The following is a 72089-nucleotide window of genomic DNA, read 5'->3' as shown; positions in this document are numbered from 1 at the left end:
TGCTAACTCCTCGGCCCGAGTCAAATCTCTCGTTTAGAATAAGATCACAGTCTCTTGCTGGCAAGTATTTGCTCAAAGCATAGAGAGATTTCTCTCACAACTTCCATAGGATTTGGGTTTAGCATCAGAGAATCAAAGCTTCAAATGCTACACCCCTCTTAATAGTATGGTGGTCCTATGACTCAAGGAAAGAAGAAGAATAACAAAACAAAAGCTACGTCTTCACTTCGTCTTCATTCTTCCTCAAACACAGTCATATTCTTTGAACAGACACCGAACCAATTGCTTGAACTTCAGCAATTTTTAGGGGTCACTCTTGTTAGCTTCAACTTCGTTGATAACCTTAGATGTCGTGCAAAGAGATTATCTTCGTCGTTTGCATCAAACTCCTCGATACTTCAAGGACATGTTACTCTGTGTGCACTACAAACACATAAGTCCCATACTGTTTATGTCAACAATCTCCAAAACATAAGGGACCTATCATTGCACCAACAATCTCCCCCTTTTTGGACGCTTGTTGACAAAATAGATAATCATCAAAGTGAAGATAGATAAGTGAAATGTAAATTGAACAATAGTGAACTTGCGTTACTTGACTCGATGATGAAATATACTCCCCCTTGATGCATGCAGGGTCAATGATATACAGTGAAATTCCTTGCAATTCATTTATGTAAGTGGAGGATTTTTCAACCATTCAAGGTAATGATTCACACTGATGATATGTAATCCATCGAGTGTATAGTGCAATCATTCATGACTTCTGACAATAATTCTACCTTCAAAACAAATGCTTCGAGAAAATATAGTGCAGCGGGCGGGGTTAATAATATTACAACGCATATCAGAAGTTTTACATTGGAGCACATAAGGTGGCATAGATAGTCTTTGAAGCGTATAGAGCAAAAGTCTCATAAACCAGAGCAAATACACACAGAGACCAAAACAAACAGAGCAAATATTTTGAAACTCTCGATGTAATTATCCCCCTTTTGTCAACTAGTGTCAAAAAGGTGACGAATAACATGAGTGCGAAAAGAGGTGAATTTGATTCACTCTGAGGCATTGCTTGAAAAACTGCCCGAAGATGTTTCTTATTCGAAGGTGGCTAGAAAATCTTCATCATCAGCAGCAACAGAAGTTCCTTCAATACTAGCTTGGGGCTGAGAAGACGATGGCACATTGGGATCAACCTGTTGAATCTTGCGAGATAGAACATTTCATTCAGCAGGTTTCTCAGTGGGCGAGGTTGCTTCTGATTCGTCGAGCAATTTGCATAGCTGAAATCGAAGTAGGTCTGGTGTTGGTTCATGAGCGGGCAAAGGTAGAGTAATGCGATCTTGAAAATCTTCAGCTGAAAACCCTTGATCAATATACTCATAGAGTTCTTTGAGATGGCAAGTTGCTCAATTGCTTCCTAGAGAAGAACTTCCAAAGCAATTTCCATAAGCATTTCTTGTTTTCAACCATGATCATGTGCATAACTTTTGTTTGGTTGTTGATTGCATTCAGTTCAGCAGCCAGGTGTTCTTTCTCTTGGCGACCCTCAACCATATGCTTCAGCAGTAGCTGTTCGGTGCGCAAACTCACTTCAAGATGTGAAGGAGGTTGAGTATTCGGTTGTCGATCACGGTGAGGTAGCCGTGGCCCATTGAAAGTATTATGATAGTCTGGAGGGCTTGATACTGGTGCTTTCCACGAAGAAAAATCTTCCGTGACATACAACGTATCACACATGGGAGGAATGAAGCTTCTGTGACTAACTTTGGCTAAATATTCGGTTTTCATTGCATAGTCAACCACCTGAATCCAGGGCACAAATACCTTGATAGTTTTCGGGTAATGAGCATAGTCCATCAGTATGCGTAGGAACATGTCTTCGACATCAAAGATGTATCCTTGAGAGATGGCATGGATGGTGTTTCGAAGAACATCAGAATTAGCATTGTCTGAATTCCTCCCTGCCAGCGGATAGAGGGTAAGTGAGAATATGATATAAAGTTTGGTTGCCAAATGTCAAGTGCTCAGGCAGGGGAGGACCATTGTAGTCATGAATTTTATCTTCGTCCATTGTGCATCGGAAATCTTCATCGGAGATTGCATCAATGTTGTGAACTCGAATCTCAGTCTTGCCATGCTCGAACCGAGGTAAATGGAAGTGGGAGACAAAGTCTATTGCAGAACATTTTATGTGTTTCCCTTCGGTCATTCATTCCGAGATTCACTTGGTGCTATCGACTTCATCACCTGAGATGTATAGTGTGGCATAAAATTGAAGAATAATTTCTCTGTTCCATGGGTGCTGAAATGCAAAGACATGCGTGAGGCCAAAATCTTCAATGTCTTGCAAGACACGATTGAAGCAACCAATGTTCTTTATTGCAGCGATATGCGGGAACTCATGAGGAAAAATCTTGCAGTTGTCATAAAGAATCCGGGGATAAAATATTGCCTATTCCTGAGTCCAGAACCGAGGAGATTCAGAAGTGTGGGGCTTGCTGTATGGAGTCTCTTGAAAGAATTGGGGATGAGTGTTCTGATTGAAAAGTGGTCCTTTGACGCCAACGTCGATGGAGAATAATGACAGTTGCTCGCGAGGATTGGGCTATTTGAGCTCATCTTCAACGGAGATCACTTCATCGGCATAAATGGTTGAATCTGAGTGATGAGCAGAAGCTGATTTTGCTGCAGAAGGACCAACATCTGAAGTTCTTCGTGCAGTATTGAGTGAAATTCGCAGAGGAGAGGGATCAAACACTTTGTCAGGTACTGAATCTTTATCAGCCACTAGGGACCATTGAGGATTTGCTTCAGCAGATGGTTTAGGAGCAGAGGGAGGAACCAAATAATTTGGTTCAACACAGGCTGGAGAAGCCTGGGGAGCAGTCTCAGGAATTTCACCTTCTTCCAAAACATTTTATTGAGGTGGATTTGCTTCATGAACTGGGGAATCCACATGCACTGTTTCAGTTGGCCTTGGTGAACTAGGAGCATCTGCATTTGATATAGGAACTTGCGAGGGAATTGCAGGCTTTGGTGAGTTTTCCTTCTATGGTACAACATCTAGTGATTTTTCATTTGTGGGAGGAAGAGCATTTTTCTTTGCAATTCTCTTCTTCTTCTTTTGCTTTGATGGATCAATATGCCCCTTGACAAGATCATTATATCCGGTGGCTGGGGCTTGATGATCGAGGCATATCTTGTGAACGATTTGATCCAGATCAGGATGAAATCCTAATCGTCTGTTCCGAAGGATTGACAAGACTCGATTGACATCCACATATGATTCTTCAAGCTGTTTGATGACAAACTTGGATTTTATAGCTTTCATTCGGTTGTCAAGATCATCGAGCTAGGAAGTGAGGTTATTGATCTCAATAGTCATCTCTCATGTCCTGAACCAGAGTAGAAGCTTGAGCAATAACTTTAGAGGGAATGGGCAAAGATGCCACTTCTCCATCAAACAGGTTCTCCACAAATTTGTCAAGTTACTCCATGAAGAATACTTGATTGAAGTAATGTGGTACATCAGAGCCATCATTAGTCTGTGCAGCAGGAGCTATCTGAACTAGATTTTGCTCTGTTGGAGGCATTGAAGCCAAAGGTTGTGTCAGTTTTAGAGCAAATTGAGGTGCTTTTTCCTTCAATGTATTGCCTTATGGAGCACTTGACTTGGTAGAGGGAGCAGTGATTTTCTTCACCTTTTGCTTCATGAGCTTTTCTCCTGCCTACTGGGGCATCAACTACCGAATCATGTAGATCAATTGCATCAGGATGAGTAGCTGTGTTTACTTTGTCAACCATTGTGATAGTGGTAGGAGGAGTCTTTCTCTTCAAAGGGCTCTTATTTGGAGGTGCGTTTGGGACAACACTTGCTCAAAGATCAGGTAGAATAGTGGATGTAGTGATATTCACTTGTTCTGAAAGAGTTGCATCAATTTCTTATCTTGTGAGTGGAGGATCATCTTGATTGGAAGAATCACTTTCAGGCTCAACTGGTTTAGTAGGCCTTCTCTTCAGCGCGCTCTTTTTCTTCAAAGTAGCAGATCTGGGATCATGTTTGTGCTCTGAGCATCCTTCTAATTTTCCTTCAGCCTTTTTCTTTTCGATGTCTGATTTGATGAGATGATGATTTTCTTCTTTTCTTGCCTGCTCCATTTCAGCCTTCTTGGCTCTCCTTTCATCATTCTTAAGGCGCTTGGCCTTTCTTTCAGGATAGGAGTTAGGTGTCTTGAGAGACGACTCATTAGTATTAGGAGGTGGTGGAGGCCTCTCTTGGGGATCACAAGCACGGAAGAGTCCAATTTCACGGCAGTCACCCCAAGGAGGATGGAAGGCAAAATTCTTGGCATATCGAGGATAAACCATTTTGTAGTTGAACCACTTCCGTACCTAGTGATGTCGAATCTTTTGCACTTGCCTTTTCTATGCTGTTAAATTTTCTCCTGGAACAGTGTTGTATTTGTCGTGAGATATATATTAAGCTGAATTGGTGAAGGGTTGCCTACCACCTTTCCTTTTCTTTTGAGCATCTGCTTCTTGCTCGTTGTCATTTTGTTCGGCTCTCTTTCTTTTGCTGGAAGATGGGCCTACCGTTGGGCCCTTAGCATTTGGTGATTTAGATTCATCAGATGTTCCCATGAATACCTCTTCTTCATCGGCCATACTATGTGGTCTAGCAGAATCCTCAACAGACTGCATATACCTCTAAATAAGAGTAGGTACAATGGAAAATGGGGACAGGGTTACAAATGCTCACACCGAATGTTTTTCTGAACAAATAGGATTTTGAAGAAGAAATAGATACAAAATTTGAGAAATGTTTTGAATGAAGGAAACATATAGAACGAGCCAGTAGTTCTGATGAAAATACTAGACAACATGCTAGGCATTTCATTCGAGCGATACACAACAAAAACCCTAGATCTGAAAAGATTCGGATGTGAGGAACGACTACAAATCACATCCGCACTAGTAAAGGTGAATACTAGATCTAAGATATGCGGTAAAATCAGAGAAAAATAACTGCAAACAAACTCAAATCGATAAAGACGGGACCCGAGTTCGAACCACACGTACCCTAGCTCGGTGACATGCAACAACTATGGTGGCGCGGGGAAGAAGATGTCCCACAGCGGCGTGGAAGGACTCCGGTGACCACTTTTCGGCAGTGAAGCGGCGAAGATGTCGTCGGCGTCAAGCTCAAGGTGGACTGCTACGGCGAGGGTTTCGGCGGGGAGGAGGTGGGGAGAAAGACGAAGTGAACTGGAAGAATGAGTGGTGCGGGTTTGATATGCGAATGGAAATAACCGCACGCAGAGGATTTTGATCGAACTGCCTCTAAGCAGAGATGATTGTGATTCAATGGACATGATGGAATGGCAGTTGATGTATCACACGTGGCAACCTCATAAAAGTGAAGGAAATATGCCCTAGAGGCAATAATAAAGTTTTTATTTATATTTCCTTATATCATGATAAATATTTATTATTCATGCTAGAATTGTATTAATCGGAAACTTAGTACATGTGTGAATACATGGACAAACAAAGTGTCCCTAGTATGCCTCTACTTGACTAGCTCGTTAATCAAAGATGGTCAAGTTTCCTAGCCATGGACATGTTTTGTCATTTGATGAACGGGATCACATCATAAGAGAATGATGCGATGGAAAAGACCCATCCGTTAGCTTAGCATTATGATCGTTCAGTTTTATTACTACTGCTCTCTTCATGACTTATACTGTTATACATGTCCTCTGACTATGAGATTATGCAACTCCCGAATACCGGAGGAACACCTTGTGTGCTATCAAACGTCACAACGTAACTGGGTGGTTATAAAGATGCTCTAAAGGTGTCTCGGATGGTGTTTGTTGAATTGGCATAGACCAAGATTAAGATTTTTCACTCCGTCTATCGGAGAGGTATCTCTAGGCCCTCTCAGCAATGTACATCACTATGAGCCTTGCAAGCAAAGTGACTAATGAGTTAGTTGTGGGATGATGCATTACAGAATGAGTAAAGAGACTTGCCGGTAACGAGATTGAACTAGGTATGATGATACCGACGATCGAATCTCGGGCAAGTAACATACCGATGACAAAGGGAACAACGTATGTTGTTATGCGGTTTGACCGATAAAGATATTCACAGAATATGTAGGAGCCAATATGAGCATCCAGGTTCCGCTATTGGTTATTGACCGAAGATGTGTCTCGGTCATGTCTGCATAGTTCTCGAACCCGTAGGGTCCGCACGCTTAACGTGCGATGACGATTTGTATTATGAGTTATGTGATTTGATGTACCGGAGGTTGTTCGGAGTCCCGGATAAGACCACGGACATGTCAAGGTGTTTCGAAATGGTCGAGATGTAAAGATCTATATATTGGAAGGCTATATTCGGACATCGGAAAGGTTCCGAGTGATTCGGGTATTTTTCGGAGTACCGGAGAGTTACGGGAATTCGCCGGGGAAGTAATGGGCCTTAATGGGCCATACAGGAAAGGAGAGAAGGACCTCAAGGGGTGGCTGCACCCCCCATTGGCTGGTCCAAATTGGACTAGGGAGGGATGGCGCCCCCCTCTTTCCTTCTCTCCCTCTTCCCCCTCCTTTTTCTCCTACTCCAACTAGGGAAGGGGGGAACCTACTCCTACTAGGAGTAGGAATCCCCCTTGGGGCGCGCCATATAGAGGTCCGACCCTCCCCTCCTCCACTCCTTTATATACGGGGAAGGGGGCACCCCATAGACACACAAGTTGATTGTTTAGCCGTGTGCGGTGCCCCCTCCATAGATTTCCACCTCGGTCATATCATTGCAGTGCTTAGGCAAAGCCCTGCGCCGGTAGATTCATCATCACCGTCACCACGCCGTCGTGCTGACAAAACTCTCCCCCGACCTCACCTGGATCTAGAGTTCGTGGGACGTCATCGAGCTGAACATGTGCAGATCGCGAAGGTGCCGTATCTTCGGTGCTAGGATCGGTCGGATCATGAAGACGTACGACTACAACAACCGCGTTGTCACAAGGCTTCCGCTTAAGGTCTACGAGGGTATGTAGACAACACTCTTCCCTCTCGTTGCTATGCATCACCTAGATGGATCTTGCGTGTGCGTAGGATTTTTTTTGAAATTACTGCGTTCCCCAACAGTGGCATGCGAGCCAGGACTATGCGTAGATGTTATATGTGCGAGTAGCTAGAACACAAAGGAGTTGTCGGCGTGAGTATATACATATTGCTTGCCGTTACTAGTTGATTCTTGATTCGGCGGTATTGTTGGATGAAGCGGCCCGGACCGACATTATGCGTACGCTTACACGAGACTGCTTCTACCGCCGTGCTTCGCACACAGGTTGCTAGTGGGTGTCTGTTTCTCCAACTTTAGTTGAATCGGTTTCAATGAACAAGGTTCTTTCTGAAGATCAAAAAGCAATCACTATACTATGTTGTGGTTTTTGATGCGTAGGTAAGAATGGTTCTTGCACAGCCCGTAGCAGCCACGTAAAACTTGCAACAACAAAGTAGAGGACGTCTAACTTGTTTTTCCAAGGCATGTTGTGATGTGATATGGTCAAGACATGATGAGATATAAATTGTTGTATGAGATGATAATGTTTTGTTAAAGTTATCGGCAACTGGCAGGAGCCTTATGGTTGTCTCTTTATTGCATAAGATGCAAGCGCCATATAATTTCTTTACTTTATCGCTATGCGATAGCAATAGTTGCAAAAGTAATAATTGGCAAGACGACCATGTGACGACACGTTGATAAAAATCAAGATGATGGAGATCATAGTGTCATGCCGGTGACGATGGACATCATGATGGTACTTTGGAGATGGAGATGAAAGGCACAAGATGATGATGGCCATATCATGTCACATATTTTGATTGCATGTGATGTTTATATTTTATGCATCTTATTTTGCTAAATACGACGGTAGCTGTATAAGATGATCCCTTACTAAAATTTCAAGGTATAAGTGTTCTCCCTAAGTATGCACCGTTGCGATAGTTCTTCGTGCTGAGACACCCCGTGATGATCGGGTGTGATAAGCTCTACGTTCACATACAACGGGTGCAAGCCAGTTCTGCACATGCAGAATACTCGGGGTAAACTTGACGAGCCTAGCATATGCGGATATGGCCTCGGAACACTAAGACCAAAAGGTCGAACGTGAATCATATAGTAGATATGATCAACATAGAGATGTTCACCATTGAAAACTACTCCATCTCACTTGATGATCGGACATGGTTTAGTCGATATGGATCACGTGATCACTTAGATGATTAGAGGGATGTCTATCTAAGTGGGAGTTCTTAAGTAATATGATTAATTGAACTTAATTTATCATGAACTTAGTCCTGATAGTTTTTGCATATCTATGTTGTAGATGAATAGCTTGCGATGTAGCTCCCCGTTTATTTTTTGATATGTTCCTAGAGAAAAATAAGTTGAAAGATGATAGTAGCAATGATGCGTACTTGGTCCGTGATCCGAGGATTATCCTCATTGCTGCACAGAAGAATTATGTCCTTGATACACCGCTAGGTGACAGACCTATTGCAGGAGCAAATGCACACGTTATGAACGTTTGACAATGCTCGGTATGATGACTACTTAATAGTTTAGTGCACCATGCTTTACGGCTTAGAACCGGGACTTCAAAAACATTTTGAACGCCATAGAACATATAAGATGTTCCGAGAGTTGAAATTGGTATTTCATACTCATGCCCGTGTCGAGAGGTATGAGACCTCTGATAAGTACTTTGCCTACAAGATGGAAGAGAATAGCTCAACCAGTGAGCATGTGCTCAGAATGCCTGAGTACTACAATCGCTTGAATCAAGTGGGAGCTAATATTCCAGATAAGATAGTAATTGACAGAATTCTCTAGTCACTATCACCAAGTTACTAGAACTTCGTGATGAACTATAATATGCAAGGGATAACGAAAACGATTCCCTGAGCTCTTCGCGACGCTGAAATCAGCGAACGTAGAAATCAAGAAAAGCATCAAGTGTTGATGGTTGAAAATACCACTAGTTTCAAGTAAAATGGCAAGGGAAATAAAGGAAACTTCAAGAAGAATGGCAAGCAAGTTGCCACTCCCATGAAGAAGTCCAAAGCTAGACCCAAGCCTGAAACTGAGTGCTTCTACTGCAAAGGAAATGGTCACTAGAAGTGGAACTGCCTTAGATACTTGGCGGGTAAGAAGGATGGTGATGACCCACAAGTATAGGGGATCTATTGTAGTACTTTCGATAAGTAAGAGTGTCGAACCCAACGAGGAGCAGAAGGAAATGATAAGCGGTTTTCAGCAAGGTATTCTCTGCAAGTACTGAAATAAGTGGTAACAGATAGTTTTATGATAAGATAAATTGTAATGAGCAACAAGTAACAAAGTAAATAAAGTGCAGCAAGGTGGCCCAATCCTTTTTGTAGCAAAGGACAAGCCGGAACAAACTCTTATAATAGGAAAAGCGCTCCCGAGGACACATGGGAATATCATCAAGCTAGTTTTCATCACATTTAAATGATTCACGTTCGATACTTTGATAATTTGATATGTGGGTGGACCGGTGCTTGGGTGTTGTTCTTACTTGAACAAGCATCCCACTTATGATTAACCTCTATTGCAAGCATCCGCAACTACAACAAAAGTATTAAGGTAAACCTAACCATAGCATGAAACATGTGGATTCAAATCAGCCCCTTACGAAGCAACGCATAAACTAGGGTTTAAGCTTCTGTCACTCTAGCAACCCATCATCTACTTATTACTTCCCAATGCCTTCCTCTAGGCCCAAATAATGGTGAAGTGTAGTCGACGTTCAGATAACACCACTAGAGGCTAGACAACATACATCTTATCAAAATATCAAACGAATACCAAATTCACATGACTACTAATAGCAAGAATTCTCCCTTGTCCTCAGGAACAAACATAACTACTCACAAAGCATAAACATGTTCATAATCAGAGGGGTAATAATATGCATATAGGATCTGAACATATGATCTTCCACCAAATAAACCAACTAGCATCAACTACAAGGAGTAATCAACACTACTAGCAACCTACTAGCACCAATCCCAGACTTTGAGACAAGAATTGGATACAAGAGCTGAACTAGGGTTTGGAGATGAGATGGTGCTGCTGAAGATGTTGATGGAGATTGCCCTCTCCCAATGAGAGGAGTGTTGGTGATGACGATGGTGATGATTTCCCCCTCCCGGAGGGAAGTATCCCCGACAGAACAGCTCTGCCGGAGCTCTAGATTGGATCCGCCAAGGTTCCGCCTCGTGGCGGCGGAGTCTCGTCCTGAAAAGTTCCTCCCTCTTTTTTTCTCATCGAAAGACTTCATATAGGAGAAGATGGACGTCGGAGAGCCACCAGGGGGCCCATGAGGTAGGGGCGCACCCTAGGGGGGGCGCCCCCCACCCTCGTGAGCAGGGTGTGGGCCCCTTGGTCTTCATCTTTGGCGAGGATTTTTCTTTATTTATTTTAAGATGTTCCGTGGATTTTCAGGACTTTTGGAGTTGCGCAGAATAGGTCTCTAATATTTGCTCCTTTTCCAGCCCAGAACTCCAGCTGTCGGCATTCTCCCTCCTTATGTATACCTTGTAAAATAAGAGAGAATAGCCATAAGTATTGTGACATAAAGTGAAATAACAGCCCATAATGCAATAAATATTGATATAAAAGTATGATGCAAAATGGACGTATCAACTCCCCCAAGCTTAGACCTCGCTTGTCCTCAAGCGAAAAGCCGATAACAATAAATATGTCCTCATGTTTAGAGGTAAAGGTGTCGATAAAAATAAAATACGGACATGAAGGCATCATGATTATTCTCATAACAGCAACTTATATAGATTTTGTCATATGATTACTTATGTTCAAGTGATGATCTATTCACAATGCAAAAGTATAAATCATAAACCTTATTGGGTTCCGACAAACCATAATCTCAGTCATTGAAGCAATTGAAATTTATCATAACATCAGAAAGAGTCTATGTCAGAGCTAAAAAGCAAGTCCACATACTCAGCTATCATTTAGTCCTCCATAATTGCTAACACTCACGCAATATTTGTGGTTACGGATTTTTAATCGGACACAGAGAAAGATAGGGGCTTATAGTTTTGCCCCACAACCTTTTACCTCAAGGGTAATGTCAACAATAATGGTTCATGCTCCCCTACATCCAATTAGATATATATATCATGTTCTTTCCAACATGCTGAGCTTGCCAAAGGATAAAATGAAAAAGAAAAGGTGAAGATCACCATGACTCTTGCATAAGGTAGAAGATAGTGATAAAGGATAGGCCCTTCGCAAAGGGAAGCAGAGGTTGCCATGCGCTTTTATGGTTGGATGCATAAAATCTCAATGCGAAAGAACGTCACTTTATATTGCCCCTTGTGATATGAACCTTTATTATGCAGTCCGTCGCTTTTATTACTTCCACATCACAAGATCGTATAAAGCTTATTTCTCCCACACCAATCAATCATACATATTTAGAGCAATTTTTATTGCTTTGCACCGATGACAACTTACTTGAAGGATCTTACTCAATCCATAGGTAGATATGGTGGACTCTCATGGCAAAACTGGTTTAGGGATTTTGGCTAGCATGAGGGGGAAAGGCAAGCTCAACAAGTTAGAGGATCCATGACAACATACTTTATCTCAGATATAAGAAAGACACAACTCATTACGTTGTCTTCCTTGTCCAACATCAACTCTTTAGCATGTCATATTTTAATGAGTGCTCCCAATCATAAAAGATGCCAATGATAATATATCTATATGTGAAAACCTCTCTTTACTTATTACTTCCTATTAATTGCAACAATGACCAAAGCTATGTCTGCCAACTCCCAACAACTTTTAGTCATCATACTCTTTTTATGTGAAGTCATTACTCTCAATAAGATCAATATGAACTTTTTGTTTCTTTTTATTCTTTTTCTCTTTTCTTTTATTCACCCAAGATCATGGCAAAATAATAAAGCCCTTGACTCAACACTAATCTTTATTATATAGCTCACGGACTCGATTACAGATAGAGATCATAAAACAAAACTCAAAACTAGATCATGCCATAAACTTTATTCTACTAGATCAAGATACTTCTAATAGGATCGAACTAAGAAAAACAATAAAGATAGGAGTTGTGATGGTGATACGATACCGGGGCACCTCCCCCAAGCTTGGCAGTTGCCAAGGGGAGTGCCCATACCCATGTGATTATGTCTCCTTCTTTGTCGTCGGTGTAATATTCTTGGCGATGATTCCCCTCAGGATGCGGTTCTCCTCCTCGAGCTTATTGACTTGCTATTTGAGGTCCATTATTTCCTTACGGAGCTTTCCTGTGATAGCTAAAGCTCCTTGCACCCAAGGGTGTTGCATAGCTGCGGGGGAACAAGTGACACTCCTCTTCATATTTTCATAAGAAAGAAATCTAACATTAGAAGGGATAACCAAGTTTGGAATAGCTGAGCTCTGTAGTTCCCCCATCGTGAACCCAGCTCGGGGGTGAGAGGTGACTTCTTGATCCTCCATGGCATCTACTCTCATCAAGTCAGCCTCCATCTCTTCCTCCGTTGCTGGCCCAAAGTGGTTAGTGTCGCTGTTTGCCCTTGGTTCCGGTGCCGGATTAGATACCCGGCTCTCCCCGATTGACTCTTGAGAAGACATCTTGTTCTAATCTATAGCAGCAATAGCTCGAAAACAAAAACAGAGGAAATTTGCATGATACAGGAGTCAAAACCTTCGGGAGAATATATAATGAATTTTTACCGACCAAAATACGTATCGTGCAAGAAAACGGAGGCCAAAAGGCACACGAGGTGCTCACGAGGTAGGGGGCACACCCAGGGGGTAGGGCGCGCCCACCACCCTCGTGGGGCCCTTGTGTCCTTTCCGGACTGCTACTTATTTTTCTATTTTTCTAAATATTCCAAAACGGAGAGATATTGCCTTAAAAATTGTTTTGGAGTCGGTTTACTTACCGTACCACATACCTATTCCTTTTCGGAGTCTGAAACGTTCCGGAAAGTGTCCCTTATGTATTCCTCCGGGGTTACGGTTTCAATAATATTGGTTTCAACATTTATGGGATTACCTGAGATATAATGTTTAATTCTTTGACCGTTTACCACCTTCGGATTTGTGCCCTCGAAGTTGTTGATTTTTATGGCACCGGAACGATAGACCTCCTCGATAACATAGGGGCCTTCCCATTTAGAGAGAAGTTTTCCTGCAAAAAATCTTAAACGAGAGTTGTATAGCAATACATAATCACCTACATTAAACTCACGCTTTTGTATCCTTTTGTCATGCCATCTTTTAACTTTTTTTAAACAACTTGGCATTTTCATAAGCCTGGGTTCTCCATTCATCATGTGAGCTAATATCAAATAACCTCTTCTTGCTGGCAAGTTTGAAATCATAGTTAAGCTCTTTAATAGCCCAATATGCCTTATGTTCTAGTTCAAGAGGTAAGTGACATGCTTTTCCATAAACCATTTTATACGGAGACATACCCATAGGATTTTTGTATGCAGTTCTATATGCCCATAATGCATTATCAAGTTTCTTAGACCAATTCTTTCTAGACCTATTAATAGTCTTTTGCAAAATTAGTTTGAGCTCTCTATTGCTCAACTCTACCTGACCACTAGACTGTGGGTGATAAGGAGATGTAATTCTATGATTAACATCATATTTAGCAAGCATTTTACGGAAGGCACCATGAATAAAGTGTGAACCACCATCAGTCATTAAATATCTAGGGACTCCAAACCTCGGAAAAATAACTTCTTTAAGCATTTTAATAGAAGTGTTATGATCAGCATTACTAGTTGGAATAGCTTCTACCCACTTAGTAACGTAATCAACAGCAACTAGAATATGTGTGTATCCATTAGAGGCAGGAAAAGGTCCCATATAATCAAAGCCCCAAACATCAAACGGTTCAATAACAAGAGAATAATTCATTGGCATTTCTTGACGTCTACTAATATTACCAATTCTTTGACATTCATCACAAGACAAGACGAACTTACGGGCATCCTTGAAGAGAGTAGGCCAATAAAAACCAGATTGCAATACCTTATGTGCAGTTCTATCTCCGGCGTGGTGTCCTCCATAAGTCTCGGAATGACACTTGCGTAGGATCTATTCCTGTTCATGCTCAGGTACACAACGACTAATAACACCATCTACTCCTTCTTTATAAAGATGTGGGTCATCCCAAAATTAATGTCTCAAGTCATAGAAAAACTTTTTCTTTTGCTGGTATGTGAAGCTAGGTGGTATAAAGTTAGCAACAATATAATTAGCATAATCAGCATACCATGGAGTACTAAGAGAAGTACTTATAACATTTAATTGTTCATCAGGAAAGTTATCATTAATAGGCAGTGGGTCATCAAGAATATTTTCTAACCTAGACAAGTTGTCTGCAACGGGGTTCTCAGCTCCCTTTCTATCAACAATATGCAAATCAAATTCTTGTAGCAAGAGAACCCATCTAATAAGTCTAGGTTTAGCATCTTTCTTTTCCATAAGGTATTTAATAGCAGCATGATCAGTTTGAATAGTTACTTTAGAATCAACAATATAAGATCTGAACTTATCACAAGCAAATACAACTGCTAAAAGCTCTTTTTCAGTAGTAGCATAATTTCTTTGAGCATTGTCTAGAGTCTTACTAGCATAATGAATAACATTTAATTTCTTATCAACTCTTTGCCCTAGAACAACACTTACAACATAATCACTAGCATCACACATAATTTCAAAGGGTAAATTCCAATCAGGTGGCTAAACAACAGGTGCAGAGACTAATGCTTTCTTAAGTATTTCAAATGCTTCTACACAATCATCATCAAAGACAAATGGTATATCTTTTTGCAATAAATTAGTCAGAGGCCGAGAAATTTTTGAGAAGTCCTTAATGAACCTCCTATAAAATCCAGCGTGACCAAGGAAACTTCTTATACCTTTGATGTCCTTGGGACATGGCATCTTTTCAATAGCATCAACCTTGGCTTTATCAACTTCAATACCACTTTCAGAAACTTTGTGCCCTAAGACAATACCTTCATTAACCATAAAGTGGCACTTTTCCCAATTCAAGACAAGATTAGTTTCTTCACATCTCTGCAAAACTCGATCAAGATTGCTCAAGCAATCATCAAAAGAAGAACCATAGACGGAAAAATCGTCCATGAAAACCTCACAAATCTTTTCACAAAAGTCAGAGAATATAGCCATCATGCATATTTGAAAAGTAGCAAGTGCATTACATAAACCAAAAGGCATACGTCTATAAGCAAAAGTACCAAAAGGGCATGTAAAAGTAGTCTTAGATTAATCTCTAGCCGACACAGGTATTTTAGAGAAACCAGAATAACAATCTAGAAAGCAATAGTGTGTATGTTTGCATAATCTTTCTAGCATTTGATCAATAAAAGGTAAGGGGTAATGATCTTTCTTAGTAACTTTATTTAATTTGCGAAAATCAATTACCATCCTATAACCTGTGATAATTCTTTGTGGAATCAATTCATCTTTATCATTAGGAACAACAGTAATACCTCCCTTCTTAGGGACACAATGGACAGGACTTACCCACTCACTATCAGCAACGGGATAGATTATACCTGCCTCCAGAAGCTTAAGTATTTCTTTTCTTACCACTTCTTTCATTTTAGGATTCAGACGTCGCTGAGGATCATGAACTGGTTTGGCATCTACTTCCAAATTTATTTTATGTTGACATAGAGTGGGACTAATGCCCTTAAGATCATCAAGAGTATATCCAATAGCAGCACGATGCTTCTTCAGAGTTTTCAATAATCTTTCTTCTTCATGCTCTGAAAGGTTAGCACTAATAATAATAGGATATATCTTCTTTTTATCAGGATAAGCATATTTAAGATTATCAGGCAACGGTTCAAGCTCAAACACGGGATCACCCTTGGGTGGAGGAGGATCCCCTAAAATTTCAATAGGCAAATTCTGTTGCAGTATAGGTTCCTGTTTAAAGAATATTTCATCTATTTCCCTTCTTTCATTCATGAACATATTATTTTCATGGTCTAGAAAATAGTGTTCTAAAGGATCACTAGGAGGTACGACAATAGAAGCAAGACCAGTAATTTCATCCTTACTAGGTAATTCTTCCTCACAATGTTGTTTACTAAATTTAGAGAAATTAAACTCATGAACCATAACATCCAAGCCAATAGTAACAACATTCTTTTCGCAATCTATCCTAGCATTAACAGTGTTCAAGAAGGTTCTACCAAATATAATGGGACAAAAGCTATCTTGCGGAGAAGTAAGAACAAGAAAATCGGCAGGATATTTAGTTTTCCCACAAAAGACTTCAACATCTCTAACAATTCCAATTGGTGAAATAGTATCTCTATTAGCAAGTTTAATTGTGACATCAATATCTTCTAACTCAACAGGTGCAATATCATGCATAATTTCTTTGTATAAGTCATGAGGTATAACACTAGCACTGGCACCCATATCACATAAGCCATGATAACAATGATCTCCTATTTTAACAGAAATAACAGGCATACCTACCACGGGTCTAGGTTTATCTGTATCACGGGGTTTAGCAATTCTAGCAGTTTCATCATAGAAATAAATAACATGCCCATCTATATTATCATACAAGAGATCTTTAACAATAGCAATATTAGGTTCAACTTTAACTTGCTCAGGAGGTGTATATGTTCTAATATTGCTTTTACGAACAATAGTTGAAGCTTTAGCATGATCCTTTACTCTAACAGGGAAAGGTGGTTTCTCAACATAAGCAGTAGGAACAATAGGATCAGTATAAGTGACAGTCTTTTCTTCAACTTTAATAGGCGCATCTACTTTTACTTCTATGGAAGGATGATATTTAAACCACTTCTCCTTAGGGAGATCAACATAAGTAGCAAAAGATTCACAGAAAGAAGCTACTATCTAAGAGTCAAGTCCATATTTAGTGCTAAACTTACGGAAAATATCGGTGTCCATAAAAGATTTAACACAATCAAACTTAGGTGTCATACCCGACTCCTTACCTTCATCGAGATCCCAATCTTTAGAGTTGCGTTTAATTCTATCCAATAAATTCCATCTGAATTCAATAGTCTTCATCATAAAAGAGCCAGCACAAGAAGTATCGAGCATGGTGCGATTGTTTTCAGAAAGCCGAGCATATACATTTTGAATAATCATTTCTCTTGAGAGCTCATGATTGGGGCATGAATATAACATTGATTTAAGCCTCCCCCAAGCTTGAGCGATGCTTTCTCCTTCGCGAGGCCAGAAATTATATATATAATTGCGATCACAATGAACAAGATGCATAGCGTAATACTTTTGATGAAATTCCAACTTCAATCTTTTATAGTCCCATGATCTCATATCATCACATAGCCTATACCATATCAATGCATCTCCCTTCAAAGATAAAGGGAAGACCTTCTTCTTAGTAACATCACCGGTATACCTGCAAGCTTAAATAATCCACAAACTTCATCCACATATATTAAGTGCTCATTAGGATGCTTTGTTCCATCTCCTGTAAAAGGGTCAGCTAGCAGTTTTTCCATCATACCCGAAGGAAATTCAAAAGGAGTTTCATTTTCAATAGGTTCAGTAGGTTGAGGAGCAACTCTTTGCTCTACTGGACGGGGTGAAGATACCCCGAACAAGCCCCTCATAGAATTACTTTCCATAGTAACAAGTGACAGTAAATTTCATCATAATATATAAATTTTTCCTTACCAAATTCCACCTACCAAAGGCGCTACACTCCCCGGCAATGGCACCAGAAAAGAGTCTTGATGACACACAAGTATAGGGGATCTATCGTAGTCCTTCCGATAAGTAAGAGTGTCGAACCCAACGAGGAGCAGAAGGAAATGATAAGCGGTTTTCAGCAAGGTATTCTCTGCAAGTACTGAAATAAGTGGTAATAGATAGTTTTATGATAAGATAAATTGTAACGAGCAACAAGTAACAAAAGTAAATAAAGTGCAGCAAGGTGGCCCAATCCTTTTTGTAGAAAAGGACAAGCCGGAACAAACTCTTATAATAGCAAAAGCGCTCTCGAGGACACATGGGAATATCGTCAAGCTAGTTTTCATCACGTTTAAATGATTCGCGTTCAATACTTTGATAATTTGATATGTGGGTGGACCGGTGCTTGGGTGCTGTTCTTACTTGAACAAGCATCCCACTTATGACCTGTATTGCAAGCATCCGCAACTACAACAAAAGTATTAAGGTAAACCTAACCATAGCATGAAACATGTGGATCCAAATCAGCCCCTTACGAAGCAACGCATAAACTAGGGTTTAAGCTTCTGTCACTCTAGCAACCCATCATCTACTTATTACTTCCCAATGCCTTCCTCTAGGCCCAAATAATGGTGAAGTGTTATGTAGTCGACGTTCACATAACACCACTAGAGGCTAGACAACATACATCTTATCAAAATATCCAACGAATACCAAATTCACATGACTACTAATAGCAAGACTTCTCCATTGTCCTCAGGAACAAACGTAACTACTCACAAAGCATAAACATGTTCATAATCAGAGGGGTAATAATATGCATATAGGATCTGAACATATGATCTTCCACCAAATAAACCAACTAGCATCAACTACAAGGAGTAATCAACACTACTAGCAACATACTAGCACCAATCCCGGACTTTGAGACAAGAATTGGATACAGGAGATGAACTAGGGTTTGGAGATGAGATGGTGCTGGTGAAGATGTTGATGGAGATTGCCCTCTCCCGATGAGAGGAGCGTTGGTGATGACGATGGTGATGATTTCCCCCTCCCGGAGGGAAGTATCCCCGGCAAAACAGCTCTGCCGAAGCTCTAGATTGGATCCGCCAAGGTTCCGCCTCGTGGCGGCGGAGTCTCGTCCCAAAAAGTTCCTCCCTCTTTTTTTATCATTGAAAGACTTCATATAGGAGAAGATGGACGACGGAGAGCCACCAGGGGGCCCACGAGGTAGGGGGGCGCACCCTAGGGGGGGCACCCCCCACCCTCGTGAGCAGGGTGTGGGCCCCCTAGCCTTCATCTTTGGCGAGGATTTTTCTTTATTTATTTTAAGACGTTCTGTGGAGTTTCAGGACTTTTGGAGTTGTGCAGAATAGGTCTCTAATATTTGCTCCTTTTCCAGCCCAGAATTCCAGCTGCTGGCATTCTCCCTCCTTATGTAAACCTTGTAAAATATGAGAGAATAGCCATAAGTATTGTGACATAAAGTGAAATAACAGCCCATAATGCAATAAATATCGATATAAAAGTATGACGCAAAATGGACGTATCAGATGGCAAAGTGAACAAAGGTATATTTGATATACATGTTATTGATGCGTACTTTACTACTGTTTATAGCAATCCATCAGTGTTTAATACTGGTTCAGTTGCTAAGAGTAGTAACTCGAAATGAGAGTTGCAAAATAAACAGAGACTAGTTAAGGGCGAGGTGATGATGAGAGTTGGAAGTGATTCCAAGGTTGATAAGATCACCATCACACACTCCCTTTATCTTCGGGATTAGTGTTGAACCTAAAATAAATGTTATTTGGTGTTTGCGTTCAGCATAAATATGATTGGATCATGTTTATTGCAATACAGTTATTCATTTAAGTCAAAGAATAATTGTTGTTCTATTTACATGAATAAAACCTTCTATGGTCATACACTCAATATAATATTGAATCTCGAGCATAGTAATACACATATTCATAATATTAAAGCCAAAAAGATGCAAAGTTAGTAATGTGATGTAGGGTAGGAACCCTATAGTCCGATCTTTCACGAAAGGAGCGGAATCCTGCGAAGAACACGAAGAACACAAGGGGAAAACGAGGGAAACACGAGGGGAAGAATGAGAGGAACACTCAAACTAACAAGAACAAGTCACACATGTGCTAGATCCTCGGATACATAAGAGTTCACACGTTCCACAATCAACTAAGGACGATACAAGTAGCACGATCTTCTCCGTGAGGAGGTTTTGAGGGGGGCGCCCAAGAGGAGGTCTTGATGTCTTCTCCGCAAGGAGGTCTTGAATCCAAAGGGATCATCTCTGAAGGGGCCGCGGTCTCTCACGAGGAGTAGATCTGATGTGGATGAGCGAAGCTCTATCTCTCAAAATGAGCTAAACCAATGCTAACCCTAGAAAGTGGGACGGGGTGGAGTATATAGAGTCTTAGTGCAAAAGAGGGTGGTGAAGGGGTACATAGGTGGTGGCCCAACACGAACCAGTGCACTGGCGTCGGACGTCTGGGGGTCACTGGTCATCCGGAGGCTCGCGAGGGTCTGGACGTCCGGTGCCTGTCGGACGTCCGTAAATTCGGCTCGGGTTGTCTTTGGTCGATCGTCCGGTCGGGGTTGGACGTCCGGGCGTCGGTCTTCCGTAGGGCGTCGGATGTCCGTCTATTTTGGCTCGGATGTGGAAGTGACGATCGTCCGGAGGAGGCCGGACGTCCGGAGCATGGAGGTCGTCGGACGTCCGGGGCTCGTCGGTTGTCCGGAGCCTGGAGACTTGGAACAACCCTTCTTCTTTGTCTCCATCTTCATGTACATATTCCTCTTCTTCTTCTTCTTCTTCTTCTTCTTCTTCTCCTTGCTCCTTAGCTTCTCCATGGTACATGAGCATGCACAAAGTATCCATATGAGGTAGTATCCATGTCTCATGTGCATCAAAGTGGAAATGTGAGAGGAGAGATGTCACCTCGGTTTCAAGAGCTCTTGCACGTGCTCGTGTCATAGGTCCAAGAGGTGTCATAGGATATTTAGTAGGGTCCATGGGGATGGCCTTGGGATGCTCCGCATCATCTCCCCTCCCTTGGGGAAGATCCGTCCTCGGATCAAATTCTTCATCACCATGGAAGGGAGAGAGATCTTTGACATTGAAGATGTTGCTCACATTGTACTTGTCGCGTGGGAGGTCGATCTTGTAAGCGTTGTCGTTGTATCATGCGAGCACCTTGAAGGGTCCATCCGCTCGTGGTCGAAGCTTGGACTTGCGTTCTTGTGGAAAGCGATCCTTGCGAAGGTGTAGCCACACGAGATCACCAATGTTGAAGACCATAGGTTGCTTGTTGAAGTTGAGCTTGGTCGCAAGGCGTTGAACTTGGCGCTCGATGGTGTTTCTTATATCTTCATGCACCTTCTTGAGATGTGTCACACGTGCACTTGCGTCAAAATTGATGCGCTCTTGGAGTGGTACAGGGAGAATGTCCAAAGGGGACAAAGGGTTGAACCCGTAGACGACCTCGAAGGGGGACTTGCCGGTTGTTGAGTGTCCTGCTCGGTTGTAAGCGAACTCGACGATAGGTAGGCACTCCTCCAACTCCTTGATGTTCTTCTTGATGAGTACTCGAAGTAGAGCAGAGAGTGTGCGGTTGGTAACTTCCGTTTGGCCATCGGTTTGGGGATGATACGCCGTGGAGAAAAGTAGCTTGATTCCGAGCTTGGCGCATAGGGTCTTCCAAAAGTAGCTAAGGAACTTGACGTCGTGGTCCGAGACGATCGTCTTTGGCACTCCGTGTAGACGCAATATTTCCCAACAAAAGAGAGTAGCAACATGTGAAGCATCGTCTATCTTGTTGCAAGGAATGAAATGTGCCATTTTTGAGAAATGGTCCACAACTAAAAACACCGAATCCTTCCCATTTCGAGTCCTAGGCAAACCAAGTACAAAGTCCATGCTAATGTCTTCCCATGGATGATATGGAATTGGTAGAGGCATATAAAGGCCATGAGATTGAGCTTTGGACTTAGCTTTGCGACAGGTAGAGCATCGGTTGGTGAAGCGGTTGACGCCGCGAAACATCTTGGGCCAAAAGTAGTTCTTCGAGAGCATGGCGAACATCGTGTCTCGTCCAAAATGTCCCATTAAGCATCCTCCATGAGATTCCTGCAAAAGCAACAAATGAAGAGAAGACTCGGGGATGCAAAGTTTGTTAGCTCTCATAAGATATCCATCTTTGATGTAATAGCGTTCAAGAGGTGTGCGACAAACACTTGGCATAAGGAGTAGCAAAAGTAGGATCATGCTCATACAAGTCATTGTTATGCTCAAATCCAATGACATCCAATTCAAGTTGATTAACAAGCATGCATCTGCGAGAAAGGGCATCCGCCACAATGTTGTATTTACCTTTAATGTACTTGATGACATAAGGAAAAGAATCAATAAATTCACTCCATTTAGCATGACACTTGTTCAATTTTGTTTGGCCCTTAAGGTACTTGAGCGTTTCATGATCGGTATGAATGATAAACTCATGAGGGCGAAGATAGTGTTCCCATTCATGCAAGACACGGACTAAAGCATATAGCTCTTTGTCGTAGATGGGGTAATTGAGTTGTGCGCCGGAGAGTTTCTCACTAAAGTAAGCTATGGGTCGCTTCTCTTGCATTAACACACCTCCTATGACATTACCGCTAGCATCGCAATGAATCTCAAAGGGTTTGTCAAAGTTGGGTAATGCAAGCACGGGAGCATGAGCAAGCAAATTCTTAAGCTCATTGAAAGTGGTATCTTGGGATGGTCTCCAATCAAAAGGCACATTCTTGCTCAAAGCATGCAAAGGCGAAGCAATGGTGCTAAAATCTTTCATAAAGCGACCATAGAAACCCGCAAGGCCAAGAAAGCTATGCACTTTATGCAAATTGGTTGGTTGTGGCCAAGTCTTAATAGCATTGATCTTGGAATCATCAACATGAACACCCTTAGAAGAAACAAGAAAACCCAAGAAAACGAGCTTGTCAACGCAAAAAAGGCATTTCTCCATATTAGCATAGAGATGCTCTTTTCGAAGAGTTTGCAACACGGTTCGAACATGGGTGACATGATCTCTAAGAGATTTGCTATAAACAAGGATATCATCAAAGTAGACCACAACAAACACACCAATGTAAGGGCGAAAGACATGATTCATAAGACGCATAAAAGTACCCGATGCTTTCGAGAGACCCATAGACATGACTAACCACTCATACAAGCCAAACTTGGTTTTGAAAGCGGTTTTCCATTCATCACCCTCTTGTTTGTGGATTTGATAGTAACCACTCTTAAGATCAATTTTTGAAAAAGATAGTAGCACCACTAAGTTCATCAAGCATATCATCAAGGCATGGAATGGGATACCTATAACGAATGGTAATAGCATTGATAGGTCTACAATCGGAGCAGATGCGAAAGCTACCATCTCGTTTTGGCACAAGAATGACCGGGACGGCACAAGGGCTCAAAATTTCATGCACATGTCCATGGTCTATGAGATGCTTTACTTGCCTTTGTATTTCTTTGGTTTCTTCGGGGTTGACGCGGTAGGGAGCTTTGTTCGGAAGCGGTGCTCCAGGGATGAGGTCGATGCGGTGCTCAATGCCTCGTAGTGGAGGTAGTCCCGGAGGTAGCTCGTCGGGGAAAACATCGTGAAATTCCTGCAAAAGAGAAGACAACACTAGAGGAAGAGTGTGAGAAGTGTTAGTTTGTGGGGCATTGTCCTTGCACACAATGACGTAGTGTAGGACACTAGATGGGTTCTCACACACTCCTCTTGTCTCACTTTTGGTGGCAAATAGGACTAAGTTCTTCTTTTCGCTCATCGTGGAGGTGTTCGATTTGGGCTTGTGGCGCTCACTCTCTTTTTGGTGGCTCGCTCTCTCACTATGATCTCCACGATGGGTGGCTTGCTTGTCGACGATCACTTGGCTAGGCAACATTGGACGAAGGACATATTCCTTGCCCTTCATCTTGAAGATGTAGTGGTTCGTTCGGCCGTTGTGGATGACTCCTCTATCAAATTGCCATGGGCGTCCAAGGAGAAGATGGCAAACTGTCATTGGAATGATGTCGCACTCCAAGGTGTCTTCATAGGCGCCAATTTTGAAGGAGACTTGTACTCAGTGCTCGACTTGGATAGTGCCGGAGTCGCTAAGCCATTGCACTTTGTATGGATGAGGGTGCTTCGTCTTGGGCAATTGGAGCTTGGAGCAAAGTTCTTCACTTGCGAGATTATGACAACTCCCTCCATCGATGATGACCTTGACGGATCTTCCATTGATGCCGGCCTTGGTGTGGAATATGTGGCATCTTTGGTCTTCTTCTTGGTGATGTTGGAGTGTCAAGACTTTGGATACAACAAGAGCGGGACTTGAGTATTCATCGCAAAAGACTTGTTCCTCTTCATCTTCACTTGACGGTGCATGGCGACTTGCTCAAGAGCGTCCATTTCTCCTTCACTCATCGAATCATAGGTGCCGTCGTCGTTGAGGATCATGGTTCACTTATTGGTGCACTCATAGGACTTGTCGCCTCGGCCTCCGCATGTGAAGCATTTGATGGAACTTGTCTTGACGGTCTCATCGGTTGGAGTTGAAGATGATGAAGCTCTTGGCTTGGAGTTGCTCGTAGTATGAGGATGACTTGGAGTTGACGAAGCTTTCTTGGAACTCGACTTGTCAATGTTGCTTGTAGAAGGCTTGATAGATGGTGTTGGAGTCGTTGAACCTTGGTTGTTGGAGAAGCCGTAGGATTTGGATGATAACTTGGCATACTTGAAATCGTCTTGCACTTGACGTTCCGCTTTGGTAGCTTGATGCACTAGCTCGACGAGGTTCGAGTATGGTTGGAAGTCGGCAGTCTTCTTGATAGGATGGTTGAGTCCATTCAAGAAACGTGCCATTGTTTGCTCATCATCTTCCATGACATTGGCTCTTATCATGGCAATCTCCATTTCCTTGTTGTACTCTTCAACGCTCTTGGTTCCTTGCTTGAGTAGTTGGAGTTTCTTGAAAAGGTCGTAGTTGTAGTAGGTAGGCACAAAGCATGCTCTCATGACATACTTCATTTGCGCCCACATGGTGATGGGTGGTTCACCTCTTGCCTCTTGGCGCTCGATAACTTGTTCCAACCAAATGAGGACATAGTCTTGGAATTCAAGGGATTCCATCGCGATCTTCTTCTCTTCATCGTAGTTGTGCAAACGGAAGATCTTGTAAACTTTCAATGCCCATGAAAGGTAATATTCGGGATCGTTGCTTCCGTTGAACTTGGTCATGGTGAACTTGAGCTTGCCAGAGCGTTGCTCTTTATTGTGTTGGGGTCGGGGATGATGACACCCGTGTTGTAGATGATTGTCAAACTCGTGTCGCTCTTGGTGAGAAGGATTGTGAACCTCATGTTGAACTTGTCCTGGAGGATGTCCATTCTCTTCATGCTCTTGATGAACTTGATGTTGTTGGCGAGCTTGTGGAAGAGCTTGTCGAGCTCGAGGAGGAACTTGAGGGACGTGACAGTGCATGCGAGCTTGGTGTCGTCGTTCATGAAGTTCTTCGGGAAATGCTTTTTCTTGTTCTCATGCTTGTCGGCCTCGGTTGGCGACGACTCGACTTGAATCTTAGAGGGCTTGTTGCGCCTCAAGTGCTTGAGCTTCATGGAGTTGTTGTTCTTGGCGTTGTGCTTCGGCATCTTGTGCTACTTGGTGTAGACGCACTCGCTATTCCTCTTCATGTTGGCGTTGTCGTTGCCGTTCTCGTTCTAGCACAAAGGCCTCTTGAGTTTGACGTTGTCCGCGCTCTTGATAGTTGGTATCGCGTAGAGGATTGAGGCTTGCTTGACGATCATTGCGCGCGGCACGGCGAAGAGTGTTCGATGTCGGTGTACTTGAGCCGGAGAGGGTGAAGTCGGAGTGTCGACTTGAGCGAGTCCTTCTTGATGAAGACGAAGTGGAAGAAAAGCGATTGAGCAACAAAGCGCGAATTTCGTCCATCCTTGTGTCATTCTCTTGCTTGTGATCATCGAGCTTGTGGTCGAAGTAGTCCCTTGTACGTTGCTCGGAGAGTCACAAGTCAGCGGCGAGGTTGCCGATGCGTTCACTCATTGCTTGTTGATCTTGATGCAAAGCACGTTGTGCACCAAAGAGGTGACTCTTGGTGACGTAGGAATTCATGTCGTCGTCGTGCTCAATGAGGAGTGGGTCGGTATAATTACTTGGCCTATCCATCATTCCAAGACAAATGCGAGTGGTAGAAAGAGAAGAACAAATACCAAATGTACCTTGACCGAAGTTGAAAGTGGATCGATGATCACTCCAATGTAGGACAAGGAAATTGGTACTAGCTCTTGTCGGTTTCTCACACCTACACAAGTAAAAGCTTATGGTGGAGCTTGGTTAGGATGGTGGCACAAAATTTGATGCAATCGTAAGTGAGCTTCAATAATGTTGGAAAAGATTCGCAAGATGCAATGTAACAAGTAGACCAAGCATATAAGGTACATAGAAACACACACGCAAAAAGATAAGTGGGGTCGTGCAACCAAGGGTGAGCCAAAATGTGGAATCCACAAAAATGCTCTTGTTGCACAACACTAGAGAGACACTAGCACGATTGCACAATAGGCGGATACAAAGAACTTGTGCACAACCTACTTAGCAAAAATGCAAGGACTTCTATCCCAAGTATGCTCTATGCAAGGTGTTTCTATGATATGATCCAAGATGATCTAGTATGACAATCTTAATGTTGTATGATGCTATGGTTCTTGCTTAAAAGCTCTTTTCTTATCTTTCCTCTTTGCTTAAAAGCTTGTTTGGCTCTTTGATGTTGGAGCTCTTTTCTCATGCAATGCTTGACAACCAAGATAGCAATTGTGTATGCGATGACAACTTTGTCACACAAGAGATGATACCAATTTATGCAACAATGATGTATGTATGCTATGGGAAGTATGATCACTAATGTGCACAAGTCTCGTTGCCGGCAATACTCAATGGCTTGTCTCGATGGGTAAGCAATGCAAAGGAGTAAGGCTATGATGGCTATCAATGTAATGGCAAGAGTGATATGTACAATACCAAGACGAGGTTATCGTTCTTGATTATGGTATGGTGTCAAAATGGAAGACCGAATACCAAGATGTAGTCAAGGTGGTCGTTGTTGATGACGCGTCCATGGCGAAGATTAGCGGCGGTGATGTTGATGTCGAACCGTACCTAGATAGCCGAAACACAAAAGGATACAGAACCACAACTCGAATTCTCAAAGCTCGAAGTGGCAACACATGTCAGAGAGCGAAACAGTCCAAATGGTGGTCGTATGCGGAAGTGGTGATGGTGTATTGGTGGTAGGAGTGCGTATGCGGAAATGTGGGGCGGTGGTGGTGACTACACTAAAAAAATGCAGTTTCGTCAGGGTTGGTCGGACGTCCGGGCTGGGCCGAACATTCGGTGCCTGGGCGAATTTCGGGCACGGGATGAACTTCACGTTTTCGTGATGGGGATGATGAAATTGGTCAAATCTAGAGGATTTTGTGGATGGAAAGGGTGGGGAAAGGAGGGAAAAGCTAGATCCACTCAAAACAAAGCAAATCCACAGATCCAAACCAACAAAATCTCAACACACTAACAAATCACAAAAAAATTGGACTATTTTTGGTGGGGAATTTTTGAATTTAGGACGAAATCAACAAAACAAGGCTAGAAAACACAACGGGGGGGGCTCTGAAATCGTGATCAACATGGCTCATGATACCAAAATGATGTAGGGTAGGAACCCTATAGGCCGATCTTTCATGAAAGGAGCGGAATGCCACGAAGAATACGAAGAACACATGGGAAAAAACAAGGGAAAAACGAGGGCAAGAACAAGAGCAACACTCAAACTAACAAGAACAAGTCACACATGTGCTAGATCCTCGGATACATACGAGTTCACACGATCCACAATCAACTAAGGACGATACAAGTAGCATGATCTTCTCCGTGAGGAGGTTTCGAAGGGGGCCCCCAAGAGGGGGTCTTGATGTCTTCTCCGCAAGGAGGTCTTGAATCCAAAGGGATCTTCTCCGAAGAGGTCGCGGTCTCTCACGAGGAGTAGATCCGATGTGGATGAGCGAAGCTCTATCTCTCAAAATGAGCTAAACCAACGCTAACCCTAGAAAGTGGGATGAGGTGGAATATATATAGTCTTAGTGCAAAAGAGGGGGCGAAGGGGTACATGGGATGTGGCCCAACACAAATCAGTGCACAGGCGTCGGACGTCCGAGGGTAACCGGTCGCCCGGAGGCTCGCGAGGGTCCGGACGTCCGGTGCCTGTCGGATGTCCACAAATTCGGCTCGGGTTGTCTCCGGTCGGTTGTCCGGTCGGGGTCGGACGTCCGGGCGTCGGTCGTCCTTAGGGCGTCGGATGTCCGTCTAGTTTGGCTCAGATGTGGAAGTGTCGGTCGTCCGGAGGAGGCCGGACGTCCGGAGCCTGGAGGTCGTCGGACATCCGGGGCTCGTCGGTCGTCCGGAGCCTGGAGACTTGGAACAACCCTTCTTCTTCATCTCCGTCTTCATGTCCATCTTCCTCGTCTTATTCTCCTTGCTCCTTAGCTTCTCCATGGTACCTGAGCATGCACAAAGTATCCGTATGAGGTAGTAGCCATGTCTCATGTGCATCAAAGTGGAAATGTGAGAGGAGAGATGTCACCTCGGTTTCAAGAGCTCTTGCACGTGCTCGTGTCATGGGTCCAAGAGGTGTCGTAGGAGATGTAGTTGGGTCCATGGGGATGGCCTTGGGATGCTCCACATCATAATGATAGTGCAACTCATATGTGGCACTGCCGTTTAGGTCATATTGGTGTAAAGCGCATGAAGAAACTCCATGCTGATGGACTTTTGGAATCACTTGATGCTTGCGAACCATGCCTCATGGGCAAGATGACTAAGACACCGTTCTCTCGAACAATGGAGCGAGCAACTGACTTATTGGAAATAATACATACTGATGTATGCGATCCGATAAGTGTTGTGGCTCGCGGCGGGTAACGTTATTTTCTGACCTTCACAGATGATTTGAGCAGATATGGGTATATCTACTTAATGAAACATAAGTCTAAAACATTTGAAAAGTTCAAAGAATTTCAGAGTGAAGTGGAAAATCATCGTAACAAGAAAATAAAGTTTCTACGATCTAATCACAGAGGCGAATATTTTAGTTACGAGTTTGGTCTTCAGTTGAAACAATGTGGAATAGTTTCGCAACTCACGCCACCTATCACACCACAGTATAATGGTGTGTCCGGATGTTGTAATCATACTTTATTGGATATGGTGCGATCTATGATGTCTCTTACCGATTTACCACTATCATTTTGGGGTTATGCATTAGAGACAGCTGCATTCACGTTAAATAGGGCACCATCTAAATCTGTTGAGCTGACGCCGTATGAACTATGGTTTGGGAAGAAACCAAAGTTGTCATTTCTTAAAGTATGGGGTTGTGATGCTTATGTGAAAAAGTTTCAAACTGATAAGATCGAACCCAAATCGGAGTAGTGCGTCTTCATGGGATACCCAAAAGAAACTGTTGGGTACACCTTCATAGGATACCCAAAAGATCTGAAGGAAAGATATTTTGTTGCTAAGAATGGATCCTTTCTAGAGAAGGAGTTTCTCTCGAAAGAAGTGAGTGGTAGGAAAGTAGAACTTGATGAGGTAATTGTACCTTATCCTGAATTGGAAAGTAGTTCATCACAGAAGTCAGTTCTAGTGATTCCTACACCAATTAGTGAGGAAGCTAATGATGATGTTCATGAAACTTCATATCAAGTTACTACCGGACCTCGTAGGTCAAGTAGAGTATGGTCCGCACCAGAGTGGTACAGTAATCCTGTTCTGGAAGTCATGTTACTAGACCATGACGAACCTACAAACTATGAGGAAGCGATGATGAGCCCAGATTCCGCAAAATGGCTTGAGGCCATGAAATCTAAGATGGGATCCATGTATGAGAACAAACTATGGACTTTGATTGACTTTCCCGTTGATCGGCCAGTCGTTGAGAATAAATGGATCTTCAAGAGGAATACGGACGCTGATAGTAGTGTTACTATCTACAAAGCTCGAATTGTCGCAAAATGTTTTCGACAAGTTCAAGGTGTTGACTACGATGAGATTTTCTCACTCGTATCGATTCTTAAAAGTTTGTCCGAATCATATTAGTAGTTGCCGCATTTTATGAAATCTGGCAAATGGATGTCAAAACTGCATTCCTTAATGGATTTCTTAAAGAAGAGTTGTATATGATGCAACCAGAAGGTTTTGTCGATCCTAAAGGTGCTAACAAAGTGAGCATGCTCCAGCAATCCATCTATGGACTGGTGCAAGCATCTCAAAGTTGGAATATATGCTTTGATAAAGTGATCAAAGCATATGGTTTTATACAGACTTGCGGTGAAGCCTATATTTACAAGAAAGTGAGTGGGAGCACTACACATTTCTGATAAGTATATGTGAATGCCATATTGTTGATCAGAAATAATGTAGCATTGTCTGGAAAGCATAAAGGAGTGTTTGAAAGGATTTTTTCAAAGAAAGACCTCGGTGAAGCTACTTACATATTGAGCATCAAGATCTATAGAGATATATCAAGACGCTTGATATATTTTCAATGAGTACATACCTTGACGAGATTTTGAAGTAGTTCAAAATGGAACGGTGAAAGAAGGAATTCTTGCCTATGTTGCAAGGTGTGAAGTTGAGTAAAGACTCAAAACCCGACCACGACAGAAAATAGAAAGAGAATGAGAAGTCATTCCCTATGCCTCAGTCATAGGTTCTATAAAGTATGCTATGCTGTGTACCAGACCTATTGTGTACCTCATCATAAGTTTGGCAAGAGGGTAAAATAGTGATCCAGGAGTGGGTCACTGGACAGCGGTCAAAAATATCCTTAGTGCAATAAGGAAATGTTTCTCGGTTATAGAGGTGACAAAGAGTTCGTCGTAAAGAGTTACGTCGATGCAAGCTTTTACACTAATCTGGATGACTGTAAGTCTCGATCTAGATACATATTGAAAGTGGGAGCAATTATCTAGAATAGCTCCGTGCAAAGCATTGTTGACATAGAAAATTTGCAAAATACATACGGCTCCGAATGTGGCAGACCCGTTGACTAAATTTCTCTCACAAGCAAAACATGATCACTCTTTGGGATTTAATCACATAGCGATGTGAAGTAGATTGTTGACTCTAGTAAACTCTTTGGGTGTTAGTCACATGGAGATGTGAAGTAATCACATAAATATGTAAACTATTGGTGTTAAATCAGATGAAGATGTGAACTAGATTATTGACTGAAGGAAATATGCCCTAGAGGCAATAAGAAATTTGTTATTTATATTTCCTTATATCATGATAAATGTTTATTATTCATGGTAGAATTGTATTAATTAGAAACTTAGTACAAGTGTGAATACATAGACAAACAGAGTGTCCTTAGTATGCCTCTACTTGACTAGCTCGTTAATCAAAGATGGTTAAGTTCCCTAGCCATGGACATGTGTTGTTATTTGATGAACGGGATCACATCAGTAGAGAACGATGTGATGGACAAGACCCATCCATTAGCTTAGCATAATGATCATTCAGTTTTATTGCTACTGCTTTCTTCATAACTTATACATGTTCCTCTAACTATGAGATTATGCAACTCCCGAATACCGGAGGAACACCTTATGTGCTATCAAACGTCACAACATAACTGGGTGATTATAAAGATTCTCTAAAGGTGTCTCCTATGGTGTTTGTTGAATTGGCATAGATCGAGATTAGGATTTGTCACTCCGTATATCGGAGAGGTATCTCTAGGCCCTCTCGGTAATGTACATCACTATGAGCCTAGCAAGCAATGTGACTAATGAGTTAGTTGCGGGGTGATGCATTACGGAACGGGTAAAGAGACTTGCCAGTAACGAGATTGAACTAGGTATGATGATACTGACGATCGAATCTCGGGCAAGTAACATACCGATGACAAAGGGAACAACGTATGTTGTTATGCGGTTTGACCGATAAAGATCTTCGTAGAATATGTAGGAGCCAATATGAGCATCAAGTTCCGCTATTGGTTATTAACTGGTGATGTGTCTCGGTCATGTCTACATAGTTCTCGAACCCGTAGAGTCCGCACGCTTAACGTTCGAGGACGATTTGTATTATGAGTTATGTGATTTGATGCATCGAAGGTTGTTTGGAGTCCTGGATGAGATCACGGACATGACAAGGAGTCTCGAAATGGTCGAGACGTAAAGATCGATATATTGGAAGGCTATATTCGGACGTCGGAAAGGTTCCGAGTGATTCGGGTATTTTTCGGAGTACCGGAGAGTTACGGGAATTCGCCAGGGAAGTAATGGGCCTTAATGGGCCATACGGGAAAGGAGAGAAGGGCCTCAAGGGGTGGCTGCGCGCCCCCCCATTGGCTAGTCCGAATTGGACTAGGGAGGGGGCGGCGCCCCCCTCTTTCCTTCTCTCCCTCTTCCCCTTCCTTCTTCTCCTACGCCAACTAGGGAAGGGGGGGAACCTTCTCCTACTAGGAGTAGGAATCCCCCTTGGGGCGCGCCATAGAGAGGGCCGGCCCTCCCCTCCTCCACTCCTTTATATACGGGGAAGGGGGTCACCCCATAGACACACAAGTTGATTGTTTAGCCGTGTGCAGTGTCCCCCTCCACAGATTTCCACCTCGGTCCTATCGTTGTAGTGCTTAGGTGAAGCCATCCGCTGGTAGCTTCATCATCACTGTCACCACGCCGTCGTGCTGACGAAACTCTCCCCCGACCTCAGCTGGATCTAGAGTTTGTGGGACGTCACCAAGATGAACGTGTGCAGATCGTGGAGTTGTCGTATCTTAGATGCTAGGATCAGTCGGATCGTGAAGACGTACGACTACATCAACCGCGTTGTCATAAGGCTTCCGCTTACAGTCTACGAGGGTACGTGGACAACACTCTCCCCTCTCGTTGCTATGCATCACCTAGATGGATCTTGCGTGTGCGTAGGATTTTTTTGAAATTGCTGCATTCCCCAATAGTGGCATCCGGGCCAGGTCTACGCTTAGATGTTATATGCGCGAGTAGAACACAAAGGAGTTGTGGCCGTGAGTATATACATATTGCTTGCCGTTACTAGTTGATTCTTGATTCAGCTGTATTGTTGGATGAAGAGGCCCAGACCGACATTACGCGTACGCTTAGGTGAGACTGGTTCTACCGCCGTGGTTCGCACACAAGTGGCTAGTGGGTGTCTATTTTTCCAACTTTAGTTGAATCGGTTTCAATGAATAGGGTTCTTTCTGAAGATCAAAAAGCAATCACTATACTACGTTGTGGTTTTTGATGCATAGGTAAGAACGGTTCTTGCTCAGCCCGTACCAGCCACGTAAAACTTGCAACAACAAAGTAGAGGACGTCTAACTTGTTTTTGCAGGGCATGTTGTGATGTGATATGGTCAAGACATGATGAGATATAAATTGTTGTATGAGATGATCATGTTTTGTTAAAGTTATCGGCAACTCGCAGGAGCCTTATGGCTGTCTCTTTATTGCATAAGATGCAAGCGCCATATAATTGCTTTACTTTATCGCTATGTGATAGCAATAGTTGCAGAAATAATAATTGGCAAGACGACCATGTGACGACACGTTGATAAAGATCAAGATGATGGAGATCATAGTGTCATGCCGGTGACGATGGAGATCATGATGGTACTTTGGAGATGGAGATCAAAGTCACAAGATGATGATGGCCATATCATGTCACATATTTTGATTGCATGTGATGTTTATCTTTTGTGTATCTTATTTTGCTCAGTACGACGGTAGCTTTATAAGATGACCCCTTACTAAAATTTCAAGGTATAAGTGTTCTCCCTAAGTATGCATCGTTGCGACAGTTCTTCGTGCTAAGACACCACATGATGATCGGGTGTGATAAGCTCTACGCTCACATACAACGGGTCTGAATGAGTTGTAGGTCAACAACCTATATTCTCAATTGCATCGAGAATTATGAGGGATCAACTCGATTAGCCACTCGAGGATGAGCATTTTCTTCATGATTTTCATTGTCATTCTCATCAGCATCAGCATTTATATCATCATTCCCTTCGGGAGTGCCATTTTGATCGGAATTTTTATTTGATTGCCATTTCCATTTGGAGGAGCATTTGCTTCGGCAATGGCTTGACGAGTTATTCTTCAAGTCATAGTAGCATCATCATCAGAGTACTCAGGTGCATTTCCTTCAACAGGCTTGACGCTCCAAATGTCCATTTGCTGAATAGCATCCGATATCAGCGGTTCATCTATCACATTTGGCAGGTGCTCCTTTTGGGAGCCGTTAGATTCATCAAGCCACACATTTACTGTTTCCATAACTTTCATGTCGTGAGATTATAGAAACGATACGTATTGAGTTTGAGCCATAACTAAGAACAAAACCTTCATGTGCCTTGGGTGCAAGCTTGGAAGAATGATTCATATCAAGAATGTAACAAGGTGCACCAAAAACACGTACATAGGAAACATTTGGTTTCTTGCCAGTGATAAGCTCATATGAAGTTTTCCTCAGGAATTTGTGAAGATAAACACGATTGATAACATGACAAGCAGTGTTAATTGCATCAGCCTAGAAGCGAATGGGAGCTTTGTACCCACTGAGCATTGTTTTCACCATTTCAATGAGAGTTCTGTTCTTTCGTTCAACAACTCCATTCTGTTGTGGAGTGTATGCGGTAGAGAACTCACGAGTAATACCATGTTCATCGAGAAATTCAGCAATATGAATATTTTTTAACTCAGTTCCATTGTCACTTCTGACATGCTTAATTCACACATCACACTCATTTTGGGCCTTCTTAGCGAAGCTTTTGAAGATATCTTGAGTGCAGGTCTTGTCTTCGAGAAAGAATACCCATGTGTATCGAGAGAAATCATCAACAATAACCAGACCATAATGACTGCCACCAAAGCTTGCATAATTTTGAGGAGAAAATAAATCCATATGAAGAACTTCCAACGCCTTGTTGTGGTCATGACTATTTTTGATGAGTGATGCTTCTTGGCTAATTTACCAGCCTCACATGCAGCACAGAGACGATTCTTCTCGAATTTTACATCAGGAATGCCACGGAGATGATTTTTCTTCACAGGGCCTGCATATTTCTCATACCTGCATGACCAAGTCTTCGGTGCCATAGCCAACCTTCGGTTGCTTTTGCAAGCAAAAAAGTTTGGACTGAGGGACCCTTAGAGAAATCCACAATATAAAGGATCACCCTTTCTAATTCCCTCAAAGATGAAGGAATTGTCGGAGGCCATGAAGACAATGCATTTGGATATGGAAAATAGAACTAGCATGCCTAAATTACAAAGCTTGCCAACAGACATGAGATTGAATCCAAGATACTAAATAAGTAAAACATCATCAATGGACTTGTCTTTGGATATAGTAATTTTAGCTAGCCCAAATACCTTTCCCTTGTTGTTGTAGCCAAAAGTGATATACTTTAGAGGAGAAGAAGTTAAGTTGGGGTCTACAAAGAACGACTTATCTCCGGTCATATGACTAGTGCATCCACTGTCCATTATCCATTCTGTGCACCCGGAGACATAGTCATTTACTTTTGAAGCCTTGGCCATGAAGAAGTAGGAAGGAGTTTCATCGTCGCTTGACGGGTTCTCGAAGAAATTCATGGTAGGAGAGGAGGCACATGCTATGCCAGCCATGCCCGAGTCGGAATCCTCATCAGACTCATTTTCTTCTTCGGAGGCAGATGATTCTTGTGCTTCTTCTTCAGAATCCATCTCCTTGCCGATCAATGCCTTGGTCTTGTGAGAAGTATTCTTGCGGTTGGAGGAGGACTTGGATGGGTTCCTCGATGAAGATTTTGAAGTGGATTTGTCCTTCATCTTGAAGAATTTCTTCGTTTTCTTTTCCTCATCGGAGTCGTAGTTCTTGCTCTTGCTTTTGCCTCGATAGTTGCCCGAATCATATCTCCCACTGGCACGGATTTCAGCTTCCCAGAGAGGGCAGTCTGAAATGAAGTGTCCAGGCTTTTTGCACTTGAAATAGGTGTATTCTCTGGCAGGTTTGGATGGAGATTTTGAACCCCCAGAGTTGCTTGAACTTCTTTTCTGGAACTGACTCTTCTTGTGGAAACGTTGGAATCTTTTCATGACCAGTGCGAGATCTTTGCTAAGTCGTTTTGGGTCATCTCACTGGTACAGCAAGGTGCTATACAAACGGTTTTTAACGCCTTTCCATGACGCCATTTGGAACCATCGCCAAGTGAGTGACTGCGATGGGGGTCCTTCCCACACGACCAAAAAACCGTCGGGGATAGGGAGCCACCCAAATGCTGCATCCTTGCAACTCATTTGTGCTCGCATTGCCATCACAGTCGGTATTCTATGGTGCTATGTTTATGATGGGCGGCCCATCACAAATGGTTAACAATTATAGAAATTTTATGATAAGCAGACAATCACACACATTCACTTTTCCCGAACCGTATGCGATAACTAATTAAGAATATTAGCCAATCATCGTACGTGTGTCGGATAGGATTACAAGACGGAGGACAGTCGTAACTTTGTCGTACGTGACAACTATTGCACACGCCATTCTGTGGTGCAACGTTTACGATGCGTACCACATCAGAAACAGTACATGGTTGCAAATCGTGTGCGATAAGGAAACTATCACAAACATTTAGTTTGCCCGTACCATTTGTGATATTGTGTGACATTGCACACGCTTTGCAAACGGCAAATGTGTGCATGCTTGCACACGTTTCCTCTCTGTGAACCGTGTTGGATTGTGGTGTATATCACAAACATTTGTGTTTTACCAACCGTATGCGCCGTAATGACCTACAGAGTGTAATATCACCGTAATTTAACTACTGCAATTTCAAATTATACCAGATTTGAATTTGAAAGTATGTTATAGCTTTATTCATATCCATCAGGTTCAAACAACCAATGCATTATACGATTCATAGGTACATATGTTCAAGAATTACATAAGCACCAAATAAAGAATGATGAACCACAGTTGTATACTTGTACTTTTAAAGACGGTAAAGAAAGAGGCGAAATACATTCTGGTTGCTGAACAAGGTGAAGCAGAATGCCCATAATGTGACCTCCTCCATGCAGAAGGCACACACGACTCTAGTCCAACCCCTTGTGATTGCTGACTGCCCATCCTTCACGGTCTTCATGAAAACATCTAAATAATGATCATGTTCTGGTAGAAATACAGTAACCTTTCCATGTCCACCAATGATGTAGTTTGAGAGGTAATCTTGACTAAACTGCTTTGGGAACCACTACAAAGGAAAAAGATTCATACATTGTTATATAACACAACTGATAGAGGCGGGGGTCCCGATCTTTCTATGAGATGATAACTATCGATTTCCTGGAGAACGACTTTGACGATCCGACTACAAATGTGCATGATGTTGTGCCTTAGCAATCGCTGAACCAATCTCCTGAGGTTATTGACCACGTCAGAGCATGATCAACCTGACCACGAAGGTCTATTCCTGCAAGTGATTAAAGAACAAGCAAGAATATGATAAAATAAATATGAATATTGCGAATATGTATGAAGTATTGATAAAGGTGGGGATCCGAAAGCGGTCTTGGTCTGGTCGTTGGACACAAATGAAGTACATGAAGTTGCAATGGCTAACCTCAAACTAAACAAATCCCAAGGAAAAAACTACTAGATGGATCTACTTATATAGGAGTAAGGGGTGGCGAGCAAGGAGGTGGGAGGACTTACCAAGGCAGCCTAGAACTAACCCTAGGTCGTACAAGTCTCATGGGCCCAAGTGGAGGTGATGCAACACCTTGGACTTGTAGTTTGACTCAGATTCTGCTATAGTGTTAGATTGTCTCATCGATAACTCAATGCTCCGGATGAATTTTAAGGTGAATCCAATTGGGTCGGAAAGAGCACGAAATCTACTTTCCACCAAAAAACAATCACCCAATTCGAAGCCCGTATGAAAAGTTCTTGGTGTTTTGAGTCAGGTATGTTTGTGTCGGAGTAAACGACCACGGGTAGCCTCACCTGCTCCCCATGGCGATTCAAGACATCGGGGCTGGCTGCGCTCCTCAAACCTCAAGGATGAAGTACTGCCTTCTCTGGGGCGGCAGGTGGCATTGGCCGGCTGACCGGAGGGCGGTGCTCTTCAGAAGAAAGCCATGAGATGGGCCGACTCCTGGCAGGCGGCCTCCAGAGAGGCCGGCTTCTAGCAGGCGGCCCCTCATGCACTCAAAGTTTGCACCACATTAAGGCGACGAGACGGGTGTGGCTACAGGGCACCCATGCAAAGGGTTCCGACTTTAGTCATCCCACACACACATAGAGAGAGGAAGCTAGGGCTAGCCTTGTCCTTCTTCCCCCTCTAGAGAAATAGCTCAAGGAGCAAGCTTGTAGCTACCATTGTTGCTTGAGTGATCATGTGGAGACCCCGCAGAGCAGGACTAGGGGTGTTATCTGCTAGGAGAGCCCCGAACCTGGGTAAAGTTCGCCGGCGTACGTGTCTACGTCTCATCCCGTTTCCTGGCACCGGCGACGTCTTACTATCCCCCATCATGATAAGCCATCCTTTGGCATATGTCGCACGACACCCCCGACATTTGGCGCCCACGGTGGGGCCTGGTGCACCATCGCCCGGAGATCTATTCTGGACAGGAACCTTGTTCCTCCCTAGCAAGTGCAGCCAGCCTCGCACGCCCGATGGCGCTTGCACCAATGTGCTGCATGTCATGGAAGTCGCCTGCGCAGCAGCCTGCCTCGCCGATCTTGTTGGCGAGATTCGCCTATCCGACGAGCCCGTGCCCATCGCGGGCGCACTTAGCTTCGAGAGCTGATTCATCGACCTCCTTGACAAGCTCCACGTCGCCAACGAGCCCGCTACCGACCTGGAGTCGGTTGGCTCCACCGACCCGATGCTTGTTGACACTGATACAGTCTCCTTCAACTCCTTCCCCACCAATGTGGTGGTCATAGACGACCCGCTCCCTTGCGCGGAGAGCGCGGAAGCACCATCACGGAGGTGCTTCTCATCAGCCACGATGGGGCCTCCGGAGGAGCCGGCTAGGACCCATTGCAGGTAGCATGCGGGACCTGTCCATGCTGATTGCGTCAGACGCTGATGTCGAGATGCTGGAAGCCTGTCGTGTCTCGCTTGTTGAAAATGCCAAGAAGCTGGCTACCATGAGACGCCTCTCCGAGGCCTTCTAGCGCGAGGTCGACCGCGCCGTTGGCGGCATGCCGACTGCTGGCGGGCCCAGCCACGTGGGCACGGTACGGCAGCAAGGCGGCGCTGTTGCCAGCATGTTTGGAGTAGACTACCCTATCTATGCCACGCCCATGGAGAACATACGCGCTTCCCAGGCGGCTGCAGATGAGCTGGACAAACTGGAGGGCGGCGAGCGTCACTACATGACGGAGTGCGTTCAACAGCTTATTGATGCGGTGGCCACCCTACAAGAGGCCGACTGCCGTGTGGAAGAGCCCGACCAACACGTGAAGAACCCGCCCCTTCGCCAAGAGCATGGCGCAACCTCCGGGCGCCGATAGGCGGCGTCCGCGACAGACGAGAAAAGTAGCCGGCTGCCAGCCACAGACGGACTTGCATCACCATCGAGCGCGACCAAGACAGCCGCCCACGAGCGGTAGATCAACGGGGCGACTACCCGCCACCTCCGCCTCCTCGAAGGGAGAGGCGTGTTTCCCCGCCGCCTGTTGACCACCCGACACTCGGGACCGGCTAGGTCGCCGAGAGGGGGTCGGAGAGAATGACTCCCGCCACCGGATTGACCATCTGGCATGATCCCTGACATTGGAAGAAGAAGACGCGATGGGCTCACCTTGCTTCGGCCCCCGCATTCGGGACAAGCACTTCACCAAAGTGTTCTTGCTCCCAAGAGAGACGCCCAAGTACAACGGCTCCATGAAGCCGGAGGATTGGTTGGTGGACTACTCCACAGCCGTCAGCATAGCAATTGGCAACAAGCGTGTTGCCATGAAGTACATCCCGCTCATGCTCCAGGGCACGACCCAGAGGTGGCTTAACAGCCTCAAGCCCTACAACGTCAACAGCTGGGTGGGTTTCACCAAAGTGTTCATCCACAACTTCACCAGCACCTACAAATAGCCGCCCAAGCTCGTCCAGCTCTCGCTGTGCGTCCAGTGCACGAATGAGTCCACTCGCGACAAGCTGATGTGGTGGGCTGAATTGCGCAACTCCTGCGAAGGGGTGCACGAGGTCCAGGCGATTGAGTACTTCACAGCCGGATGTCGAGAGGGCACCCTTCTCAAGCACCGACTCCTCTGCGACAAGCCTGCTACACTCGATGAACTGTTGATCATAGCAGACAAGTACGCCACTGCCGACCCCTCCATGAAGTCGGAGCTGTGAGTGGACACTTCTAGGAAAGTGCGCCCTCCAGCCCCCAGAATGCCAGCCGGCAAAAACAGTCGGCGATAGCAGCCGAACGACAACAACCGCAAGGCCCCGCTGTCGGCTCCCACTAGCCGACAGGTGGCGATAGTCGAAGATCAGCAGCCTGAAGGACAACCCGGCCCCAAGCGCCAGAAGGGCGGCAAGCCTGCTTGGCTGCCCACCTTCTCCTATGAGAAGACCCTTCATGCTCACTACAAATTCCACAGTGGTGCGAAGCCGTCCAACCACACCACCCAGAAGTGCCACTAGCTCGCCCGAATCTCCAAGGGCGAAGGACTGCTGGCCCGCCACCGCCTCCCCCTCAGTAGCCGGCGGCCCGACCAGCAGTCGGTGCAATCCAAGATGATTACCCTGAAGAACATGGATCTTACGTTGGCTTCACCAGTGTGGCTGATGATCGGCACACTCGACATCAGCAGCACCGAGAGGTGAACACCGTTGCCTCAAGTGCTCCAGAATTCATGCATTGGTCCGAGAAGCCCATCAGCTGGGGCCGAGCTGACCACCCAGAGGTGATGCCCTCTCCGGGTTCTTATGCTCTGGTGCTGGATGCCACCCTTGCAACAGAGAGGCGAGCTGCTCATTTCTCCCAAATTCTGATAGATGGCGGTATCAGCATCAACATCCTATACCGCGATACCATGGAAAAGTTATGCACTAAAGAGGGGCAGCTCCAGCCCAGTTGGACTGTTTTTCATGGTATTGTGCCCGGCCTGTCCTGTTCACCAATCGGCAAGGTCAAGATAGATGTCATCCTCGGAGACAAAGATCATTTCCGCCATGAGGCGATTTGGTTTGAGGTGGTGGACCTCGAGAGCCCTTATCATGTGCTCTTGGGCCAGCCAGCTCTAACCAAGTTCATGGCGGCGCCACACTATGACTACCTCAAGATGAATATGCCAGGAACCAAGGGCATTATCACGATATCTGGAGACTATGAAAAGTCGGCCGATTGTGCCGCAGCCAGCAGCCGGCTGGTCAAGTCCCTTGTGATTGTTGCTGAGAAGAAGCTCCTGGACTGCGTGGTGGCCATGACCAGCAAGCAGCCGGACATGTCACCAGAGCCCAAAGAGTCAGAGACCCAGGGCTCCTTCCAGCTGGCCAAATAGACGAAGAAGATTCCCTTGGACCCAGACCACCCAGAAAGGCATGCTATCATAGGGGCCAACCTTGACAGCAAATAGGAAAGCGAGCTCGTCGATTTCCTCCATGAGAATTGGGACATCTTCGCATGGCCTCCCAAGGACATGCCGGGTGTTCCGACGGATTTCGCCGAGCACAAGCTACATGTCAGATCAGATGCCAAGCCGGTCAAACAACCCCTCCGCTGACTGCCGGAGGAGAAAAGAAGAATTGTTGTGAAGAGATAGCCCGGCTTCTGGCAGCCAGATTCAGGATGGAAGTATTTTTCCAAAGTGGCTCGTCAACCCAATCCTTGTACTGAAAAAGAACAACAAGTGGCGCATGTGCATTGATTACACCAGCCTCAATAAATCTTGTCCCAAGGATCCGTTTGCTTTGCCTCGGATTGACCAAGCGATAGACTCCACAGCCGGATGTGAGCTGTTGAGTTTTTTGGATGCTTATTCAGGATACCACCAGATCAAGTTGAACCTGGCAGACCGCCTGAAGACCGCTTTCATCACACCATCCGGAGCCTTCTGTTACCTGACCATGACATTCGGCTTGAGAAATGCCGATGCCACCTTTCGGCGTTGCATGCAGAAGTGCCTCCTCAAGCAACTCGGCAGAAATGCCCACGTCTATGTAAACGATATTGTGGTGAAGACGAAGAAGCGTGGCACCCTCTTGGAAGATCTCAAGGAAACTTTTGAAAATCTACGCCGGATTCAGATCAAGCTCAACCCGAAGAAATGCGTCTTCAGGGTACCAGCTGGCCAACTCCTTGGTTTCCTGGTCTCATAACACGGCATCGAGTGCAACCCTATGAAGATCAAAGCCATTGAGAGGATGGAGAAGCCCACCCGACTATGAGACGTTTAGAAGATCACCGGCTGCTTGGCATCCATCAGCCGCTTCATCAGTCAGCTGGGTGAGAAGGCTCTTCCCCTGTACCAAATCATGAAGAAAACCACTCACTTCGAGTGGAACGATAAGGCGGATGAGGCCTTTCTCCAGCTGAAGAAGATGCTGACTACCCCTCCTGTCCTGGCGGCCCCGGCGGCTAAAGAGCCCATGTACCTCTACCTTGCCGCCTCCAATAGGGTGGTCAGCACTGTCATAGTAGTGGAGCGCCTAGAGGCCGGCAGGGCTCAGCCGGTCCAGAGGCATGTGTATTACTTGAGTGAGGTGATGTCCACCTCAAAGTAGAAGTACCCCCACTACCAGAAGATGTGCTACAGCGTGCACTTTGCTGCCAAGTAGCTGAAGCCCTATTTTCAAGAGCACCCCATCACAGTTGTCTGCATTGCTCTACTTGCCGAGATCATAGGCAACAGAGATGCGTCTGGCCAAGTTGCCAAATGGGCCATCGAGTTGGCCCCCTAGACCATCTTCTATCAGCCACACACCGCCATCAAGTCCCAAGCACTGGCCGGCTTCCTCGTCAACTGGGCCGAGACCCAGTACCTGCCGCCAGCTCCAGACTCCACCCATTGGCAGATGCGCTTTGATGGCTCAAAGATGCGCACCGGCTTGGGGGTCGGCGTTGTCCTCACTTCTCCCAAAGGTGACAAGCTCAGATGCACATTGCAAATTCACTCCGCCGCCTCCAACAACGTGGCCGAGTATGATGTGCTAGTACACGGCCTCTGGCTGGCCAAAGAGATCGGCATCCACCGGATCCTGTGCTACGGCGACTCTGATTTGGTGGTACAACAGTCATCTGGGGACTGGGATGCCAAGGATGCAAATATGGCAAGTTACTGCTTCCTTGTTCAGTGGCTCAGCGGATATTTTGAAGGGTACGAGTTCCTTGACGTGCCACGGAATGAAAACAAGCCAGCTGATGCCCTGGAACGGATCGGCTCTACCCGTCAAGCAATACCAGCGGACGTCTCCCTTCAATGCCTCCGCAAGCCGTTGATCAAGCCTTCTACAGAATCTGAGTCTATCTTAGTGCCGGCTGCTCTTGAAGCAGTCGGATCCGACTCAAGAGCTTCGGCAGCCGGCCCGGGGACTGCGACAGTCACTCCCGGCCCAGGAACTTCACAGCCCGTCCCGGGGACTGCAGTAATCAGCTCGGGGAGTTCACCAGACGACTCGGAAACTACAGCTGCCGCACCTGGCCCGGGGGCTGCGACAGTCGGCCCAGAGACTTCAACAACGCCATCTTTTGTACTAAACAATAAGACATCAGGACCCTCGAGAAACACTCGAGGGCTACCCTCTTTATCTATATGACGAGTTCTATGTCTATAAATGTGTTATTTGTTATTATACCTGGCACCGGGTTCGACCAGTCGGCCCGGGGGCTTGCCGCCTTATGCTATGCCTATGCTACCTACAGTTGGACAAGTAATGTGCCGGCACCTAAGCCCTCTCTTGCCATTAGCCGCAGCTCGCAGAGCGATTGTCCGGCTGGCAAGAGTTAAAGGCAGGAAAGGGTGCCCACATGAAAAATGGCTAAGGACCAAAGCATTTGCATAGGCCAAGCCATCTCCCCGCCTTGTCGACCGGCTGTTGAGCAGTCAGCCGGCCAGTTTCTACAACTTAAACTTGCTATGCTTTACAAAGGCTAAGTACCTGCCTTCCCAAAAAATGGCCAAGTACTTGACCCAACCACAAACCGCAGAGCGGCTGGCCGGTTGACAAGACGGCAGTTAAGGGAAGGCGGCCAAGGAAAAAGTAAAAAAGAGTAGAAGAGCAAGGCAAGTTGGAAATTGGCAAAGATAATTTACATAGCAAAAGGCCCTTGGCCGGCATTCAACAGAGTTTGAATACACCCCAGCAAGTGGAACTGCGTGAATCTAACAAGTCTGTTTGAAAGAAATTACAAAACAGCAAGAAAAAGATAACTTGGCCACCTAGGCCAGTGGAGTAGAAGCCGGATCAAAGGGGTCGGCGGAGGTCGAGGCTCCGGGTGGTGGAGCGGCCGCCTGGTTGATCTTGGCCTGGTCAACACCAGCGGCAGTCTGCTCGTCGGCGTGCCGCCCGTTGGTCGAGATCTGGTCAGGATGAGGCTGGATGTTGCCTCCATCATCCGACGCGTTGTCTCCGCCATCCTCGTCCTCTTCCTCCTATTCTTCGCCTTCATCACTTGAGGCAATCTCCTCCACCAAGTCCTCGCCGCCTTCAGGGTTCAGCGCGAACCAGTTGGGCGGCGCCTCGATGCCCTCCTCATTCATCTCGGGGAGGAAAACGCTGGTGTCTGTATACTCGGCTATCGCCGCAGCACAACGATAGAGGTCGGGCGCCACCACCACCAGCTCTTCGGCAGCTTCAGCACGGAGGGTGGCCAGTTGGTCCAGGTTTGATATGTCCATTTTGCATCATGCTTTTATACCGATATTTATTGCATTAGGGCTGTTATTACACATTATGTCACAATACTTATGCCTATTCTCTCTTATTTTACAAGGTTTACATAAAGAGGGAGAATGCCGGCAGCTGGAATTCTGGGCTGGAAAAGGAGCAAATATTAGAGACCTATTCTGGATAGCTCCAAAAGTCTTGAAACATCAGGGAAGACGTTTTCAGAATATATAAAAAATACTCAGCGGAAGAGATTCACCAGGGGGGCCACACCCTGCCCACGAGGGTGGGGGGCACGCCCTACCCCCCTGGGCGCGCCCCCTACCTCGTGGGCCCCATGGTGGCCCTCTTGTGGCCATCTTCTGCTATATGAAGTCTTTCGATGGGAAAAAAATCATAAGCCTTCTTCTCGGACGAAACTCCGTCGCCATGAGGCGGAACCTTGGCGGAACCAATCTAGGGTTCTGGCGGAGCTGTTCTGCCAGGGAAACTTCCCTCCCAGAGGGGGAAATCAAAGCCATCGTCACCACCCATGCTCCTCTCATCGGGAGAGGGCAATCTCCATCAACATCTTCATCAGCACCATCTCCTCTCAAAACCCTAGTTCATCTCTTGTGTCCAATTCTTGTCTCCAAGTCCGGGATTGGTGCTAGTAAGTTGTTGTAGTGTTAATTACTCCTTGTAGTTGATGCTAGTTGGTTTAATTGGTGGAAGATCATATGTTCAGATCCTATATTCATATTAATACCCCTCTGATTATGAACATGTTTATGCTTTGTGAGTAGTTACTTTTGTTCCTGAGGACATGGGAGAAGTCTTGCTATTAGTAGTCAAGTGAATTTGGTATTCGTTCGATATTTTGATGAGATGTATGTTGTCTCTCCTCTAGTGGTGTTATGTGAACGTCGACTACATGACACTTAACCATTGTTTGGGCCTAGAGGAAGGCATTGGGGAGTAATAAGTAGATGATGGGTTGCTAGAGTGACAGAAGCTTAAACCCTAGTTTATGCGTTGCTTCGTAAGGGGCTGATTTGGATCCATATGTTTCATGCTATGGTTAGGTTTACCTTAATACTTTTGTTGTAGTTGCGGATGCTTGCAATAGAGGTTAATCATAAGTGGGATGCTTGTCCAAGTAAGAGAAGTACCCAAGCACCGGTCCACCCACATACCAAATTATCAAAGTACCGAACGCGAATCATATGAGCGTGATGAAAACTAGCTTGACGATATTCCCATGTGACCTCGGGAGCACTTTTCTCTATATAAGAGTTTGTCCAGGCTTGTACTTTGCTACAAAAAGGATTGGGCCACCTTGCTGCACTTTATTTACCTTTGTTACTTGTTGCTCGTTACAAATTGTCCTATCACAAAACTATCTGTTACCACTTATTTCAGAACTTGCAGAGAATACCTTGCTGGAAACCGCTTATCATTTCCTTCTGCTCCTCATTGGGTTCAACACTCTTACTTATCGAAAGTACTACGATAGATCCCCTATACTTGTGGGTCATCAAGACTCTTTTCTGGCGCCGTTGCTAGGGATTGAAGCGCCTTTGGTAGGTGGAATTTGGTAAGGAAAAATTTATATAGTGTGCTGAAATTTACTGTCACTTGTTACTATGGAAATTAATCCTCTGAGGGGCTTGTTCGGGGTATCTTCACCCCGACCAGTAGAGCAAAGAGTTGCTCCTCAACCTACTGAACCTACTAAAAATGAAAATGTCTGCTTTGAAATTCCTTCGGGTATGGTAGAAAAATTGCTAGCTAATCCCTTTTTTGGAGATGGAACAAAACATCCTGATGAGCTTCTAATATATGTGGATGAAGTTTGTGGATTATTTAAGCTTGCAGGTGTACCCGGAGATGTTGTTAAGAAGAAGGTCTTCCCTTTATCTTTGAAGGGAGACGCATCGACATGGTATAGGCTATGTGATGATATGGGGTCTTGGAATTACAAACGATTGAAATTGGAATTTCTTCAGAAGTTTAATCCTATGCATCTTGTTCATCGTGATTGCAATTACATATATAATTTTTGGCCTCACGAAGGAGAAAGCATCGCTCAAGCTTGGGGGAGGCTTAAATCAATGTTATATTCATGCCCCAATCATGAGCTCTCAAGAGAAATGAGTATTCAAAATTTTTATGCTCGGCTCTCTGATAACAATCGCACCATGCTTGATACTTCTTGTGCTGGCTCTTTTATGATGAAGACTATTGAATTCAAATGGGATTTATTGGAAAGAATTAAACGCAACTCTTAAGATTGGGATCTCGACAAAGGTAAGGAGTCAGGTATGACACTTAGTTTTTATTATTTTAAATCTTTTATGGATACTGATATTTTTCGTAAATTTAGCACTAAATATGGACTTGACTCTGAGATAGTAGCTTCTTTCTGTGAATCTTTTGCTACTTATGTCGATCTCCCCAAGGAGAAGTGGTTTAAATATCATCCTCCCATAGAAGTAAAAGTAGCTGCACCTATTAAAGTTGAAGAAAAGATTGTCACTTATAATGATCCTATTGTTCCTACTGCATATGTTGAGAAACCACCTTTTCCTATTAGGATAAAGGATCATGCTAAAGCTTCAACTGTGGTTCGTAAAAGCAATATTAAAACTTATACACCTCCTGAGCAAGTTAAAGTTGAACCTAATATTTCTATTGTTAAAGATCTCTTGTCTGATAATATTGATGGGCATGTTATTTATTTCTGTGATGAAACTGCTAGAATTGCTAAACCCTGTGCTAAAGATAAACGTAGACCTGTGGTAGGCATGCCTGTTATTCTATTAAAATAGGAGATCATTGTTATCATGGCTTATGTGATATGGGTGCCAGTGCTAGTGCAATACCTATTAGTCTATATAGAGAAATTATGCATGATATTGCACCTCTTGAGTTAGAAGATATTGATGTCACAATTAAACTTGCCAATAGAGATACTATTTCACCAATGGGAATTGTTAGAGATGTTGAAGTATTGTGTGGCAAAACTAAATATCATGCTGATTTTCTTGTTCTTGGTTCCCCATAAGATAGCTTTTGTCCCATTATATTTGGTAGACCTTTCTTGAACACTGTTAATGCTACTATAGATTGCAAAAGGGATGTTGTTACTGTCGGTTTAGATGATATGACTAATGAATTTAATTTGTCTAAATTTAGTAGACAACACCGTGAAGAAGAATTGCCTATTAAGGATGAAATTATTGGTATTGCTTCTATTGCCGTACCTCCTAGTGATCCTTTAGAGCATTATTTGCTAGATCATGAAAATGATATGTTTATGAATGAAAGAAGGGAAATAGATGAAGTATTCTTTAAACAGGAACCTATTCTGAAAAACAATTTACCTGTTGAAATCCTAGGGGATCCTCCTCCACCCAAGGGTGATCCCGTGTTTGAGCTTAAACCGTTGCCTGATACTCTTAAATATGCTTATCTTGATGAGAAAAGGATATATCCTGTTATTATTAGTGCTAACCTTTCAGAGCATGAGGAAGAGAGATTATTGAAAACTCTGAAGAAGCACCGTGCTGCTATTGGGTATACTCTTGATGATCTTAACACTACAGGAATCAGCTACTTTGCCATCTTCCACGGCAGACGGCAAAGGCAGGAACGGTGGACGACAAAGGTCTTTGTCGTCTACCGTAGATGGCAAACGGCTCCAGCAAAGTAAGGATCGGCAAAGAGCTACTTTGCCATCCGCTTTCGGTCGCTGACTGCAAAGGGGCCTTTGCCATCAGCAGCTGAGGGCAAAGAAAGCAGACGGCAATAATTACGCTGTTAGTCCGTTAGGTGGCTAACGACAGCCTTTGTCGTCCACCTCCGATGGAAAAATTTGTCCTGCCTTTACCGTCCGCCGAATGATGTCAGCTGGACGTCACAACACATCAAGCCTTTGCTGTCCGCGGCTGTAGGCAAAGTTGTTTACTCTTTGCCATCCGCCGATGTAGGCAAAGCCTTTGCCGTCCGCCGCTGTAGGCAAACTGGCCAAATGGGTCACTTCCCAGGAGGCACAGGTGTCCGCCGCGTGGCTGCTTTGCCATCCGCGGCTGTTGGCAAAGTTGCCTTTGCCATCCGTGGCTGTCGGCAAAGGTGGCTTTGCCATCAGTGGCTGATGGCAAAGATCCTACTTTGCCCCGTTTTTTCTGTTTTTTTAAATGCAACAATTTTGACAGCAAATATATATGACATATATATATATATATTTCACAGGGCTATTTAACAGCAAACATATCACATATCCAGCACATAAGTTTCATCGTACATACATATATAGTTCCATCCATTCATACATAGCAAGTTCCATCAAGTTGCACATACATTGTTCCATCCATACATATTACAATGCAAAGTTTCATCAAGATAGCAAGTTCCATCATAGCAAGCTAGAAGAATACTTGAAGAGAGTGAAAGAAAAAACAAGCACTCCATCATAGCAAGCTAGCTTCCGTGAAGTGAATGAAATCTGCAAAATGGCAAATAAGAAAGTTAGAAAAAGGTGACTAGAATAAGAAGACTAGAACAAGAATTATATGTCATTTATGAGCTAACTTAGGTGAAATGGATCATATATGAGCTAACTAAGTTGAAATGGGTCGTTTATGAGCTAACTAAGGTGAAATGGATCATTTATGAGCTAACTTAGGTGAAACGGATTGTTTATGAGCTAACTTAGTTGAAATGGATCATTTATGAGCTAACTTAGATGAAATGGATCGTTTATGAGCTAACTAAGGTGAAATGGATCATTTATGAGCTAACTTAGGTGAAATGGATCGTTTATGAGCTAACTAAGGTGAAATGGATCCTTTATGAGCTAACTTAGGTGAAATGGATCGTTTATGAACTAACTTAGTTGAAATGGATCATTTATGAGCTAACTTAGTTGAAATGGATTGTTTATGAGCTAACTAAGGTGAAATGGATTGTTTATGAGCTAACTAAGGTGAAATGGATCGTTTATGAGCTAACGAAGGTGAAATGGATCATTTTTGAGCTAACTTAGGTGAAATGGATCATTTATGAGCTAACTTAGTTGAAATGGATCGTTTATGAGCTAACTTAGGTGAAATGGATCATTTAAGAGCTAATTTAGGTGAAATGGATCGTTTTTGAGCTAACTTAGGTGAAATGGATCGTTTATGAGCTAACTAAGTTGAAATGGATTTTTTATGAGCTAACTTAGAAAAATCATCATTTTAGTGCTAACCTAGGTGTGATGGGTCATTTTGGATCTAACCTAGGTAAGATGGTTCATTTTGGAGCTAACCTAGGTGAAATGGGTCATTTAAAAGCTAACGTAGGTAAAATGGATCATTTAGGAGCTAATCTAGGTAAAAATGGGTCATTTTAGAGCTAACTTGGATAAAATGGACCGTTTATGAGCGAACTAAGGTGAAATGGATCCTTTTTGAGCTAACTTAGGTGAAATGGATCATTTATGAGCTAACTTAGTTGAAATGGATCGTTTATGAGCTACCGTAGGTGAAATGGATCATTTAAGAGCTAATTTAGGTGAAATGGATCGTTTTTGAGCTAACTTAGGTGAAATGGATTGTTTATGAGCTAACTTAGTTGAAATGGATCGTTTATGAGCTAACTTAGTAAAAAGCATCATTTTAGAGCTAACCTAGGTGTGATGGGTCATTTTGGAGCTAACCTAGGTAAGATGGTTCATTTCGGAGCTAACCTAGGTGAAATGGGTCATTTTAAAGCTAACGTAGGTAAAATGGATCATTTAGGAGCTAATCTAGGTAAAATGGGTCATTTTAGAGCTAACTTGGATAAAATGGATCATTTATAAGCTAACTAAGGTAAAATGGGTCATTTTAGAGCTAACTTAGGTAAAATGGATCGTTTATGAGCTAACTAAGCTAATTATGCAATTTTTGACACAAGTAAGCTAAGTACAGATCGTTTTAGAGCTAACTTAGGTAAAATGGATGGTTTTGGAGGTCAGTAAGCTTATTAATTCATTTTGGAGGAAAAGAAGCTAACTCTAGGTCATTATGGTAAGCTTATTGGAGGAAATAAATCTAAGTCTAGGTCTTTATGCATTTGTTAAGCAAAACACTAGAGAAACTTATAGTGATCATGGAGGTGTAGGAGCGGGCTGGCTTGTGCCAGTAGCTGGAGAAGGATCGTGCGATGCTTGTCTGGAGTTACGCTGCACCAAAGATCATTTCTAATGTCTCGTTAGCATGATGACACTCAAATGTTAAGACTAGCAAGTAATGTACATTCAAATTAAACTCATCGTGGTCCCAGGAGCAATCACTAGCATCGGCGGAGCGGTCTGACCGGACTTCTCGCACACAGACTGCACATTTGGTTTTGACAACTCAGTCATACTAGTTAGTAATGAGAGAAACACTACATAAATGTTTTGGCTAATCTGAAGAAGAAACTTACCACAAGGAGCTCGTACATGGCCCTTACCTGCATGTCATTCCGTGCCCTCTCCTCCTCCAACATCTTTGTTCTCCTCTCCTCCAACTCCCGCTGCCTCTCCGCCGCCTCCACCAGAAGTTTCTCCGTTCTATCTCTCTCACTCTGTATAGCAGCCTGCAACACCACTCACATGACCATTTGTAATCATTGATGGAAGCGCACACAATGTAATGGAGAAAGATAGCTGAGTACGTATAACTAACCTTGACGGCGAGTTGGACTGGCTGTTCACGAGGCCTTATCTTAGGAGCGGAGCTCGACTGGTGCGCCTTGATCTCCGGGAGAGTGCTAGGACAATGGATAAGTCCATCTCCCATGGCTATGGAGCCATAGGACCTCCCGCCACCAGATATCATCAGCAGCTCTGTATCAATGGGACCCTTGGTCGGGTTAAAGTCCTCCCCTTTCCTAGCCTTCCCCTCATGTCTATATTTCACGAGCTTGTCATGGGAGGAGATGTTGGTGAAGTTCTTTGGATCATCGAGGTCAGACGGAGAGAATGCCTTGGCTTTCTTGTAAGAGGCAGTGTGGGCCATGGCATACAGGTCGTACACCTCTGGCACCTTATCCGCCTTATTGTAGTGTGCCTGAAAGAGAGAAACAAAGTAAGTTAGTAATTAAAGGGCTAAAGCTAGCATGATGAATGAATTGCATGAATCATGAAGCAGACCACATACCCAGTTCCGCCCGAACTGATATAAGTTGGAGCTGCCTCGATGGTGTGGCACACCTTCCATTTGGGCATGTTTGTCCTTGGCCTCGTTGTGGAGGGATAGCCATTCTTTTGAGCACCACTCATTGACCAACACCTCCCAACAATCCATCCAATCCGCACACCATCTTGGAGGGGCCTAAGTTAGCAAATAGAAACTTGAGAGCTACGGCTATGAATTACTAAATGAAGGAAGTAAGTACAAGGCCTTAAGAATTACCTTCATGTACTCCTCCTTACTCAAGAACTTCTCACGGCACGCCGACTTGGTCTTCTTGATACCACGCGAGGCGTAGTAGTCTCAAACAGCCTACACCCGAGCCTCGTGACGTAAGTTCTGTAGTAGGTGCTTGCAGACGTTATCGATAACATTTGCCGCTTCCTCCTCTTATCCCTCCTCACACCTGTAGAATGTCTGCAATCAAATGAGACAATATTGATTAGTACAATTAATAACTAGCTAGTTGAAGATTTTTAATTGTGTAAAGGAGAAATTACCCAGAACTTTCCGATCACCACGTCTGCCCTCGTCTTGCACAAGACACCGTCGATAATCTCACCCGGCGGGGCCGAGGCAGCCAAGTAGTGCTCCCAACTCAATCCAAGCTCTGGAAACTGACCCTCACCAGGCAACGTGACAAACCCCGGGAAGTTTTGCCAACAAAGAACTCCAAGGACGAAGTTGGGCCGACAGACACTATGATGGTGGTCCCAACCCTGCATCATGACAAGGCCAACACATTAGTTATTTGAAGAAACGTGAATGCAGAAGGTACAAACAGATTAAATGCACTTACCTCTCCCCATTAGGGAAAATCAACCACCTCTGCTCGCGGGTCGCCGGCACGGACGGGAGCCGTGTACAACCACACTGGTAGACGGTGCTCCCCTCCTCCTCAATATCAGTCAGCTCCCCGCCATCATCAGCATGGCCACTCAGCTCCTCAGGCTGATCCGGCCAGGTACCCCATCCAGACGTGTGCTCCTCCGGGATCCCGTGGGCCGAAGGCCCGTCGATCTGAGGCTCATGGGCCGAAGGCCCGTGGACCTGAGGCTTGTGGACCGGAGTCCGTGTACCTCCTCCTCGGACGAGTCCACCCTAGCAGTCACGTGCTCGGGTGAAACAGCTGGGGGTAGCGGTGAGGAAGGCGCCCTAGCTGTCACCGTACGTCCTCTCCCGCGACCACGTGCTCCAGCTGCTCTCTTCTTCTTACCTCATCCCCTGCTGGGCACCGCGGTCGACGAAGAAGGGCCCGACGGTGTCGCCATATTGTCCAGCAACGCTCAGCGGAGAGGTGCGTGTGGAATGGAAGACCTCACACCACGCGCCGACGAAGAAGGGGCCTCGGAGCGCTCCCGACTAGCGCCCACCATCTTTCAACACCTGCCATGACAAAGAGTAATGAAATTAGTACAACATAAAAAAATACCGACATGAATAATAATATGTATATCACTTAAGTGTATCATCATCAAGTACAACATAAAAAGATTGAATACCTGACACTACTAATAATCTCGATCAGTATCATCAATAAATCCATAATCATCATCATCACTATAATCATGACGGGCTCATAGGGTTCGGTGGCATCAACATGTGGAAGGCCACCTTGACGTAATTGGTCAAGCATTGACAGGTCATCCGCAGCAGTAACCTCTTCTTGTTCCGGCTCTTCATGTTCCTCCTCTAGGGTGATGTCGGATTCACTGTCACTGTCTACTTCAATGTTTTGGGGTGAAGTATAGCGGTTCTTGAAACTCTTGTTGGAAAGACACTTTGTCGGTGTCAAAACCGGCGGATCTCGGGTAGGGGGTCCCGAACTGTGCGTCTAGGCGGATGGTAACAGGAGGCAGGGGACATGATTTTTACCCAGGTTCGGGCCCTCTTGATGGAGGTAAAACCCTACGTCCTGCTTGGTTAATATTGATGATATGGGTAGTACAAGATTAGATCTACCACGAGATCAGAGAGGCTAAACCCTAGAAGCTAGCCTATGGTATGATTGTTGTTCGTCCTACGGACTAAAACCCTCTGGTTTATATAGACACCGGAGAGGGCTAGGGTTACACAGAGTCAGTTACAATGGTAGGAGATCTACATATCCGTATCGCCAAGCTTGCCTTCCACGCCAAGGAAGGTCCCTTCCGGACACGGGACGAAGTCTTCAATCTTGTATCTTCATAGTCCAGGAGTCCGGCCGAAGGTATAGTCCGGCTATCTGGACACCCCCTAATCCAGGGTTCCTCCTCCAAGTACTTCATAGAAGATTTTGAACACAAAGGTAGTGTCCGGCTCTGCAAAATAAGTTTCCACACATTGCCATAGAGAGAATAATATTTACACAAATCTAATCTGTTGACATATTCCATAGCGTGACATCATACCACGGCCAAGTCTTCATTCGAATAGTTTTACTGTCCCACCTCAGCGCGTTTAGTGAGGCGGTTTCCTTGGCACGTCTGGTCAAAGCAGAGATCGTGTCCCCCTATTTCGGGATTCTCATCAATACGGGTGTGGGTAACCCAACCGCGCCATTGATTACGGCGCTTGGGAGATAAGCGAGTTTTACCAGGCTGGTGGGGGCGCATAGTCGCGTCCACCCATATAAGGGGATAAGGATCCACCTTTTCATCCATGCCTTCTTCCTCCTTTGCCTATCCATTTCCGCGCACTCGAGATCCAGCGCCTAAGTCCGCACACCCCACCTCAACCTTCTCCAGTCATGTCCGGAGCGGGAGGCAAGTGGATGGTCTCCTCCGTCACGGAGGGACACATCAAAAAACTGAGGAAGGCCGGATACTTGTCTAACGACATTGCGCACCGGCTTCCCAAAGAGGGGCAGCTCATCCCCACTCCTAGGCCCCATGAGAGGGTGGTGTTCCTCCCCCATTTCCTCCACGGACTGGGCTTCCCTCTCCACCCATTTGTCCGGGGGCTCATGTTCTACTATGGCCTGGATTTCCACGATCTGGCCCCGAACATTGTCCTCAATATCTCGGCATTTATCGTCGTGTGCGAGGCTTTCTTCTGCATCCGCCCCCATTTCGGCCTATGGCTCAAGACTTTCAATGTCAAGCCGAAGGTGGTGCACGGCACCCAGGCGGAGTGCGGAGGCGCCATGGTGGGCAAGATGCCCAACGTCCTATGGCTCGAGGGCTCCTTCGTGGAGTCCATAAAGGGGTGGCAATCGGGGTGGTTTTACATCACCGAGCCGCGCGATCCTGAATGGGTCACAGCCCCCGAGTTCCGATCCGGACCCCCTACGCGGCTCACCTCCTAGAAATAGACGGGCCTGTCATGGGGTAAAGAAGGAGAGATGACCGGCCTCCAAACATGCGTCCAAACCCTGGTAGACAAGAAGCTCAAACTTGTCAACGTAGTCCGGCTTATGCTCATCCGCCAGATCCTCCCGTGTCAACAACGGGGTTTCAACCTGTGGGAGTTCGACCCGGCGCAGCACCGAACTCTGAGTAGGCTCTTTGACACGATGTACGAAGATGCCTGGAAGGTGCTTTTCAAGGGCGCCGAGGCCCCCGCATCTGCTACCGAGGATCACGGATTCAGCACACAGCATCATGCTCGTGCGGTGAGCTGTCTTTACCTTTTATAGGGTATTAGTTTTTCATAGTTTGACTCCATTCGGGATCTAAGCTCCCTTACCTTTGACAGGATTGACAGGAGAGTCCGGACAGATCAACTGTCCGGCTCCTTTGCCCGAAGGCCCAGCGGACGCTCGCTTGGCGAAGCTGCTGGTTCCGGCATCCTATGTGGTGCCGAAGAAGAAGGCCAAGAAGAAGGCCATGGGGACTCGAAAGAGTGCCCGGCGCCTGGCGGTGTTGGATTCATCATCTGACGACTCCAAGACGCACTCCTCCCGTGAAGACGAGGAGGAGGAAGAAGAGACCTCTCCCCCTCCAGCGGGGGGAGAGAAGAAAAGGAAGGCCGCCCCAACCGGGGAGGCCGAAGGGTCCAAGAAGGGGAAGATCCTTCCTCCGGACTGCTCCACCAACGCCGACGACGGCGAAGAGGAGTGGCCGCACAGGGCCAAGCCCCTAGCGAAATCATAAGTATCCGGATACCAGAGTGATTCATAGTATTCCTCCATTGCACAGCTTTTCCTTATGTCGAACATGTTTATGCAGTCCACCCAAAGACCGGCTCGACGTGTCGTCGAGCGGTTCCCTGGATTCGTCGGATGTGAATTTGCTTCCGACGGCTACCTCCCCCCACCCTACAGACGACGCCGAGGTGCTGTCCCAATAGGTTCCAAGCCAGGAGGAGGTGGTCCTGGTGGTGCCGCAAGGCGACCTCCCGGACTCCAGGCGCAAAGGGGATAAAACCCCCAAGGGCTCCGAGTCCGACCTTGAGCCGGACACCGCACCGGAACCTTCAATGGTTCCGGACTCCGGTAGGAAGCCTCCTTCCAAGAGGAGCAATCCTACCAAGCCAGTGAATTCCGTTCAACCGGAGGCACCAGACAATTTGCTGGAGGTGCTTAACGGCGCCTCCATCGACGAGGAGCACCGCACTATTATGAGTGCGGTGATCCAGAAGGTTCAGTCCGCCAAGAGCGGACTGACTGAAGCTTGTGCCAGCCTTCTAACAGGCTTTGAGGTAGGTAAAGAATATGTAAAAATATTACCGCATAGACAGTAGCCCCTGATGCTCTGTTCGGCATTCGGAAAGAAAAGCCGAATAGAGGATCTAATAACATTCGCAGGAGTCTAACATAATCAGGTCAATATGCGTATGCAGGCTTCGCTGTTGGCCTCCGCCGCACTGACTGCGGAGGTGGATACGCTGAAGCAAAACCTCGCGCGGTCCGAGAACGAGCTCGGCCATGCCAAGAGGCAACTCGAGGAGTAGGAAGGTAAGTAATACCTTGCGCAAGTATATAGAGAAGATGTGGTTGCAAAAAATGATAGGATCAACGTGCTATTATAGGGGCCACGATCGAGGTGGCAACCCTTAAGCAAGCGCTGTACGAGGTCGAAAACAGAGCGGTCGCGGAGTGCACAGAGAGAGGGAAGCAGGAGGCGCAGGTGGAGGAGGTGCAGAAAGAGCTCCAGGCTCTCGTGAAAAAACACGAGAGTTTGGAGCTTGACTCAAAGATGCAAGCGTCCGAGCTTGCGGCAGCCCTCAAAAGCACGAAGTCTGCCAAGGCCGAAGCCCAGAAAGCCCTCCAAGAAATTGAAGTGATGAAGAAGGTAGCGGCGGGTAAGGCATTCATTATGCAAAGCAAGCACGTGAAAGTGAATTACTTGTTACTTACCCGAGTCCAGAGCTCTCCAGGAGCATTCGCAGATTTGCCCCGCAGTGTGCCTGATGCCGCCGCCTACTACTGAGCCGAGTAGGGGAGCTCGACGGAGAAGGTGTTCTGGTCTCAGTATGCTGAGGCCGGACACCTGGTGCCTTTGAGCGACCAGCTAAAGCAAATGGTCGAGCTCCACAAGGTGGCCGAATAGGCCATAAAGGGCTTCATAGTTCGGCTTTGGCCTGGGGAGGCTCTGCCTGGGAGCTACTTTGGGCTGGTGAGGCGGCTGGTGGATGCCTGTCCATAGCTTGAAATAATCAAGCGCTCCGTCTGCATCGAAGGTGCCCGTAGGGCGCTTGCCCGTGCTAAAGTGCACTGGGGCAAGATGGATGCGGAGAAGTTAGTGAAGGACGGGCCGCCGCCGGGCAAGGAGCATCACGTCCCGGAAGCTTATTATGAGGGCGTCCTGATGGGTGCCCTCCTTATAGCGGATGAATGCTCCAAAGATGTAATTTTTGAGTAAACTCGCATTTGGGATCCTGTACGCTGAAAACTTGTTCATATGCGCTAAGCAACGCTTTTGAATTTAAAATATTACCTTCTGCCCCCATGCCACGAGTGCTGGGGTGTTTGGGATAAACATGAGCGCTCTTTTTCCCATTCTTGGGTCCTTCGAGGGAGGCGCTCAACACAACGAACAAGGCAATCGGACTATAATGCTTGAACACTCTCACTTAGCCATAGAATTCTATAATTTTAAATTTCGGCGAAGCCCCGAGTGTTTGAAAGACCGAGTTCGGGGCGCTATCCACGCCTAGGTCAGACAAAGCCGACTCCTCGCTCTAAGCGGCATAAGACTTTAGGGACTCGAAAACCTCTTGAATAGCGACCAGCTCTCGCCCCATCATGACGGTCAGTTTTAGCTTTCTCTATTGAGGTGCTTAGCCCAGCTCAACTGGGGCACAATCGCAGTAGTTCTCCTAGTGCTACCTTAGCCGATATAACGGAACGTAAGGTACCAAAACATAGGAGCCGGGCAAACCCAACTATTGACCGAAGACATGATTCGGAGCCGATGCATATAATGCTATATGTTCGGGGTGCCGCACTTGTGAAAGTGTTCGGACTTCTCACACCGTATTGTGGGGTACTTAAGCCCCTGGCATATTGGTCGTACCAAAGTGTACGGGTGCAACATGTCATTAATGAACATATATTCATAAAATAAGGTAATGCAATAATAGACGAAAGCTATGCATTATTTATTTTAAAAAGCTGCGATCAAAGCAGAACGATACAAATAGTGCAATAAGCAAAAGATGGGACTATTTAACCTGTCCTTTCCAGGGGCAAGCTGTGGAATGGTATGTGAAACAGGTATACTGCTCGTTATAGATACCACCTTAGAGTTCCATAGTGCGGCGTAGCTTTCTGCTTCCCTGGTTGTATCATTTGTGCGGCAATTGTACTGCTCGTTATAGAGACCACCTTAGAGTTCCATAGTCCTGAAAATAAGAGAAAATTAAGAAATCGGCAGCCCCTAGTGCGGTTTAAGCCGCGATTCGGGCGTGCTGTGATGGTGCCCCTCCCCCTGTGCCCATGATATTTCCAGAGCATAGTTATGTACGCGCAACACTGGTTTCACAAGTTCGCGAGGGCTGGGGTTGGGGCCGCATTGCTATGCTTGCTTGGAACGTGCTAGGCGGTCTTATTGTAGGTTACTCCGGGCGCGCTTGATGGTGTCCAGACGTTTAATGGCCGGACTGGAGAATTGCCTTGAGAGGTTGCTTTGTACTTCCGCTGCGATAGCCGCCGTATGCTCCTCCGTTCGGAGAGAGCCTTCGGTGTTTCCATTGACCGTGATGACTCCTCGAGGGCCTGGCATCTTGAGCTTGAGGTATGCGCAGTGCGGCACCGCATTGAACTTAGCAAATGCGGTTTGCCCTAGCAGTGCGTGATAACCACTGCGGAACGGGACTATGTCGAAGATTAACTCCTCGCTTCAGAAGTTATCCGGAGATCCGAAGACCACTTCAAGTGTAATTGAGCCTGTACAGTTGGCCTCTACACCTGGTATGACGCCTTTAAAGGTCGTTTTAGTGGGTTTAATCCTCGAGGGATCGATGCCCATTTTCCGCACTGTATCCTGGTAAAGCAGGTTCAGGCTACTGCCGCCGTCCATAAGGACTCTTGTGAGGTGAAATCCGTCAATAATTGGGTCTAGAACCAATGCAGCGAATCTGCCATGACGGATGCTAGTGGGGTGGTCCCTTCGATCAAAAGTGATCGGGCAGGAAGACCATGGGTTGAACTTTGGGGCGACTGGCTCCTTCGCGTATACGTCCCTTAGCGCACGCTTCCGCTCCCTCTTGGAGACGTGGGTTGCGTATATCATGTTCACCGTCCACACTTGTGGGGGAAAACCTTTCTGTCCACTGTTGTTCAGCGGCCGGGGCTCCTCCTCATCATCGCTATGCAACCCCTTGTCTCTGCTTTCGGCATTTAACTTTCCTGCCTGCTTGAACACCCAACAATCCCTGTTGGTGTGATTGGCTGGTTTTTCGGGGGTGCCATGTATCTGGCATGAGCGGTCGAGTGTTCGGTCCAAACTGGACGGGCCCGAAGTATTTCTTTTGAATGGCTTTTTCCGCTGACCTGGTTTAGAGCCTCTGAATCCGTCATTAACTGCCGTATCCTCAGCATTGTCGCCGTTAATGCGGCGCTTTTGCTTGTTGCGACGCGACCTGCCACTGCTGTCCTTGGTATCCGAATTACCAGGGCTCTTGGTCATGTTATTGCTGCGAGCTAGCCAGCTGTCTTCTCCCGCGCAAAAGCGGGTCATAAGTGTCGTGAGGGCTGCCATAGATTTCGGCTTTTCCTGTCCTGGGTGCCATGCAAGCCACTCATCGCGGATGTTATGCTTGAAGGCTGCTAGGGCCTCTGTGTCCGGACAGTCGACGATTTGATTTTTCTTGGTTAGGAACCGTGTCCAGAATTTTCTGGCCGATTCCTCTGGCTGCTGAATTATGTGGTGTCGGGCGTTTGGTGTGACATATGCCAACGGATGGCTTATCATGGTGGGGGCGAGTAGAACATCGCTGGTGCCTGGAAACGGGATGAGACAGTGCCTTCGACCTCCGACTTCTCCGCCGACTGCTGGGGCCCGCCGACTGGTCTGGTACGGAGCCGACAGGCCGCGTCCGCCATAGGCGGGCCTTGCCGGCTGCTGATTACTGTAGCCGTGCTTCTGATGGCGCAGGCTTGGTCAAGGGCTCATGGCAACAGCCCCGCCGCCTAGCGGGTGATCACTTAGGCCACTCCCCATCTCATCTTGATTAATGGCACATGGGCCCTGGGGGAGGGCTCTGCCGACTCCCCCGGGCCGACTCCCGATGGGTCCGACTGGCAGTTCTCCCGCCGTCTCCCGAGGTCTCGCTGACTGGTGGGCCCCGCTGCCTCCGGGCCATACAGACAAGCCGTCATGGGCGCAGGACTCGGTACTGTGGTGCTGATGTCAGGGCCGGTCGGGCAATAGTGCCACGCCGCACGGAGATCTTCCCGGGTATGGCGTGATGTGGCCATGCCTGCCCTTGGTAAGGGGCGGGAGTGGGCTTCACTATAGCCACGCCTCTGCCCCGTCCCCTTCGATGAGGTCATGGGTTTGTTGGATTCTTCAGCCGACTCCCCAAAGCCGGCTTCTCTGGAAGTCATCCCTAGAACTCGGCCATGAGCGGGCAGTCGGCTGCCCTGCCATCGACTCCTCAGGAGGCGGCTCTTCGCCCTGGGGTCTTGAGGGGCGCAGCCTGCCCCGATGTCCTGAAAGGTTATGGGACTCGGGTTGGCCTACCCGTGGCCCATTACTCCGACAGTAGTCCCCGAAGCTGGTGAGGCGCCGCGGACGATCAGCCGAGAAGCCTCAGCAGTTTCTCTTTCTGGGTGCTCAACACATGGTCTTTGATTGACTTCTGCCGGGCCATCTAGAAGGAGTCGGAGTTGCTCAACTCGGACTCACTCAATTCCGACTTGCTCAGTATTTCGAACGTCGCGGAGGGGTTTTAAGTGGCGTGCTAGCTAAGCCTCCAGGCCGCCGCCCGTTCTTGGCCTGTCACGCGAGGGCACGTGGCCAGGCCGTCCTGCCAGCCTACACGTGCGACGGGACAGGCCCATAGGCGGGGCCTGCCACTACCGCGCCTCGGCGTCCGAGCGGATCCGCTGCGGCCCTGGTGGACGGTTGGGATTCCCGTGGAGTTACTGCGCGCAGTAACTTTATGTGGATCGTGGGGGTCGTGGGGTTGTGGGCGCAGTAAATCCCCACGTCCGCGCCCTCGGCTTCGCAGCCCACAGGGCTATAAGTAGGGGGAAGAGGGGGGCACGCGCGCCCCTCCTTCCCACTACTCCTCGTTCTCTTCCTCCTTCCTGCTCCTCGCTCTCCTCCTTCCTCTTCTCTTCTTCGCTCCGCCGCACACCCAAGCTCCGGCGAACGCCACGGTGACAGCTCGCGATGAGTTCTTCCTCCACTGCCGCGCCTCCCCCAGTGCGCTCCGGCACCTGGGACGGTTCCGAAGTTCATGAAGACCACATTGAGTTCCTCCGCCGGACCCGTCGGCTTCCCGGCGAGGATCGCGTGCAGGTGCGCCTTGTGCCGGAGGGGGAGATTTCCCCTGCCCGCAGGAGGGCGAGCGGGTCATCTTCCGCTTGCACTGCCTGCGCGGGCTGGGGCTGCCGGCGAGCAGCTTTTTCCAGTCTTTCTTGGAGTTCTACGGCCTCCAGCCGCACCACCTCACCCCCAACACAGTGGTGCTGTTGTCCGCCTTCGTGGCCTTGTGCGAAGGCTTCCTCGGAGTCCTCCCCACCCTCGAGCTCTGGGGGGAGTTCTTCTTCTCCAAGCTCGGCACCTAGGCCACGGGCGTGTCGGCTCAATGCGGCGCCTTCATCGTCGGGCAAAGGTCAGGAGCCGACAACCCCTTCCCCTCCATCTCGCTGATAAAGTCGGTGAAGATGTGGCAGAGGTCCTACTTCTACGTCAGGAACGTCGCCACGAGGGGCGACTGGGTCAACCTGCCGGCTTTCGAAGCCGGCCCGCCGGCTGGGAGACTGCCCAACTGGTCGTACCGGGCCAGGTCGCTGATGCCTGCGGGAGCCGGCGCCATCACGTGACTCTGAGTGCTGACACAGTCGGAGGGTCTGACTGGTCCGGACCTGTTGGCCGCCTTCGTTTCGCGCCGAGTTCTTCCACTCCAAGGCCGCCCTCACATGACATGCCAGATGAGTGGGCGCCGCGACCCGAGTCGGATGTGCACCAAGGACATGCCTCACGAAGAGGTGGCCCTCATGGTGAACTACCTCTCGGACAGCAGGCTCCCGGAGGACTGGCGATTCGGCAAGGAGCCGTACTCCCGCGCCAACCCCCCGCTCATGGTGAGTCGCCTTTCTTTTCTTTCTTTAGATTGTCTTCTTCTTGCCGAGTTTTGTTTTGACCAGTCGGCTTTGGTTAGAATCCCCTTCTTCATCCACCAGCCGGCACCTCGGGGCCGGCCCGTGAGTTCCTCGCCGACCGGGCGGAGAGCCACGTCGACGACCCCGATCTGGGGGCGGGGCTCTGGAAGACGACGCCGAGGGAGGAGGAGGGACAGCAGGCGACTTCAGGCCTTCGGCTACCTTCGCCGACTGACCTGAAGATAGCGCCGAGGGAGAAGTCGCCCCTCGCCATCGGCCAGGAGCCAGCTAGCCTGGCGCAGGCTCTTCTGCCGCACCGGGCGCTCCAGGCGGCGGGAAGAAGCGCAGGGCCGTGCCGACCATGTTCGGCAGTCGGCCGAAGAAGCCCAAGGGCTCTGCTGCGGCGACCCGGCGGGACGAGGCAGCCACGAAGGCCATCCGCTTCCGTAAGGAAGTGAAGAAGCCGCCGATGGTCTCCGCATAAGTATTCTCTCTTCAAAGTATTATTCTTTCTTCGTGATTTGTCTGAGTCTCTGCTTTCCCCTCTTTCTTCAGGGCTCCCCTCTCTCTTGAGCGGGTCGCCACCGCCTCCGTCATGGGGTCAGCGGAGACGTCCGCCACCACTCGGCGGATTGACCCCGCTGCTGACCTCCGGGAGGCGACGGAGCGGAATGCGCAGGAGAGGCGCAACGAAGAAGAGGCCCTCCGCCTGGAGAAGGCGGAGGCCGACAGGGCGGAGGCCTCCGCTAACAAAAAACTAGCGGAGGCCGAAGCCGCCGCCGCGGCGAAGCAGCAGGCTGAGGAAGCCGCACGCCGCCAGTTGGCCTTGCTCGTCACCCTGCTGAACTCTGCGCCGCCGCCTCCGGAGTTCACGGGGCCAACTGGAGAAGCCGGCAGGGAGAACCTCATCGAGGAGAGGGAAGGCGGCGACCCCTCTACTCCAAAAGCGAACGTTCCGCCGCCGCCTCCGCCGCCATCTGAAGGCGCGCAAGGCGAGCAGCCGGCGGACCCTCCGGTGCCGCCGACCGAAGACAAGGCCGTGGCAAGGCTACTCCTCCAAGTCGGCTCACAAACGCGCCGTCGTCTGGAGAAGGCGACTTCGGCACCCCGCCCCCTGGAAGCCGGCACCGCCAGCTCGGCGGCCCCAGACGCTGAAGCGACGAGCGCCGCACCTGTTGGGTGGGTGCGAGGAGGCGGCACAGGGCCGTTGAACCGGGCGCTCCTGGACGTCCAGGCGAAGCTCCGTGCTGAGGGCGACGCTCTCCAGAGTTGCACCAAGGCGTTCCTAGCGTCGCGGGCAGCCGTCCGGGTATGTTTTTTTCCTTGGTCTTTGTTTTCTTGCTCCTCTTTGTGGGGGCGCGCCAGCGCACCCACTGGGTGTAGTCCCTGAGTTTCGGGCCGGCTGCTGAGCAGGCGGCCTGGAACTCCAATTGATGATCTTCTGGGTACTAACTTTGTCTGAAATGCTTGTCACAGGATTACCACAACCTCCACGTCACTGCCTTCAATCGTAACGTTGAAGAGCTGGGCAAGCGGACCGCCGACTTGGCGGAGAGCCGGAGTAAGCCCCCCTTTTTTTCTCTGCGGGGGCGCGCTAGCGCACCCGCAGGCTGTAGTCCCTGAGATTCGGGCCGACTGCTGAGCAGTCGGGCCGGATCTCCCCGGCGACCTACTTTATTGACGACTGTTATCTTTCTTCCTTTTCTTCAGGAGCCAACGCTGCTCTTCAACAGCAGCTGAGCGAAGCCAACTCCGCCCTGTGCGCCAAAGGGGAGGAGTGCAGCAAGCTCGCCACAGAGCGCGATCTGATGGCCAACTCCGCCCTGTGCGCCAAAGGGGAGGAGTGCAGCAAGCTCGCCACAGAGCGCGATCTGATGGCCACTCAATTGGCAGAGCAGAAGGAGCTGCTTGTGAAGTCACAAAGGGAGGCGAAGGAGATGGAAACCACCCTCTTGGCCGAGTTTACGAGCGAGCGCTCCTCCTAGTTTGACAAGGAGGCGCTGCTGTCCTCCGGCTTCCACGAGATTGAAGACATCGTTGATGGTGAGTCTCTTTATTTTCTTTCCTCGAGCTGCTGATTTAAATCGTGCCGACTCCTGGTTTTTGACTGGCTTCTTCGTTTCTTCGCGTCTTTGCTGACTTCTTCCCTGGGCAGTCGCAGGCCGCCATCCGAGCCATCGAGGCTGACCGTGAAGGTCGAAGGATGGAGGGCACAGAGATCGCTGCCGATGCCCCCCGAACTCTTGACGAGCACATCCTGAGCATCGAGGCTCGCCTTCGGCCGGCTCACCGGATGCTGCGCCGGCTCCAGTGCGTCGGTGCCCAGGCGATTGCCGCCCTTTGGTCGGATATGCAGGCTCCGCGCACCCCCAGCCTGACGGCCAACTGGCTGGAGGTCGCGGCTGGTCGTCTTGAGGCCTGGAAGGGCTCTTCGGCCCGGGCTGGAGCGCGCCGGGCCTTGGAGTTCGTCAAGGCATGGTATCCGGGGCTGGATCTACACCGGTTGGCCAAGCTTCAGTCGGAGGCCCAGTCGGAGCTGGCGGCTGTGGAAGATGCCCTCGTCAAACGTGCTGCGGCGATCGCCGAGTACACCGACACCAGCATCTTCGTCCCCGAGCGGTCTGAAGACGGCGAGGAGGTACCGCCGGAGTGGTTTGGGATGAACCCAGACTACGGCGAAGACTCTGCGCAGGTGATTGGCTCTAGCGTCGAGGAGGACAAAGCGGAGGATGGAGGTGAGGCGGAGGCACCAGAAGACGGAGCAGACGGCCAGCCTCAGCCCAACCGCGCCTCCAGCAATGAGCCGCGTGCGACCGAGTCGACTTCCGCCGGAGGTGATCAAGCCGAGACTAGCCAGCCGGCTGCCCCGACACCTGACGCTGGCGCCTCCTCCGACCCTCCGAATCCGTCTGCTGCCTCCTAAGCTGCCGCTGTATCTTTTATTTTATCTGCTTCAGTAGTCTTTGAAGAACTTGTTAATTCGCACAATTCCACCTGCGGGGTGTATTTTGAACCTCTACTCGACAATTCGGCCAAGGGCCTATGTTATGTAAATATACATATCTATATTTTCTTGCTCATTGTTCTCTTGGCTTTTTTCCTTTGCCGCTTTCTCTTAGTTGCCTGCCTTGCCAATCGGACAGCCGCTCTGCGGACTGCCGCTGGATCAAGTGCTAGGCTATTTTGGGAAAGCAAGTACTTAGCCGATTTCAAGATTGTTTGAGCAAGTTGGATAGAAGACGACAATCCGACTATCTGAGAGTCGGTTTGCGAGAAAGGCTGGAAGCCATCTTGAGCTATGTTTTATGCTTTGAGTCCTTAGCCATTTTTCATGCGAACACCCATTCTACCTTACCTCTGCCCACCGTACAGTCGCTCTGCGAGCTGCGGCTTTTGACAGAAGACGGTTTAGGTGTTACACACTACTTGTCCGGCTGCAGGAAGCATTTCATAGTGCAAGGCGGCAAGTCCCCGGGTCGACTTGTCGAGCCCAGTGCCAAACGGCATGACGAAGAGTAACACACTTGTAGGCATAATTTTTATCATACAGACAAAAGAGGGCAGTCCCCGAGCTCGTCTCGAGGGGCCCAAAGTCTTGGTACTTTAATACAAAAGGTAGCGTGGTACATACTGCATCAACTGTAAAATCTTCGGAGGAGATTTGCATTCCATGGCCGCTCTATCTCTTTGCCGGAGTCATCCCTCTTGCGTGCTCGGGGCTTCTGAGCGTTGATCAGGTAGTAGGAATCGTTGCCCAGTACTTTGCTGACGATGAAAGGGCCTTCCCAAGGCGCCGACAGCTTGTGCTGGCCGGCTATTCACTGGATCAGCCGGAGCACAAGGTCGCCTTCTTGGAAAGATCTTGGCCTGACCTTCCTGTTGTGGTATTGACACAGGCTCTGCTGGTAGATGCTGTACCGGCTGAGTGCCAATAGCTGGCCCTCTTCTAGCAGATTGACACCGTCTTGTCGTGCTTCTTCTGCTTCCTCCTCGGTGTACATGGTGACTCGTGGGGAGTCAAACTCTATGTCCGTTGGGATGACGGCTTCGGCACCGTAGACGAGGAAGAAGGGCCTGAAGCCGGTTGACTTGTTTGGAGTTGTGCACAGACTCCAGAGGACGGCTGGCAGCTCGTCGAGCTAGCAGCCAGCCGAGCGCTCTAGAGGTTCGATCAACCGAGGCTTGATGCCGGACAGGATGAGGCCGTTTGCTCGCTCCACTTGGCCGTTTGACTGCGGATGGGCGACGGATGCTAGGTCCAGTCGGATGCCCTGTGTTGTGCAGAAACGGGCCAAGGCGCCTTTGGCAAAATTTGTGTCGTTGTCGGTGATGATGTTGTGCGGTATGCCGTACCGAATTGTGATATCGGTGATGAAGGTCATGGTAGTCGGACCGTTCAGTTTCTTAATTGGCTTTGCTTCCACCCACTTGGTGAACTTGTCCACTGCGACAAGTAGGTGAGTTAAACCACCTCGTGCTGTCTTGAATGGTCCCACCATGCCTAGACCCCAAACTGTGAAAGGCCAGGCAATGGGGATGGTCTTGAGCGCAGAAGCCGGCTGGTGCGGCTTGGAGCTGAACTTCTGGCACCCTTTGCATTTTTGGACCAACTCCTTGGCCTCTTCCAAGGCAGTCGGCCAGAAGAAACCGTGCCGAAAGGCTTTGGCGACGAGTGCTCTTGAAGCCACATGGTGGCCGCATTCGCCTTGATGGATGTCTTTCAGAATCGCCTGGCCTTGCTCTGGCTCTACGCAGCGCTGGTAGACACGAGTGACGCTGCGCCTGACCAGCTCTCTGTTGATTATGGTATAGGCTGCCGCCCGGCGTTGTACTTGCCGAGCTGAGGTCTCATCAGTTGGTAGCTCTTTGTTCACCAGGAATTTGAGGATGGGCTGGGCCCATGAGGGTGCTGCTATTTCTTCGACTACCAGAACTGCGACTTGGACGAGGGCGGCTGGGCTAGGAGGTGGCGGGTTGGAGTCAACAGCCGCTTGCTGGGTTGATGAAGTCCCCAGGCTGACTGGCGCAGTCCTTGGGCCGAGTTCTGGAATCTTCGAGTCCGCCACCGTAGTCCCGGGGCCGGGCTCTACTATGGCGGCTTTGGAGTCATACGCCAAAGTCCCCGTTCCGTCTGCCGGAGCTCTAGAGTCGGATCCGCCATCTTCGGGAGGAGCCGGCACAAAAATGGAGTCTGATTCTGGTGAAGGCTTGACAGACGGCTTGAGGAGGCATTGAAGGGCGACGCCAGATGGTATTGCTTGGCGGGTAGAGCCGATTCGTGCCAAGGCGTCTGCTTGGTCGTTGTCATTTCTTGGCACATGGAGGAACTCGCACCCTTCGAAATACCCGCTGAGCTGCTCTACGAGGAAATGGTAGCTCGCCATGTTTGCATCTTTCGCGTCCCAGTCGCCAGATGACTGCTGGACCACTATGTCCGAGTCGCCATAACACAAGATCCGGCGAATGCCAAGTTCTTTGGCAAGCCGGAGCTCGTGAATGAGCGCCTCGTACTCGGCAACGTTGCTGGAGGCGCCAAAATGGATTTGCAGTGCATATTTGAGCTTGTCGCCTTTAGGAGAGGTGAGGACGACGTCGGCTCCCAAGCCGGTGCGCATCTTGGAGCCGTCGAAGTGCATCCGCCAATGAGTGGAGTCAGGCGCTGGAGGCAGGTACTGGGTCTCGGCCCAGTCGACGAGGAAGTCGGCTAGTGCTTGTGATTTGATAGCGGTGCGGGGCTGGTAGTAGATGGTGTAAGGAGCCAGCTCTATGGCCCACTTGGCCAGTCGACTAGAGGCATCTCGGCTACCGATGATCTCGGCAAGTGGGGCCGTGCAGACCATTGTGATTGGATGCTCTTGAAAGTAAGGCTTCAATTTCTTGGTAGCAAAGTGTACGCCATAGCACATCTTCTGGTAGTGGTGGTAGTTCTGCTTGGAGGTCGACAGTACCTCGCTCATGTAATATACTGGTCTCTGGACAGGCAGCGCCTTGCCTTCCTCCTTGCTCTCCACTACAATGACTGTGCTGACTACCCGCTGGTGGCGGCGATGTACAGGAGCATAGGTTCCTTGGGAGTCGGAGCCGCCAGGACAGGCGGAGTAGTCAACATCTTCTTCAACTGGTGAAAAGCTTCGTCTGCCTTATGGTTCCACTCGAAAAAATTGGTCTTCTTCACGAGTTGGTATAAGGGGAGAGCTTTCTCGCCCAGCCGACTGATGAATCAGCTGATGGACGCTAAGCAGCCAGTGAACTTCTGCACATCCAGCAGCCGGCTGGGTACCTCCATTCTCTCGATGGCCTTGATTTTTACTGGGTTGCATTCTATGCCGCGTTCAGAGACCAGGAAACCTAGCAGCTGGCCGGCTGGTACTCCGAAGACACACTTCTCAGGGTTGAGCTTGATCTGGAACCGGCGTAGGTTCTCAAAGGTCTCCTTGAGGTCTTCCAATAGTGTTCCACGCTTTTCCGTCTTCACCACCACGTCATCCACGTAGACGTGCGCGTTCCTGCCGAGCTGTTTGAGGAGGCACTTCTGCATGCAACGCTGAAAGGTGGCGCCGGCATTCCTTAAGCCAAACGTCATGGTGAGGTAGCAGAATGCTCCAAACGGCGTGATGAAGGCGGTCTTCAATCTGTCAGCCGGGTTCAGCTTGATCTGGTGATATCCTGAGTATGCATCCAAGAAACTCAACAGCTCGCATCCGGCTGTGGAGTCTATCACCTGATCGATTCTTGGTAGAGCAAATGGGTCCTTGGGGCAGGCCTTGTTGAGGCTCGTGTAGTCAATACACATTCACCACTGCTTGTTCTTCTTTAGTACCGGGACCGGATTTGCCAGCCACTCCGGAAAGAAAACTTCCATAATGAAGCTGGCTGCTAGGAGTCGGGCTATCTCTTCTCTAACAACTCTTCTCTTCTCTTCTGATAAGCGGCGCAGGGGCTGCCTGACCAGCTTTGCATCAGATCGGACATGTAACTTGTGCTCGGCGAAATCCGTCGGTACACCTGGCATGTCTTTGGGGGACCATGCGAAGATGTCCTGATTCTCACGGAGGAAATCGACGAGCTCGCCTTCCTATTTGCTGTCAAGGTTCGCACCTATGACAGCGTACCTCTCCGGGTGCTCCGGATCCAAGGGTATCTTCTTTGTCTCTTTGGGCGGCTTGAACGAACCTTCGGCTTCCGACTCCTTTGGGTCGGGCGATATCTCCGGCTGCTTGCCGGCCATCGCCACAACTCGTTCAAGGAGTCGCTTCTCGGCTGCGATCACCAGGGACTCGGCCAGCCGGCTGCTCTCGGCCGCGCAAGCGGACGACTTCCGGTAGTCGCCGGCCACAGTCAGAATTCCCCTAGAACTGGGCATCTTCATCTTGAGGTAGGCATAGTGGGGGACCGCCATGAACTTGGCCAAGGCGGGTCGGCCAAGTAGCTCATGGTATGGGCTCTCAAGGTCCACCACCTCAAACCAAACAGACTCTCTTCGGAAGGGATCTTTGTCCCCAAAGAGGACGTCCATCAGGATCTTGCCGATTGGTGAGCAGGAAAGCCCAGGAACAATGCCATGGAACACAGTCCGGCTGTTCCGAACCTGTCTTTGCTTGATTCCTAACTTCTCCATGGTGTCCTTGTACAGGATATTGATGTTGCTGCCCCCGTCTATCAGAACTCGCGAGAAACGCGCGACCCATTTGTCCGTAGCAAAGGTGGCGTCCAGGACCAAGGCGTAGGAGCCCGGACTCGGCATCACTTCTGGGTGGTCAGCCCTGCTCCAGCTGATGGGCTTCTCAGACCAGTGCATGAACTCTGGCGTCTCTGAGGCTACTGCGTTCACCTCTTGTCGCTGCAGCCGCCTGTTGCGTCGATCATCAGCCACACTGGTGAACACCACATAGGCTCCATGCTCTTCAGGGTATTCGTCTTGTACTGTGCCGACTGGCCTGACTGCCGGCTGCTGGGGCGGAGGCGGCCTCCCAGCAGGTGGGGGTGGTAGGAGATCGTCTACCTTGGCGATCCTGGTGAGCCAGTGGCACTTCCGGGTGGTGTGATTCGACGGCTTCGCGCCGCTGTGGAACTTGCAAGGTCCATCCAAGGTCTGCTAATAGGAGAAGGCCGGTAACCAGTTCGGCTTGCCGCCTTTCTGTCGCTTGGGCGGAGGCTGCTCTTCTGGCTGCTGGGCTTCAACGGTCACGACCTGCCGGCTGCCGGAAGCCGGCTACGGGGCCTTGCGCTTGTTATCGCCCTGCTGTTGTCGCCGGCCGGCGTCTGCCGCCGAAGTTCTTGGAGCCTGAGGAGCTACTTTGCGAGTCGTGCTGATTTGAATTTCCGCCTTCATGGAGGAGTCGGCCGTGGCGTACTTGTCCGCTATGATCAGCAGCTTGTCGAGGGTTTCTGGCTCGTCGCAAAGGAGCTTTTGCTTGAGGAGGGTGCCTTCTCGGCACCCGGCTGTGAAGTACTCGATGGCCTACACCTCGTGCACGCCCTCGCAGGAGTTCCGGAGCTTAGCCCAACGCGTGAGGTAGTCGCGAGTCGACTCGTCAGGACCTTGCACGCACAAGGAGAGCTGACGAGGCTTGGGAGGACGCTTGTACGTGCTGGTGAAGTTGCGGATGAATGCTTCAGTGAAGTCGACCCAGCTGTTGATGCTGCGGGGCTTTAGGCTGTTCAGCCATGTCCGGGCTGTGCCCTGGAGCATGAGCGGAACGTACTTTACGACGACACGCTTGTTGTCGTTTGCTATGCTGACAACAGTGGAGTAGTCGACTAGCCAGTCTTCCGGCTTCACGGAGCCGGTATACTTGGGCGTGTCTCTTGGGAGCGTGAACCCTCTGGGAAAGGGCTCGTCCTGAATGCGGGGCCCGAAACAAGGCGGACCCAGCTCGTCTTCTTCTTCCAGCGCCAGGGACCGGTGAAGTCGGTCGATCCGGTGGCGGGCGTCATTCTCTCCAACGCCCTCTCGGCGGCCAAGGCGGTCACCGAGAGTCGGATGGTCAACAGGCGGCGGCGAGACTCGCCTCTCCTTGCGGGGAGGGGGAGGCGGACAGTTGTCCCGTCGTTCCACTGCTCTTGGGCGGCCATCTTGGTCGCGCTCTATGGTAATGCGAGTCCGACTGTGGCTGTCAGCCGGCTCCTTGTCCTTTCTTCCTCGGGCGCCGCCAGTCGGCGTCTGAGACGTCGCGCCTTGATCTCGGTGCGGGTCGTCGTTTGGCCGCTGCGGCGCCTCCGTGCGGCAGCCGGCCTCGTTCTGCGCAGCGGCCGCGTCGAGGAGCCGCTGGACTCGCTCCATCATGAGGCGGCGTTCTTCACCCTCGAAATTGTCCTGCTCATCCGCCGCTGCCTGGGCGGCTCGGATGTTCTCCGCTGGTGTAGCGTAC

The sequence above is a fragment of the Triticum urartu genome, chromosome 5A (genome assembly GCF_056163025.1).
Source record: "Triticum urartu cultivar PI428250 chromosome 5A, HENAU_Tu73, whole genome shotgun sequence".
Lineage (NCBI taxonomy): Eukaryota > Viridiplantae > Streptophyta > Magnoliopsida > Poales > Poaceae > Triticum > Triticum urartu.
This window is presented reverse-complemented; position numbering follows the sequence as displayed.